The following is a 57,635-nucleotide window of genomic DNA, read 5'->3' on the forward strand; positions in this document are numbered from 1 at the left end:
AGCTAAAATATGAGGGTCAACATGTAAAATGCAATTTGTCTCTTGTTTACAAGTAAATAAGTAAAATGGCTACTTGTCCCTGATGAAAGGAAGGTGTGACAAGTAGCCATTCTGATCAGCTGCTGCACACCCACCTTGGCCCTCTGAAAACCAAGTAGGGTTCATCTTTTCCAGATGCCTCTAATCAATGCTATAAAAAAGAATTTTGCTGATAATGACTATGGTGAAAACTGTGGACAATGTATGATTTGTTCCTAAACACAATGAGTGATAAAGGACATACAGTGACTCAGGATGGTGATGGTAGTCTCTTGTCACTAAGCAGTGGTAGAACACAACTAGTGTGACTTAGACTAACCATTTCTGGTCCTACCTACACTCTCTTCCAGAGACACCATATTGTCTGGCTGAGATGGTCAGTTAATTCTGTCTTCTCTAGTGACTTATCAGAGGAAGATGTTCATATATTTTGCTAACATGCCACTTCAGTGTCTTTCATTGAGAAGGCATCTGTAGAGTTCTGTGAAAGTAAGGCTTCGCAGAACTTGTTTTCAATGTTCTTTGCAAAAAAGATGCTTGGCTGTTCTGCACTTGATCCCAGTTAACCTTGAGCTAGCCTGTGGCCTCTCTGCTTCTCTAATCGGAGCTGTGGGTTGGTGTTAGCAGCTGTGTGTTCTTTGTAGAGACAGAATTTATTTTCTCATGGAAACATCATCATGTTGGCAAAAGCACAAAACTCCTTTCAAAAAGAATAATTTACTTCCAGTTGTGGTCCCACTGACAAATGAATCCTTCATTAGGAAAAAACAGAGCCCATGACATTTTCTATGTTAACAACTAAATATCTTCTTCTCAATAATAACTCCTGGTATTATGATGTAATTACCTCAATCCTGGGATTGATAGAATACAAACAAATTATTTTCCTGCCTTTATTGCAATCCCTTCATGTTGATTTTGCCTTCTGTGCTACCCCATACACCAACATTTCATGAGTAGATTGCCCTCCCTGAAGTTATACCCTTATAAGTTCAGTTGATGAACGTTGTTCTCAATTTTTAATCCAAATGGATATTTTTTTCCTAAAAACATTAAGTGGATGGAAATGGGCCTTTGATCCAGCTTAAACTTGAAAAATAGAGAATAATTAGAAGTTATTGAATAAAATATTGAAAATAAGAACATTTTGATTGAAGCATTCAAGGCAGGTAAACCCAGGAAGGAACCAAAAATGGGGAGGGCTGTTTACAAGGCATTTATAGCAACCACAACCTGAGGTTACAGCTCAGGTTCTCAAACTCCCCAAAGCTGTGAGAAAAGTAAGGCCCACAGGAACAAGAGCAGAAGCTTTGGAAATGGCCACAGTTCAGGAGAAGAAAAAAACAGACCAGCCAACAGAGTAGGACAAACGCCATTGGGAAAAGATGACATAAGCAAAGTTTTGAGCTAGAAAACTTTAAGACCATGTAGCCCAAACTGCTTTGATTTTAGATGAGGACTCAGCTTTTGAAGGTAAACTCAACATCCCCAAATCTTCAGTCCCAGACCCTTCCACAACCCCTGGCAGAAGGAACACCAGGATATGCAACATCAAAATATGCCATGGAGGACCAGACATTCCTGACAGACCTATTTGTCCCCCAATGCCTCTCCGTGATCTGATCCCTATCCCGACAGGCTCTCCAGCTTTGCCCCGATTTGATACTGGACTCTCGATTCCAATAATTACAGGCTGTTGTTGTTCCTTGTGATTAAGCCCCTATCCCAGTGGTCGGCAAACTCATTAGTCAACAGAGCAGCAAACCGCAGCTTGCGAGCCACATGTGGCTCACAAGCCGCAGTTTGCCGACCACTGTGATGGGGTGAACAACCATGATGTACGTTGTCATTGAAGCTCCTCAGCATCACCACCTGGCTCCCTCCATTGATGGGGCGGCACTGATTTAGTGATATTGTCCTTGTTGATGGGGACAAACAAACAGCCAAAACTGTGAAGTAAGAAATAAAAGTCAACAACCTTGCCTGTCTAGAAAAGAATGGGTGAAGTCAGGATGTCTACTGAAGTATTTCCCCTGCATTCTCCCTCCATCCCCACTGAGAAGTAAATATCTTGCTTTTGGGAAGACTGCATGTTTTTAGGTCCCACAGTGCAAGGCCAGGCTTGGCATTGGGAGGAAGGAAAGATGAAGGGAGGCTGGTGGGCAGACGGAGTGAGAAAGATTGCATTGCCCGTGTTCAAGTTCTAGTCCTGCCGTTGACTGGCTGTGACTGGCCATTACTTAAGTTCTCAGAGATTCAGTTTCCCCATCTGCAAAAAATCGGGAAAATAATGCTTCCTCTGTAGGTTGTCAAGAAAATGATTGGTAATTCTGACAAATGGGGAATGCTTTTATTTTTATTTTTTAAGGCAGCTATTGCTGTCACTGAAAGAAGAAAGTGAAACTTCTTGACCATATTCTTAGTGCCAGGCAGTGGCCAAGTACTGTTCACATAAATTACCTCACTAATCCCATGCCTGCATTAAGCAGTAGGTATTATTATCCTGGCTCAGAGGTACAATTATTTGCTCAAGGTCACTTGGCTAATAAGGGGTAACCCCTAGATCAGTTTCTCCCTAAAGCTTCTTCTAGCAGATGGAGGTATAGCCAGGTTTCAATGGCCCAGGCCAGAGCATTTGGCAAGGAACATCATTGTATCCCTAGACACTTCCGACTAGCTGGTCCTGTGATGTTATGACTTTGGAGATAGTCTGGGTCATGGCACATTTTCAGCCACCCCTCTGAGGGGCTCGAATGCACATTTGCATTAGGTTCAGCTGTCTACGCGTTCTGTCAAGCAAAACCTCACTTTTTAGTTGTTTTGCCGATAATTCAAGTTCCTTCTCCTTGGATTGGCACAGAATCAGCACCAATATTTTAAGCTATATATCTGTCGAGAGAGAGAGAGAGAGAGAGAGAGAGAGAGAGAGAGAGAGAGAGAGAGAGAGAGAGTCCTGTGTGTTTGTATCTGTGTGTGAATGTTTGCATATTAAGTTTTTTTTCTTTTCAGCAACCAGACCCATGACCTACACTTTGGGATCCTTTCCTAAGGTGAAAAGACCCTTATTATTTCTTTGCATAACTAATGCATGTCCTTGTAATTTCCATCAGAAAGGTCCTCCTGTATTCTTTCATATTTTGCAGACAATTATTCATTTTCTACATATTAACACATTGCGGACGGATCACGAGAATTATCACTTCATATTACACAGTGTTTTACAAAGTATCATACTTTAAAAAGATATTAGCTTGTAAGTTTGTAAGAACATGTAATAAATAACTTCAAAATGCAATGGGCATTTATGTAAAACGTTTTTTGTACTCGATCAAAAGAAACTTATCTGGCCACTGGGTAAAGCCAGCAATAAAACTACTGGTCCGCAATGTGTTCAGTCACCTAGTTTTCCTAGCCCTCAAAATCCAGCTGAAATCTTGCCTCTTTTACTTGAAATGAAAAAAATTTTTTTTTGCAATGAGGGTACAAAAATTACAAAAATAATTAATAAGCCCAAGGAAGACAAGCTTTGAACCTAAGGTTCATAACCACTGCATTCTGCCCCCTTCCTCTGATGCCAGCTAAGTATCACTTGAAACAACAGTGATTAGAAAGTAGACTAGAGGTCATCAGGGCTGGGGGTGAGGGAACAGGGAGTTATTGTTTAATGGGTACGGAGTTTCAGTCAATTTCATGCTGTACATATTTTTCCATAATTAAAAAGAGCCCTAGCCAATTTGGCTCAGTGGATAGAGTGTCAGCCTACAGACAGAAGGGTCCTGGGTTCGATTCCGGTCAAGGGCACGTACCTTGGTTGCAGGCTCCTCCCTGGCCGGGGCCTTGGTCAGGGTGTGGGCAGGAGGCAACCAATCAATGTGTTTCTCTCACATCGATATTTCTCTCTCTTTCCCTCTCTTTTCCACTCTCTCTAAAAATCAATGGAACCCAGCTAATGTGGCTCAATGGTCGACCTAGGAGGTCATGGAATCAAACCAGGAGGTCATGGTTCCATTCCTGGTCAGGGCACATGCCCAAGTTGTGGGCTGGAACCCCCGTGTGGGGTGTGTAGGAGGCAGCTGATCAATGATTCTCTCTCATCATTGATGTTTCTATCTCTCTCCCTCTCCCTTCCCCTCTGAAATCAATAAAAATATATATTTTTTAAAAAATAATTTAAAATAAATAAACATCAATGGAAAAATATCCTTTGGGTGAGGATTTTTTAAAAAGTGAGAGAGAGCGCCTAAAAAAAGTGATTACTACTTGTGTTGCAATTCATTAAACTTTTCCAAGCCTCAGTTTCCCCATCAGTGAAGTGGGAATAACAACACCTATGGCTACCTTAGGATATTGCTGTGATGATTAAGCTGTGATGCTGGAATGCACCCAACCCCGCACGTGGCGATGTGATGCGCAGCCTGTGTTCATCCCTGTGCACTGCCCAGCACTAATATCCCCTTTCCTGTTTACTCCTTGGGCACAGCTCGGAAGCTGGGGAATGTGTGGGCTAAATGGGAAGGTTGTCTGCTGCTTAAAAGTGGCCGCACAATGCAAATTTCTAACACTTAATAGGTGTCTAATGAGTGTTTGTACAACTGAATTGGACTGAATAGATAAATCACAAGGGAACAATAAAAGGATGCTGCTGTTCTGTCCTGTGACAGTTCTTGACCTATGTATCAGGGCCTCGCAATCAGAAGGGATATAAAGAATATTTGTTGTTGATGAGGCAACTCAGTGGTTCACTTGATTTCCTTCCAGATCTAGGCTATTTTTTAAAAGCTGACTTTTTTTATGTGCAGTTTTACTGTCTTGAACAACTGGAGCCAATGGGAAATGGGTGTTTGGGGGGCCATCTGTAATGAAGGAAACGGCAGTAATAGGTACAAGAAGCAGATTCACAGGGCACATATTACTTAATCCCCAGCTGGGGAACCTGAAAAATGAAAATAAGCATTAATTGGATCCACCTTTCATTTTTAAGGTTGCATGGAGTCTATATAGGAATGAACACTGTAATTAGGTAATTTAAATGACAGTTTTTAAATTCAGAACATAGAGCATAAGATTTATGCCACAAATATATAACTTCTAGAAGTGTACAGTACTTTCATTTCGTATTTATAGGTTAAGTGAAGAGGACCAGGTCGAGTGGAAAAAGAAAGGGAAATAATAGAGCAAAGGAGAGAGAGAAGTACAGGGTAGGTCAGACAGAGGAGCAAGGAAAATGAGAAACCCATTGAGGGAAGAGACATGAGTACAGAGAGAATGGGGCGCATAGAAAACCTAGGGTAATAAAAATAAAAATTCTCTGTTGGTTCTGGGGCAAGTGAAACTACTTTGGTCACACCCTGATATTACTATTGACCTCTGTCATTACCATTTGATGGCCACAGTGTTCATAGTCCTGTGGTTTCTGCCCTTGTGTTCCTGTCCAAGAGAAAGGCTGCATCATTCACTCAGACACTCAAGGCAGGAACCTAGTGAGATCCTGGAGCCCACTCTCCCTCTTCCATGTTCTGCTGATCTTAACATCTACATGTGTTACAGGTCTATTCACCTATCTCCATCTCTACTGGCACTACTCTAGCTCAGGCCACGCTCCTCCCTCATCTGGATGGGAAAATTGTTGCTCATCAGGTCTTTGACCTCTACCCGGGTATCTACACTGCGGTAGTGATTTCCCACTGGCAAACCTAATTGTCCTGGCTAAGGTTCTTTTGTCTCCAGTAACAGAAACTCACTCAATCAGGCTTAAGCTTCAAGCAGGGGTGTATGTAATGCATATAATCTGGTAGAGTGTTTTTTTTCTCCTTCAAGAACTGTCTCCTGTTCTGTGAGGTTCAATGGGCATCATTTGGGGAGAAGAAAAGGAAATAACTTCTAGGACTGGGGTGAGGGAAAGCAGAGATGGTACGGAAATGTGATTCCAAGCCTTGAACTCCTGATCTGAGCCAGGCCCCCTGGAGGCTGCTGGGCTCTGGGAAACCCGCAGGGCTGAAACAGTGACTGCCCAGGTCAGCCATGGGGAAGGAAGTGGCCTCTTGGCTGAGAGTGGTACAGATCACAGTCTCTCACACAATGAAGGGCCAGTATGCATGGGCAGGGCACCCACACTGGGGATCCCACCCAGCCAGATCACTGAGGACAAGACTAGCCATAGATGAGGGGGAGTCTGGCAGACAAGGGGAGAACAGCTATTCCCAATGCTTCAAGACAAGAATATGAAAATTGCCCCTTTGGACACTGTAAGCATCTAGAAATGTCTGGATAGCTAAAGGGGAGGAGGTGGCAGAACTAAAAGAAAGAGATAGTTTGGACTTCCTGCAAATCAGGGAAAGTGGGTAAGATCATTTGATTGGCTCAGCTTGTTTCCATAGTCTTTGCATGGCCCAATCAGCTATAGTCAGGCACATCGTATCAGGTAGTAACCAAAGCTTAGCTGAAAAGAACCCACCCCTGCTGGTGAGCGGAGGGGATGGAAGTCATCATATGAAGGGAATACAGGCTGTGTCACCACCCCCAAAACCAACCATGCCCATCCCGCCCAGAAACCCTTCGGTTCCTTTCCCATGAATTATGCCAATGGTTCTCATACTTTAGCTGACATAAGTCACCTGGAAAGTATTAAAACACAGATTCCTTGCCCATATCCATGAGATTCTGATTTAGGAGTCTGGGATAGGGCCAAAGAACTGGCATCTCCATGGGCCACCACACTAAGTAGTACTGACCTACAGTAACATGATCTAATCGGCCTCCAAACCTGGTTCTCACCCACTCTTTATCATTACCTGCACTACCCTACCTTTCACTTCATGTTCCAGCACCTAGTGAAACACTACAAGAATTTGGTTCCAATGCTCTCTATCTTCTCTTCTCTTACTCCCCTGCCCCCAATTTCTCCCAAAGAAGAAAAAGTTGCTTTGAGTTAGACTGACTCCAGAACACTTATCTATATATATAAAAGCCTAATATGCAAATTGTCCCCACAGGAGTTCGACCGGGAGACCGATCACTCGGTATGACGTGCACTGGCCACCAGAGGGGCGGCGCAGAATGAAAGAAGGCCCTGGCCAGCAGCAAGAAGGAAGGCCCAGGCCGGCAGCCAGTAGGCCCTAATCAGTCCTTATTGCTGGCCAGGACTAGGGACCCTACCCATACACGAATTTCGTGCACCAGGCCTCTAGTTGGGCTATATTTGCTAGTGAGTGTGTACAAAGGCCAAGTTCTGACTGTGTATCTCTCTCCTTTGTCTATAGCATGTTGAAGGTCTAGGACCTATTTCATTATGGGGGACCTCTGGCCAGATCTCTGTCTCATTCTCGTAGTAGGTTGACCTTTAGAAAGATCAGGCCTGACCCCTTGGTATTAGCCTCTCTCTCTCTCTCTCTCTCTCTCTCTCTCTCTCTCTCTCTCTCTCTCTCCTCTCTCTCTCTCTCTCTCTCTCTCTCTCTCTCTCTCTCTCTCTCTCCCCGCTTCCTATGAGCCAGTCTAGTATGATCCATAAGATTTAGATTTGATCAAAAAGGGAAGAAAGTGGTCTCTCAGGCTTTATGCCCAGGACCCATGCTCAAACTCAGCTTACCAAATTCTTAGTCTGGGGATTTGGAGGAAAAGCCCAACCAACAATAAATAAATAAAATAATATTTTTCTTCTCTTTATCATTGCTCTTTGTTGCAATGCCAATGCATCTACCTTATTAGGAGAGTAGGATTTCAGTATTCCTGCATCCCCTGGCCTTTATGCCATCATAATGCTATCAAACCTCACCTTTATTCCTTACAGGCCCCTTTCATAGCTTGGCGGAAAAGCCGGGGCCTGCGTTCTGTAGCCAAAGGTCCTGTCTTCTAAAGACTCTGTGCCTTCCATTCTCCACAATCCACTGGGGATTTCAAACACCTACTTCCCAGGGGCACTGGGAGGCACAGATGAGGAAAGAAGTTTGAAAAGTGTTTTGAAGAGTCTGAGACCTCAGCCTTCTTTGCTGAAGTTTTAATCTTTTCAAGAAGCACTGAGCCAGAGTCTAAGTTCAGCACAAAACTCTCAGTCCCGTGCTCCCTCTTGGTTAGCCACCTGTTCTTATCTGGATGACCCTCTTCCTAAGCAAGAAAGTCCAATCTGGAGCCCAGTGATTCTCAGCCCTTCTTCAGGTTGTTATCCTCCCTACTGCAAAATGTTAGTTCTTTGTTGTATCTTCAAAGACAAGCATAAAATAGGAAGGACTGGTCTGTGACTCAAAATATACTAACCAAGGGTCCTTGCCTTCTGGAGTCTCACATTGCAAGTGGGAACTTACCCAGGATGATAGGTATCATATTACCAACTAGATAAGGAGACCCTCTTACCCCTGACTGGTATGTAGTTTATCCGGGGGCGGAGCAGTGGGGAGGGATACCACCAAAACACCCTCCTGGGGTCACAGCCCCTTCCACAATCAGATTTCAACTACCTGCTTTGTTGCCTTCTGCAATTCACCACGCTGCTGCTTCCTGTGTTGCCACATGGTACGCTCTGAGGTGATATGCCCAGATGTGTATCCCAGCACCTTTCACACAAAGGGGCATTGCCACACATCGGCTCAGCTTAATAAACTTTCCTATCAAGACTGACTCACCTTGGCCCTGGCCGGGTAGTTCAGTTGGTTAGAGCGTCATCCCAATATGCCAGGGTTGTGGGTTTGATCCCCAGTCAGGGCACATATAAGAATCAATGGATGACTGCGGAAATGAGCGTAACAACAAATCAATGTCTCTCTCTCAAAAAAAAAAAAAAAGACGGGCTCACCTTGCAACAGGCTCCACTTCACCCTCCAGTACAAACTGAGAAGGCAAAGCAGGCTCTACATTGAGCAAAGACTAACTTTTATTACATACCAGACACTTGGAGGTCTTATCTTAGCTTCAAACCAAATGTGTAATTTGGGCATTGTTAAATCATTTTCTCAGATGAGGAAGCAAAAGACAGAGAAGTTAAGCAACCTGTCACATAGTGTTGGAATCCAGAATTCAAATGGATAGGTTTGATGGATCACAAAGTTATTTGTCAAGATAAGAGTACAGAGACAACCACACAGCAGCACAGCCAACGAACCTACTTGCATCCCTAGGTCACAGCTGTGCCTGTGTGCCCCTGTCTCTCACCAGCTTCTTAGAAAATGCAGTGACTTCCAAACCTTTATCAACAACTGTCTCCAAGGTTCTTGGGAATAGGAAAAACTTTTTTTTTTTTAATCTTTCTGACTTGGACCTGGGCAGGGACTCCCCGACCCAGGGCACACCCTGACCCAGCAGTAGTTGCATTCATAACATAAAGTGGGGGAGAGGAGTAGAGAGCTGAGCATTGAGATTCTATCAGGGAAACAGTATTATCCAACATCAATCACATAACTGTCTGGAGGGCATGAGTTGAAAGGATAATGCAAATACCCTCCTAAAATCATTCCCCTATATTCCGAGGAAATGGTTGACCAGGAAGGCAGCAATTAAAGTGATTCAAAACTGGCATGCTCAATTGTCCAGAAAACTATACTAAAAACAAGTTTTCATGGAAAAAAAAGGGGGGGGGATAATGAAAAATGGGGGTGAATAGAACCTAGCACAGAGACATTCCAAAAACCAGCTTAGTTCCCCAAACTCACCAGTCCCATATGCAACCCTACAGGCCTTATTCATCCTCATCACCAAGCCCTGGTTCCCACATCCAGCTGTGAATTAGCATCTTCCTGGGAGATCTTAAAAATGCAGCTTCTCAGGTCTGGTGTCAGACCTGAAGAATAAGGATCCCTGCAGAGTGGGACTAGGAATTGGTATCGATTCAACTTCCACTTACTTATCATTAGTGGATTCTAGTGTGGCCAGTCACTCCAGCAAGCAGCTAATTTAAAGGACATTGGCACACAAGACAATTTTCTGGAAGAAAAAAAGTCCTCATGATTTAAATCGGAGATCTTTGCCTTTGAAATGCTCCTGGGAGGTCTGAAGGCAGACTCTTCCCCAGCGTGCCAGCAGAGTGCCTGGTACAATTCACTTCTACCACGTCCGTGAGCCACTTCTTTGTTTTTAACATCTTTTCTGGGTAAGGAAATGCTAATAATTTTATAGCGTAATATTTCAATTTGTATTCTGGACCACAAAGGAGGCAACACTCTGCTGACAGACAAATCTAACCCATTCTGGAGACGCTTACAGAAGTGGGATCCCCACGCCAGCTTCCCTCAAAGCTTTTCTCTTTGTTCACGTGCCACAACTGAAGCTCAAACCCTGGCTGAGATGAGCAATAAAAGGACAGTGAGCAATTGAATTCACTTCTTATTCCCAAAGCGGGGTTTGTGCTTAAGTAAGCACAGGCTTCTGGCTGGCTCCTCTTTGCGGAATAGTTTTCCTCAAATAGCATTTGCATAGCATTTACAGTTTGCAAATCACTTTCTCTCTCATTACTATCTCATCTAATCATCAGACCACCACAGAGACCTTGGCATTATTTCATCTGTTTAATCTAAAGAGGCTGAGGGTCAGAGAGTTCAGTGACTGACCCAAGGTCACACAGCGAGGTGGTGGAAAACCACGATTTGGAACCAGGTCTTCTGATTTCAAGTCTTCTCATGCCTTTGTCCTGCCTTTAAAAGGCCTAACAAATATTGTTGAAGGAATAAGTGAAAGGATGAATGGATAGATGGATGGATGGATGATCTTTTATGAAACAAACACAATAGTAAAGATTCAAATTAACTTAAATACACACTACTGGATATAGAAGAAAGACATCAAAAGAAAGCATTAGAAATGGACTGGCACACATAAACCTGACCTGAATTTTACACGTGGCCTTTTCTCAGTAAGACATTTGTTAGGAATTTGTCTTCGGAGCTATCACAGATGAAGAACATGTGATTAAGACTGGATTCAGAGCCTGAGTTTGCATCCCAGCTCTGTTACTTACTAGCTGTGTGACCAAGGGCAAGTTACTCAACTTCACTGCGCCTCAGGTTCTCTGTCCACAAAAATGGGATAATCACAATCATGCATAACTTATAGAGTTGGTTGAGAATTTAAGTTACTACATATGTAATGTATTTTGAATTGTACCTGGCACCCAGTAAGGTATCATGCATTTCTTTTACATTAGTAAAAACATCTGCTCGGGTATAATCAACTCTCAATTATCTATGTGTAGATTATTCACTGGATTTTAGGTTTTAGTTTGGGGCTGGTTTTATGCCCTGGCTGGCAGCGAGAATGGCACCAGGTGTTATACAGGTGGAGTCAGACTGGACCCCAGTTCAGCAACTTCGGTAATAGAGTTCTGGCTAAGAAAGAATTCAGAGCCAAGACTCAAACGAGAAGAGAAAGTTTATTTAGAAAGTCACAGAGGTAGAAGTGAGCTGTAGAAGAAATGGACTCAGGAAACAAGTTACAGAGGCCACAGAAGGAGCCCTTGGAGCTTAGCAGAGAGAAGGGTAAATGTCACATACCTGGGAGGAGAAAAGGAGAGGGAGTGGATAGGTGTGGGCATGTTCCCAAGAGAGAGAGCTGCTGGATCCTCCATGCTAAGGGCTTTTAAGGGTGGGGATTTTACAGAAGGTCAGCTTTCCAGGTGTGTCCTTTCAGGGTTGTGATTTCCACTGATTGGTTGGCACCAGGGCAGGGGGTCATTAGTCAATGCAGCTGGTCGGTCCTGAGGTCAGCTGTGGTGTCCTGGTTTTGCTGATCTTCTGGGCCTGGAGCTGAGGCACAACTGAGGCCTAGATGTATTTGATAGGAGCCAGAATGCCATTGTCCTGGGGGCTTAATGTTTCATCCCCTTTTTCGTTCCCCCTCTAAGGGGGTTTATCCTACATGACTAGCAACATGCCAGAGGAGGATCTGAACCACATGACAAGCCATATAACAAGTTAGAGGGATCTAAACTCAATGACCAGCAATATGCTAGGGGAGGAAAGATTACCCTGGGGGCGAGGTCCTTGTTTTCCCAGTTTTGCCTGTTGCTAGGCACCCAGAACTTCCACCCTGGTGACCTTGTGTACCTGCCCCATTGTCCTTGCTCTGTTCATGTCTGTCTAATTGCCTACCACACCCTCACACATAGAGATCTGTGCTCTTGTTACACAGCTGCTCTTGGGGAAGGACAAAGGAATTCACACTTGCAGAGCAAGTGCCATATGCCAGGCACTTGGCCAGACACATCACACATGCCATTTTACTTAATTCTCACAATACTACAAAGTTACTATTAGTGTCCTCATTTTACATATGAAAAAATCTAAGACTCGGGGATTTGAAGAAACCATAGCTGGTAAATGGAAGGGAATATTTATCCAAGTCTTTCTCTTTCCTGAGCCCTTGCTCTTTTCAGACAGTCTCTTGTTCAGAATGGTTATGAATCCTATCCTTACTAAATTCAAACTACAACCACATGCCTTTTCTTGAGTCATGAGTGTGTCTCAATCTAGCCCCAGTCCCAGGGCAAATTCTGATGGCCTGTAGGCACCACTCCTGGAGAAATCAAAAGGCATAGGAAGATCAACCACCCAACCAAGCCACCATCAAACCAATGCTTCCACTCAGGAACAAAAATGTATAATGCGCTACAATATGCAAAGTACTGGGGGTGATGAGAGTACTTAACCTTACAAGGTGATTGTGATGACTGAGTTGCAACAGCTCTTGCCACATGGCAAGCACTCAATAGCTGTTAGCTATAAAGAGCCATTCAGCATAAGGTTTAAGAGCAAGAATGTGGGAGCCAGACAGCTTGTGTTAAAATCCTGACTATATCACTTATAGTGGGTAACCTTAGACAAGTTATTTAATCTCCCTGGGCCATAGTCTTTCACATGTAAACTGGGGGTAACAATAACACCTACCTCAAAGGGTGGTTGTGAGGATAAAATAAGCTAATATAAATGAAGCGTTTGAACAGCGCCTGGAACACAGTAACGGCTATATGACTGATCTTTATTATTATTATTAAGAAAGTGGGGGTTGCATTGAGGATAAAAAGGGTTAGGTGAGATATGGAAAAGCATTCATTTACATAAACTATTGTGGAATTTTATGTTGATGCAGTTTTTTGGGAGGATGGCTTGGCAATATCCAACAGCACTTTGAATGTTTGTTTCTTCTAATTCATCAATTCCATGCAACTCCAAACTACAGATCTACCAACACTAACGTGTATGCATGTGTGCATTGTGTATTGAGGAAAGCAAGGAGAGGTAAGCAATAACAGCCTTAACCCAATAAGGATATAAACTAGAAACTTAGGAAGCAACAACATTCCTAAGTGGAAAAGTATCCAAAAATCCCCTTAAAATCAGGAACAGGATAAGAATACCCACTATTATTGTTTCTCATCAATATCATACTGAAGACCAAGCCATCTACTTAAGAGAAGAAAAATATGTAAGGATGGAAAGAAAGAAAAAAATCAGCCATTAAGTGTATTTTGTTGATTGTTTACAACCCAATAGAATCTATAGAAAATTTGTTATTATTGCATTAATAAGTGAACTTATCAAAGAGGCTAACTATAAGAATAATGTAAAAACGTCAACTTCTGCCCAGCTGGTGTGGCTCAATGGTTGAGCATGAACCAGGAGGTCAGGGTTTGATTTCCAGTCAGGGCACATGCCCGGGTTGCAGGCTCCATTCAGACAATCAATGATTTTCTCTCATCATTGATGTCTCTCTCTCTCCCTCCCTCTCTTTCCTCTCTCTGAAATCAATAAAAATAATTTTTTTTTCTCTATAGTAACAACAAACAGAAAACATAATTTTTAAAAAGATGTATAACGTATGTATTTTTCTGTAATAAATTATCCCAAAATGTAGTGGCTTAAAATAACAAACATGATGGTCCGGCAGTGACAACCTCCTCATGATGACATGCCTCTCGCTAAGGATCTCCTCCATCCTCTCCAGAAGCGGAGACGAGGGGACACAAGAAGACGTGCCTGGTGCAGAGCCCCGGTTCCTGCTTCATGGATGTGAAATGCCCAGGCTGCTGTAAGATCACCATTGCCTTTAGCCACGCACAAACGGTAGTTCTGTGTGGCGGTTGCTCCACTGTCCTGTCAGCTGACAGGAGGGAAAGCAAGGCTTACAAAGGATGCTCCTTCATAAAGAAGCGGCACTAAATGCACCTTCAATCAAGACACGTGGGGAACCATCCCAATAAACACATTTTGGATAACAAACAAACAAAAAAACAGGTTATCTCTTACCTCTTGAGGTATCTGAGGGTAGAAATTCGGGGATGACTCAGCTGGATGGACTGCCTCAGGGTCTCCTGCAGGCTGCAGTCACATGTTGGTGGGGCTGCAGTCATCTGAAGCCTTGACTGGGGCTAGAGGACCCACTTCCAAGATGGTCCATCCTTGTGGGTGGAGTCTGCAGGCCTCAGTTCTTGCTGGGCATTAGCAGGTCTCAGTTACCTCCACGTGGACCTCTCTATAAGGCTGCTTGTGTATCCTCATGACATGGCGGCTGTCTTCCTACACAGAGGGTGATCTGAGAAAGAGCAAGGAAGACGGCATGGTACCATTTATGATCTAGTCTCTGAATTACTTCTGCTTTATTTTTTCCTTAGCAGCAAGTCTGTAAGTCCATCCCATACCTAATAAGATCAGCATTAAGCTCCACCTTTCAAAGGGAGGCATTTCAAAGAATGTGCAGGAATACTTTAAAACCACCAGAGATGTCATACAAAAAAAAAAAAAATCTAAGTTACTGAAAAATAAATCTAATAAAAGATGGTCAAAATCTTAAGAAGAACATTTTAAAACTTTAATGACAGACATTTGAAAAGACCTAAATAAGGGCAGAGATAAATGTTAAGTAGTCTCAATAGCAATTTTCTCAAATTGATTTATTAAATCAATTCACTAACCTAAACCCCCAACAGAACATTAAAAACAATGTTTTTAACTTGAAAAGCAGGTTCTGAAACTCATATGGAAATTCAAAGACCCAAGGATAGAAAATACACTCTTGAAGAAAAAGTATAAGAGTGAGCAACATGCCCCACATATCTCAAAATTTTTAGTAAAGTTTTATATCAACAGGAATTAAAAACAGTATGGGATTGTCTCAGAAATAAACAAACTAGAGACCTATACAACTATAGAAATGTGATATATGCCAGAAGGAACACTGCATATCACTTGAGGGAGAAGATATTATTTAATAATTAATACTGTAACAACAGTTTATCCATGGGGGGTGAAAGTGACATGGTATCCCTGTCTCAGGCCATATTCCCAAGCAAATGCATTCCAGGTAAATTTAAAACTTAAGTGTAAAAGGTGAAACTCTGAAAGTAAAAAATATTTAAGGATATGTCTGTGTGGTTTTATGGTATGGAAGTACTTTTTAAGCAGAAAAAAAATGATAGCTAAAAAAACGATTGATAAATTTAACTATATTAAAATGAATAAAATTAAACATCAAAAAAACAGCAGAAAAGAAATGGACTCATAGATACAGAGAACATTTTGACAGTTGCCAGATAGGAGGGGAGTTGGGGAGATGGGTGAAAAAGGTAAAGGGATTAAGAAGTACAAATTGATAGTTACCAGAATGATCATGGGAATGTAAAGTACAGCATAGGGAAGATAGCCAATAATATCATAATAACTATGAATGTTGTCAGATGGGTACTAGATTTATCGGTGTCATCACTTTGTAAATTATACAAATGTCTAATCACTGGGGTGTACACCTGAAACTAATAAAATATTTTAATAAAATATTGTATGTCAACCCTAATTGAAAACTAAAAAATTATTTTTTAAGATAATAAAACAAAAATTAAAAAAAGAAAGTGAAAAAGACAAGTTATACATGGGAAAAATTATTAACAAAAATAATAGTGTCCTGGAGATAAGGTATTTCTCAATTCTCAAGAATGGGATTACTGTATCAGTGTATATGTTGAACTGTTCATCTTAATAGGTATTGATAGAGAGTATTTGAAGATGCTATTAGCAACTCAGAGGGCTCATCCCCATCAGCAATAAATGTTATAGCTCTTTTAATTTTTGTCACTTTGAAACATGATTAACAATGAAACTGAGTATTTTTCATTTGTTTTTAGTATGCTGTGTTGTGTCATATAAAAGTGGGATTTGGCATCATTTTCTTGTTCCTGGCTCAACTGAAATGGCTGCAGCATATGTTTATTGGGCATTTCTTTTGGTACCTTGTAAGTTTCCTATTTATATATATATTTTCTTTACTAGTCAATATCGTCTTGGAGCTATCAGCAAATTCAAGATAAGAAAATGTGTATAATCTGTATACACATTTAAAAGCAGAGATAACTCAATTTAAGGATATGATTTTGTTTCCAGAAATCCTAGAAACTCTAGTTAAAAAGGAAAAATGTGCACCTTAGCTGGTTTGGCTCAGGGGATAGAGTATTGGCCTGCAGACTGAAGGGTCCTGGGTTCAATTCCAGTCAAGGACACGTATCTCAGTTGCAGGCCCTATCTCCAGCCCTGGTTGGGGTGCATGCAGGAGGCAGCCAATCAACGTGTCTCTCTCACATCAATGTTTCTCTCTATCTCTCCCACTCCATTTCATTCTCTCTAAAAATCAATGGAAAAATATCCTTGTGTGAGTATTAACAAAAAAAGAAAAATTGCTAGAATAAAATAATTTGAAAAGATGGCTCAATATAAGATAAATACACAAAGATCAATAACTTTGTACCATGCTAGCATAAGCACCTAAAAATGGAAATGTGGGAGATATTTCATTTGCAATGGCAGATAGAGTGAATACAATATTTCCGAAGAAATTTAACAAGGCAGGCTTAGAACTTTAATAAATAAATCTATAAAATCTTACTGAATGGAAAGACAAACTATTCTGAACAATTCCTCTAGTTTTACCTGCCTACAAGCAAGGAGCAGGGAATGGCTTGGTACAGGAGAATAATTCAGAATGCAGGGAAGGTGGCACTTTCATTCAGTCATTCAGCAAGTTTTTACTGGGCACTTACTAAGTGCTAGCCTCAGCTACATGTGAGTAATAATCCAGACCTAGTCCCTGTTCTCATGGAGCTGATTTAGCAGTAATGAAAGACAAAGTTTTAGAAAATCATAACATATAGAGACATTGAATGTCAACATGACAGATGTGGAAACTGACGCCCAGACAGAGATGCAATTTGTTGAGATCCATATGGCTAGTAAGTCATCACATTGGGACTAGAACTCACTTCTCTTGACTTTCTCAACATACCATTCTTCCTCTCAGATTATAGTCTGAGGAGTATAGTCTAATCTAGTATTTAGAGAGATTTTTGTAGTACAATTATATACAGAAGGCATTAGACATGAGGAAAACTAATCATTGTGATGGTGTACAAACTCTTTTAATATGTTCTTAGACAATGAGTAGTGTATATGCAAACAAGGGAATACCGGGAAGGCCATTAAAAATTATGTAAATCTGGGAAAAAATCTACATATGGAAAAATGACTATTTCCTATTATTAAGTGAATAAAAAAGGTTATAGAATATTACATTTATCCTGTATATGTAAAAACACATATATAAATATTGGTGTGTGAAATTACACATTATGAAAAATTATATGTAACTAGAGGCACCGGCGTCTGCGGAGTGAGCAGGGTCCCTCCAGCAGGTGGGGTCCCTCAGCCTGGCCTGCGGGAATTGGGCCAAAACTGGCAGTCCGACATCCCCCAAGGGGTCCAGGAGTGGGAGAGGGCACTCTGCAAAATTGCGGTCACTCAGCAGCTGCTGCATTGAGTGTCTACCCCCTGGTGGTCAGTGCACGTCGTACCTACCAGCCAGTCAGCCAGTCGGCCGGTCGGCCGGTCACTTAGCCTTTTATATATATAGATTATATGTGTGGACATATGTATGTATGTGTATACATATAGTATATGTGTGTAGAGATATAGAGAGATATAACAGTTTCTGGATGAATATTCACCATGATATTAACCAGTTATTTGGGGTTGTAAAATATAAAGTGGATTTTATTTCTTCTTTGTACATTTCTCTGTTGTCAATTTTTTTATATTGATCTGGTATATTTTTTTAAGCAATGCAATTTAAAAGATTGCTCTGAATAACTCCAGGTACCAGAAGCATGACCAGTGGGTTGGAGCAAATATTCACATTAGAATGTGGACATTGGATATAGAGATCACAGCAGGGCCTACTTATCCAGAAACAGGAGTGAGGAAATGAATCTGTATTTAGGACCAAATGATGGACCTTTGTAGTTCACAAATAATCTGGAGGAGCCTGCATTCTTGATGACGCCTTTGGCCTCCACCAGCCATGGACTGCCAATCTTTGGGCATAATTTCATAGGAGAAAAACAATACCTGCATGTAGAATTCTTTCAGCTTCCTGTTGCTGAAGGTAATCCTAAAATATGCGTGTAATAAAACCTCTAAAATTGGACTTTGCTTAGTCATATTTTGTGATGTTTTTTTTTAAAAAAAAATGTTTGTATTGATTTCAGAGAGGATGGGAGAGGGAGAGAGAGATAGAAATATCAATGATGAGAGAGAATCATTGATCGGTTGCCTCTTGTACATTCCCTACTGGGGATCAAGCCTGAAACCTGGGCATGTGCCCTTGACAAGAATCAAACCTGGGACCCTTCAGTCCACTCTATCCACTGAGCCAAACCAACTAGGCTGTGATGTTCTTTTATAGGAGCTAAAATTAACTTTTGCCAAATTAATTTTAAAATAAATCAAGAATATAAATTATGGAGGCAAGGAAAATCATTACCTTTCTTGAAAGAATAACCTACTTATCAATCACAAGACCTTTAACAGCACCGAGCACAGGGTTACATACACGTAGATGCTATTTCCATGATAATACTTTGTATCTATTCCATAAATCTTTTTGGCAATGCCTTGCTAATCTATTCCAATTTGATCTTCAGTCCAGAAAACTGACTTTTCTCATAAGTTCTCTACAGTCAGCTACATTGCTTTAAAGTTTCGTCCACATCCACAGAATATAACCATAAATATATTTCTTTAAATCTATTATTTATGCTTTTCAGTATGTGCAATTCCCACACACATTCATCACCTAAGGTTTAACTCTTCTGCTCCGATTTTATGAGTAAACTTTGCAATGAAGAAATATGATGTTTTAGAAAGCTACACAGAAAGTATTCACCTATACTATATTATTTTACCATGACTGATAACTATTGACCTATACAAAAAAAAAAAATACAGTCTTTGGAGTAAAAGTACATAGGCAATTTGAATAATATAATCGAGTCATTCTAAATCACTTGGAATCCCTTCCCTTTGCCACATTTATTAATCCTTAAAGATTTTTCAGAAAAATGGTTTTGTTCCAATATTCTTCTTATACCATCTGTTCAAGCACATTCCTTATATTCTTACTAGGTTTTCACAGATGCCACTTTTTAAATCGGCAAATCTCCTCAGGAGCATCATCTGGCTCCCGTCACCCCTACTCCAGGGAGCCCCAGACATCTCAGTAATACCAATGTCGGAGCAGATGTTCCATACTCTCTGGCATATTTCCCTCTCATGGTAGAGTTCTGGAATGCAAATTTTGAGGTGAAGGAAAAAAACTCTTGGGTGCAAGCATTTCCTGTAAGTGTGTTCTCTCTGTGCCAAATGCAGTGCTCAGTAGCCTCCTGTCTGCTCTTCTGGAGACCTGGTCAGAGAGAGTCTCTCTGCTCAGAGTACAGGAAACAGAAACAGACACAGAGAGACGGAGACGAGAGAGAACGCTGGAAAACCAAAGGAAGTGAGAACAAAGTTGCCTCAAATTATATGAGGTTAAGCTTTTAAAGATCAGCTGAGTCAATTCCACCATGGAAATGAAGCAACGTTCTGGTGTGGGCAGCAGAGAGCAGATGGGCTTTGGCAGGTATGTGAGATACAGCTGTGACCGCCTGCTCACTATCAAACAGAGGACTGTGAGATTTTCCATGGAGTTAGATCACCGAAGACCATTAGTTTGGACAGCTGAGCCCAGTTCTTCATTGGATGCCAGGATCTGATATTTAAGTTACTCAAAACCCTCCTTCCAGATCTACAACTCACTGTTCCACAGGGACACACCTCAAAGTGAAACGCACATGCTGTGATGCTGAAACCATGTCAGGTTAGGGGGGAAGGGCCTAGCCTGGTGTTAGAACAGGGCTCCAGAGTCAGGTGTGTATTAACCCCCCTGTCCCTGGGACCCTGGGCAAGTGGCCCGATTTATCTGACACCGCAGTTCCCTTATCTCTAAAGTGAGCAGTAAAACTGGACAACCACAGGTTTGCCCCAGCTTTAAAGTAGCACCGTGCGTTACGCATATGTTTATAGTACTTGCTATCGAACTGGATTGCATCCACTTCCAGAATGCCATAACAGGTGTCAAGATCTGTCGTGTCATCTGGGGCTAAAAGAACAAAAAGAACCACGTTGCAAGTCTGTCTGTATGTTTAGGAGAAACAATAAATGAAGATCAAAAGGTGACGGTTTTCTCAGTAAGGCACACAGCAGTACAGATGCCTGTTCCACGGCTGCAGCCCGAGGAGAGGACAGTGCCCGGAGCGGCTGCCGGAGGGGTCTCGGGTTCCAGGTCCAGCCCTGCCAGCCACTCGGGGAGCCACACAGGAAAGAAACCTGCATTGCTGAGGCGCAGGGTCTTCATCTTTAAAGAGGAGATTGAAGAGGACGGATGTGCTTTGGGAAAGAGGGTACACCCTCCAGATTTAAGTCTGGTTACAAGACATCCATAAAAAGAAAGTTTAGTAACCTATTTCTCTTCTCCCCATCACTCTCTTGCTTCTTCCAAACTCACAGGCAACTTCGATGAGGCCAGCAAGAATTTCAACTGACTAAGATACTGCAATCCATCTCTGCTCCCATTCACTGCACATTTCACCTCTGACGGGACAGGCAAATCTAAAGAGAAGCAGGTGAACGAATACCTAAATAATTCAATTACTGGGGGGGGGGGGGGGGGGGCAATCACCAGGCTTAGCAAAGACTTAAAAAACAACATTATTTTTCCTTTATTGGAAGTTGGAGAGATTGCCAATTTTTTTGTTGTTGTAATTTCTTCGTTTTGGCTTTGGTATTCAATTATAGTCTTAGTTCTTCAAAGGCCTTTAAGAAATGCAAGCAAGTTTCCCAAGTAAATGCTAAACCTCTCTCTCTCTCTCTCTCTCTCTGCCTTTCAGGATTAGGTCTTGGTAAATTTACAACGGTGTTTATATTCAGCAAACTTGCTCTTTCTGCCATTTGCCTTCACTTCTCCCTTTTAATACTACTCTCTTCCCAAGCCATTCGGAACCTGAATCAGTTCTGAAATGCCCCCAGCCGAAGCCCACCTGCTCACACTTCTCAATCCCCCATCCTGTTGCCTCATTCATTGTCCTATTAAGATCGCTTTCCCCTGTCTCATTCCCTTTAGTCTTAAAAGCGGTCGGCCAGTTATGCTGGCAACTCCAATGACCGTGGGGTTAATGTCTGCAAATTCATCGCTCCTGTGGCACTGCCTGCTTACGTGAGCCTCATCCAGACACCGGTGCTGTCTTTACACTGCCCTGTCCAACATGGTAGCCACATGTGACTAAGTTTAAAATCCATCAGTTAAATAAAATGTAAAATGATTCTGTTCGTCAGTGGCACTAGCCATGTTCTAAGCCAGTGGTCGGCAAACTCATTAGTTAACAGAGCCAAATATCAACAGTACAACGATTGAAATTTCTTTTGAGAGCCAAATTTTTTAAACTTAAACTTCTTCTAACGCCACTTGTTCAAAATAGACTCGCACAGGCCGTGGTATTTTGTGGAAGAGCCACACTCAAGGGGCCAAAGAGCCGCATGTGGCTCGCGAGCCGCAGTTTGCCGACCACTGTTCTAAGCCATAAGAATATTTCTATCAACACAGAAAGTTCTATTAACACTGTCTTAACAAAAAGGAATTAATTTTAGTAGTGGACTGTGAAAGTGACCGTTATTTCTGTGCAAAGTTACAGGCGCTAAAAGTAAGTATATTTTTGTGTATTATAGGTAAGCAATCAGGACTGGGGTGGGAGGCAGCTGGGTGAGGGGGAGATGGCCGCCTTTTGATGAGCACTATCTGCCAGGGTCCGGGCACAGGCAGGCCAGTCATCGGCGGGCCTTTTCATTAAACAGGCAGTCCTCCACGACCCATTTTACAGACGAGAACACAGAAACAAAAAGTGGTTAAGTAACTTACCCAAAGCTTTGAAACCAGAATGAAAATCAAGACTGTTGGAATCTCAAATGTCCTCTCTGTTGTACCTGCTGCCTATCAATCTCTGTCCCCAAGGAAAGCAGGTGGGACTCCCAGCCACTGCTCCTCAAAGCCCACTAGTTTTCTCTCCCTTCCAAGTGGGGGTGAGGGTTATGTCAGCACAGAGCAACAAGTCTTTGTTAACATTTCCTGTTGAGATAACTATAGATTCAATGCAGGGTAAGAACTGATACAGAGAGATCTTGTATCCTTTCCATATGTATATTTATAATCGGCTACATACGGACACTCTGCTTGGTGCTGGGGTCACAAAGACAAGATTGCCTTTACTCTTGAAGACTTTGGAGGCCAGCGGGGAACATATAAATACCTAATTAATATCGAGTTGGTTAAAACAAAAATGTAGTGCCATTTTCACCTGCTGATTAGCAAGTAACAATAATAGTAATGATATTCTAGCTAAGCTACTGTGAAAGAGGCACTCCCATATTTTATTGGTAAAAGTGTAAACAGAGGCAAATAGGAAAACGAGTTGGCAATATGCATGAAATATTTTAATGTCTCAGCTAATATTTTTTGAGTGCCTGCTATATGCCAGGCACTGGACTAGATCCATGGGGGAAACGCTGAACAAAGCAGACACTGTCCAGCCCTTCTGAAACTTACACAGTCACGTCTTGTTTACACAGTCACGTCTTGTGAAGTGCTGTGAGGGGTAAAGTGGAGGCGTTACAGAAGCACTTGTGAGGGGAGCTGAGTTCAGCCTTGGGTGATTAGGGAAGGCTATCCTAGAGGAGAGGATGGAGGAGGGCCCTCTGTCTATTAAATGATGAAGAGGAGTTAGCCAGAGGAAGAGGAGACAGGGTGGCGTGGAGAAAGTATCCTAAATAGCATGAACGGCAAGCTCATGGGAAGGATGAGCATCAAAGGAGAATGGCCTTAAAAGTCTGGCAGGCCTGACCGGGTTGGCTCAGTGGATAGAGCGTTGGCCTGCGGACTCAAGGTTCGATTCCAGTCAAGGGCATGTACCTTGGTTGCGGGCACATCCCCAGTAGGAGGTGTGCAAGAGGCAGCTGATGGATGTTTCTCTCTCATCGATGTTTCTAACTCTCTATCCCTCTCCCTTCCACTCTGTAAAAAAATCAATAAAATATATTGAAAAAAAAAAGTCTGGCAAAATTATCTCAAGGAATAACCCAGAATACACAATAACAACAAGCCAACCTTTCCAACATGAAGATTTTCACTACATCATTACTTATAATAGTGGACTATTACAAACTGTCTATTTCAATAAAAGAGATTTGGTAAAGTTACTGATGGTACATCCACAATATAGAATATTTTGTAACCATTTAAGATAATGTTTGCAAAATGTTTTTTTAATATTAAAATGCTTATGTTAAAATATTATATGAGAAAGGCAAAGGCAGGATACATAGTTTCATATCCTGCATGACCACAAGCATGTTAAATGTGTGTGTGTGTGTGATTAAATGGAAGGAGGCAGGTTAAAATATGAATAGGATTGTCTTTGGACAGTGAGATTGGATTACAGGTGGGTTTTATGTATATGCTGTTTATAGCATGATGGTTAGTCTGGAGCAAAAGCCAGTTCCTTCAGTTACTTTTTGTGTAACCTTGGGCAAGACACTTAACTTCTGTGTCTCAGCTCCTCATCTGTGAAATAGGAGTAATTCTAGCACCTACATGATAGGTTGCTGCAAGCATTATCATAGTACAGTATGTGGGCAGGCTACTATTATCATTCTATCAATTATCAGCATTCTGCTATTTTTAAAATGTTCCTATAATGTACTTAGGTAACTATTATAATGAAAAACATTTTGAATCACTGTTAAAATAAGGCACTTGTAGTGTAAGTTAGCAGTATGTGTTTTCAAGGAGACACTGGGAAAGGACAGCTTACCCATCTTGGGGGAAGAAAGATGTCAGAGAAGGATCGCTGAGAGGAAGATGCTGTCTCAGCTGACTTTCAAGAACAAGGACTTAAGAAGAGCAGGAGGGAATTCAAGACAAATGGGACATTAAGCAAAAACTTAGAAACTTGGTGATTTCAAGCCAGAAAGGGCCTAAAGGTCGTCCAGCCCACTTCCCACCCGTGCAGGTTCCCCTCTACAGCAGCCCTACGGAGTCCTCACTGCACTCAGAGAGGAGGGGCTCACCGCTGTCTGCACAAACCCGTCCACGGCCGGGCAGTTCTTTGTCACAAAGTGTTTCCACATATGGACGCTCACCTACCATTGCACTTACCTACAGACACACCAGAGCGAAACCTAAGCAACAGGTCCACACCAACAGACGCCTGGGGCTGTAAGAGTCACCTCGGTGTGCTCATCAAAGCAATATTCCCCATTCAACGGCATGGTCCTGGTGCTGGAGCGTGGCTTTGAGATGCCGGACAAACATTACTCATTCCATTGTTTTCAAGTGCAAAAGGCACAAGAGTATTGAAAGTTTAAATACAAAGTATTGTATGATTGCAATGGAAAGAGAGAACATTAAAAATATGAAAATAATGATACTTTTCCTCTTTATAATAGTACTGAAGGCCCAAAGCACGAAATTCGTACAAGGGGCTTGGCCCTCGCAGCCCCGGCTTCATCCGGAAGGTCGTCTGGATGGCCATTCTGCTTGTTCAGTCTAATTAGCATATTAGCACTTTATTATACAGGATAATTGATTCTGAAGAAAATAGTGAATTTATGTAACATATGAAAACAGTTGTGACAGCAGTTGGCATAATGTAAAGAAGAGATGGAATTGGAAAAACTGTTAAGTATGTGGCTGGAGAAACATCAATATTGTATGCCCACAGGAGAACACGGGAAATACACGGAGGAACTTGAAGGCCAGTCCTGGTGAGAGGCTTTATTTGAAGCCTGTAGGTCTGAGCCCTACTGGAAGCTAAACAACATCAGCAAATGTTATAGTAGCAGGTACAGACCCTGTGGCAACTGTCACCTGCCCCAACACCTTTGAAGTAGAGTTAAAACTGAACTACATGATAAAAATAGCACTACAAATCAGCGAGGAGAAAACAGGTTATTCAATTAATATGTTGAGCCCTCTAGATTAAAAAAAAAAAAAGCTGAAAAATAAAGTTGGGTCTCTATTTCACTCTTAACATCAAAATTAATTCCTGATGGATCAAATCCTTAACTGTGAAAAATGAAACCATAAGAAGAAATGTTTTAAAGAATTAGAGAGGTGAAAACACTTCTAGTGTGACATACACCCAGAAGTCATAACATAAACTCAGAAAAATATATTTGTAGTTCCTATCACAGGCAGAAGGTCTGTTTTCATGATATATGAAGCTCTCCGACAAATCAATAATACCAACAACTCAATGGGAAATAGAAAAAGAAATACAACAACTTTTAATCACATGAAAAGATGTTCAAATGCATTCATAAGAGAAACATAAAATTAGCCCACACATTTTTCACCTATGAAATAGGAGGGGCTCATGAAATGTGATAATACACTCTCAGATATTGATGGAGAGTTGTAAATTGGTAAACTTTTATGATGGAAACTTGGCATTACCAGTCAATATTACACCTGTGAGGTTTTTAGTAATTCCACCTCCAACAATTTATCCTTCATATATCTTAATATGTATGAAGCAATGTATGTGTAAGGTTATTCATTGCGCCGTTGTTTATGAGAGCAAAGGTAGAATGTCTATCACTACCAGACTACCAAGTAGATATTTTCAAAATGAGGCAGATATTTATGTTCAGATATAAAACACCTCTAAGACATATGGTTAATTGGAAAGAGCAAAGTGTATTGCACACTGTGATTTGTGTTAACAATAGAGAGCTATTCAGATGATAGATGGAAATAGGTTTTTGCTTGTATGTGTTCAGAAGATGTCTTGAAGGCTAACCAGAAAGCACTTAGTAGTTGCCTCCTCAGAGGCCCACTTGATAGCTGTAAGTTCGTGTTGAGATAATTTTTTTTACCATAATGCACCTTTGTACCTTTTGTACCGCATGTATTAGCTAACCAAAATAAATTGAACTTAAAAACAAATTCCCTGCTCAAAGTAAATCCCTTGCTCTTCTCTGATACCCCAATCTTTTTTCTTGCCTTTTTATTGTGCTTGCAGATTTAGATCGCCTATAAAACCAGGAGCAACTTGAGGGCTGCAACTGTGCCTCCACATCTAGCACAGGGTTCCCATCTCTGGCATCTAGCACAGTGCCTTACATATGAAAAGAGACTTAAACAAAAAAGTGATGACTTGAAGAGTGATGGAGACCTTTTTCTTGGAAGGAAGTCTAGGCCACCGTCACATATGGCCTAATACAGCAGCGAGCGGGGCTGCAAGGCCCCAAGAACATCTACCCACCAGTCCTGGGATTCTACCTTTAAGAGAAGGGAGGGTAAGAAAGAGACAGAGACAAAGAACAGAAACTGAGCTATATTCTCTAGCTAATTCAGCTGATGTCATCTCAGCATAGGCACCCCAGCACTTCCTAAGGGAAGGCCTAATGGGTGGCCCACATTTTTATTAGCAATAATCTCCGCCACTTTCCGATTATCTACAGACTTAAGACCACATAATCGTCCCCTACGTCACGGGGTGGAGGGACACGGGGAGGAAACAGACTAAGAGGATCTAAATCCCTTCTAAGACTTGCTTCTTCCTTCTCAGCAAGATTAGAGCAGTCAACAGCCGCCTGCATATGTGTTCAGACCCAGCAGCCTGGGCTGCGCTGCCCAGTGCCTGAGGGCCGCGTCTGCGACCCGCGTCTGCGGTCCTAGGTGTAGGGCATATGATCCATCCGCCTCGTGGCAGTGAGCAAGCTGGGGACCCTACAACAGGCAGGAAGGAAAAGCAGGGGACCTGCTTCCCCCAGCCATGCTGAAAAACAGTGAGAGGAGGCGGTCCTGGAGCTACAAGCCCTGGACTACCACGGAGTGGAACGACGCACCCAACTCAGGGAACAGCCAACACCGCGGGAGCATCTGCTCCCTGGCGGCCCGCTCATGCTCCCAGGCCAGCATCCCCGCGTGGACGGAGGGCAACTATAACTACTACATCGAGGAGGACGAGGATGGGGAGGAGGAGGAGGAGCAGTGGAAAGACGACTTGGCCGACCCGGCCGAGGAAGACCAGCAGCCAGAGGAGGCCACCACCGCCCAGGCGGAGGGCCGCAGCGAGGGCTCCACGCTGAACGTGAACGTGGGCGGCCAGAGCTACCACCTGGACTGCGCCCAGCTGGCCTGCTACCCCAAGACGCGCCTCGGCCGCCTGGCCGCCTGCACCAGCCGCGGCCGCCAGCTGGGCCTGTGCGACGACTACGAGGCGCGGACGGACGAGTACTTCTTCGATCGCGACCCGGCCGTCTTCCAGCTGGTCTACAACTTCTACCTGTGCGGGGTGCTGCTGGTGTGCGACGCGCTGTGCCCGCGCGGCTTCCTGGAGGAGCTGGGCTACTGGGGCGTGCGGCTCAAGTACACGCCGCGCTGCTGCCGCATCTGCTTCGAGGAGCGGCGCGACGAGCTGAGCGAGCAGCTCAAGATCCAGCGCGAGCTGCGCGCGCAGGCGCAGGCCGAGGAGGCCGCGCAGCTCTTCCGCGACGTGCGCTTCTGCGGGCCGCAGCGCCAGCGCCTCTGGAACCTCATGGAGAAGCCCTTCTCGTCCGTGGCCGCCAAGGCCATCGGCGTGGCCTCCAGCCTCTTCGTGCTCGTCTCCATCGTGGCGCTGGCCCTCAACACGGTGGAGGAGATGCACCAGCAGGCCGAGGGCGGCCGCTGGGCGGCCCTGGAGCACGTGGAGGTGCTGTGCATCGCCTTCTTCACGCTCGAGTTCCTGCTGCGCCTGGCCTCCACGCCCGACCTGCGCCGCTTCGCGCGCAGCGCCCTCAACCTGGTGGACCTGGTGGCCATCCTGCCGCTCTACCTGCAGCTGCTGCTCGAGTGCTTCGCGGACGAGGACCAGCGGCGCGGCAAGGGCTCCCCCCGGGAGCACGACCTGGAGACGGTGGGCAAGGTGGGCCAGGTGCTGCGCGTCATGCGCCTCATGCGCATCTTCCGCATCCTCAAGCTGGCGCGCCACTCCACCGGCCTGCGCGCCTTTGGCTTCACCCTGCGCCAGTGCTACCAGCAGGTGGGCTGCCTGCTGCTCTTCATCGCCATGGGCATCTTCTCCTTTTCCGCTGCCGTCTACTCCGTGGAGCACGACGTGCCCGGCACCAACTTCACCAGCATCCCGCACTCCTGGTGGTGGGCCGCGGTGAGTGCCGGGGCCTTGGGCTTGCCTGCTCTCCTCACGGCCCTCCCATTCCTTGGCTCTCAGCTCCCTGTCTTCATCCCCTGATCCTTCCCCTGGCCTTGCAAAAGGACCGTCCCATTGCTGCCTCCAGCTAACGAAAAACAGAGATGGGTTGTAGAGGGTTGGAAAGACAGAGACACTGTAGTCCAGTAAGGAACTGAATTTGACTTGGCCGTAAGAATCTCCAAATCTAGATTTAGTTTTAAAACCCTGACCAGGCAGATTTTAAGAACTCATTGTTGGTGTCTGTGGGAAGCTTCCTGATCATCATTCTTGTTGCTAATTGCCGCTCATTGAACCTCTATTATCCTAAGTAGTTGATAACTTTATCTTCACCCAAGGTGGTGGTTTTGATCACTATTTCTATTTAAATCAGGACAAGCTGGAAGTGGTTTCCGTTTTTTTGTTGTTGTGATTGTTTGTGTGTGTGTGTGTGTGTGTGTGTGTGTGTGTAAGGAAACAGTTGTTTATTCCGGAGAGGAAGTGAGACTTGGCTGAACACTGTCACCTTAACTGAAATCCCATTGGTTCTAGATAAACTAAGTGAGTAAAGGAGCATCTTTAACTGAAACTTGCTCCAGTGTCACGGAAACTCTTTCATGACCTGAAATGGTTGTCTCATTTTATAGAGAGAGGAACTGAGGTGCCAGAGTTTGAGGGCAGACACACAGCTAAATCCAGAGAGAGGACTGAAGCCCAAACCGGTCCAAGTGCAAAACCCACGCCCCAGCCACACCCAGCACCGCCTCTCCCTTGCTTTAGCTCATCTGCAGGCCTTGAACAGTGAATATACTAGTTACTTTTGTCACTTCTTTCTGTAGTTTGCCTTTTCACAACCATTTATGCCATCTACTCTCATATCTGTATTTCTGGGATGCTAGACTAAATCCCTGAAAAATCCCTAAGCCCTAGAAATGCTGACTGGGTCTTCTCGGGGCAATGAGTAAGCTGGCATGTGTACATAGGAAAGAACTAGGTATACGGTTTCCATATTTTCTTGTTGTTGTTGTTGTTGACACTATTACAGATGCCTCCCATTTCCCCCCTTTGCCCACCTACACCCAGCCCCCGCCACCCCACCCCCAGCCTTCACCACACTGTTGTCTGTGTCCATGGGCTATGCATGTATGTTCTTTAGCTACTCTCTTCACCTCCTTTTATCCAGACCCTCCCACTTTCCTCCTCTCTGACACCTGTTAGCCTGTTCCTTGTATTTTATTAAGTAGATTATTATAATGCCTTTAAAGACATTAAGCAAATATAACAAGTTTTTCTAGAAAGTCAGTATTTTCAACATTGACATTGGGTATGTCGGAACCCGAAGTCTTGGGTGAACTTCTGAGATGAACCAACCCAGGGTTACTAACAATGTCGTTTGGTGGGATGGAAGGAAGATTTCTATTTCAATTCTTGTAACAGTTCTAATTACCTGTGACCCTAAATAATGAGCTGTGAAACCTCACTCCCTCACTCCCACCCTCAGTGTCCTCGGCTCTACAAGGGGAGGATGGAGAGCTCAAATGCCCTACAGGACTTGTGAGCTTTCTTCAGTGAAGGGGTGACGTTAGGCTCTTCCAAACAAGCTACCCAAATGCCACCCCTCTGATCATATTCCAAGTGACAAAAGGTCATCTCCATGGTAGGTAAACTGTATGTACAGATGGAGCTGATAGAGAGTGATTTTTCCCCAGCAAGTGACATTTACTTTGGAGGTGAGTAAGGTAGGAAAGGAAAAGAGCAAATCCACATGCTGATGATATAATTCCACGTTTTAGAGAGCCAACTTCTCATTCATTCAAATATCTTAGAAGACTAGTATATATAGGCTGGACCTAGTGGACACTTTAATATTTTAATTTTAACCCACAAAACTTTGTTTTTACCTTTTATATATTAACAGAAAGATTTGTATAAAAATTTTGTCGCCAATACTGGATTTTTCTTTTTTAAAAATTCTCTCACGTGAATGCCCTTTGACCCCATTTAATTTCTTGATTGGCATAATAAACAATGATGTTTAAAACTTTCAAATGATCCCCTTTTATCTTAGCTGAAATTATTTTACTCAAGACCAGTACTTTCCATAAATTTAACAATAAAAATTAAATCAACATCCAGGTTTTATCTACAATAAATTTTATCAATGATTGCTTTTACCAATATGAGTTTTCTCTTATAGCCTTTATCTCTAGCAGGCACTGTTTTCACAAACCAAAATTTGTACATTTCAACCTTATCATTTCCCGACCTTAGCCTTTATCAATGGCCTTTGTCCATTTTATTCTCTGAGAATTATTTATACTAATAAAATCATTATGAATTAGATAAAAGACTGATAACTTGTATTTATTTCTAAACTATCTATAAGAGCAATTGCCTTTGAACATTCAAGCGCTGCTCTATTCCCCAGGACTGATGTCTTATTAACCCAGTTCTTAATACTTCTGCTAACATTGCATATTGTGTACTAAGGGTTTGCATTCTCAGTAGAGCCAAGAGAAAGGAACACTGTCAAAATGATGCAGACAAAATGTCTTATTTCCTTATGTGGATACAAAGTAAAAAGGTGCAAAATATTAGGACCAACTCCTCATGCTAACCCACAAAAATCCATCTCATTCATTCATTGAGCAAGAATTTGTTAGCACCTCCAGTGTGCCAAGTAGTATTCTAAACACTAGAGATACCAAGTGATAGAAGAAAAGATGAAGTTCTTTCACTTGTAGAGTGTATATTCTAATGGATAAAAATAATAAGTAATTTCAGATATTTGTGTGTCTTGTATAGAATAATAGGATTGAGTGAAAAATAAAAAATAAATTTTAAAAAGATGAAGGAAAAAATAAAATAATAGGATCGAGAGTGACTTGGGTGGCAAAATCTATGTTTGATGGATGGCCAGAGAAGCCTTCTTAGAGAAGAGGACATTTAGGTAAAATTTGAACCATGAGAAAAAACTCATATAAATAGATATAACTAAACAAATGTGAGAATCTGAGAAGTGGAATCCTAGAAGTAACTTTAATTGAATAGTCTCCAAGCATTGTATTTATCATACATCTCATAATTTAAAATTTTTGAGCACACTCCCATATGCACACTCCTGTGATCAATCAGAATTTATTCATAAACTAGAGGCCCATTGCAGGAAGATTCCTGCAAGAATAGGGCTTCCTGCGGCCATCTCCACCACCCCGCCTGCTTCCCTCCTTTCTCCGCTGCCCCGCTTGCTTCTCTGCAGCTTCGCCCCCTTCTGCAGCACTTGGCTTCCTTCTATGCTGTCTTCAGTCTTGCTCTGCGTCTGGATATGCAAATTAACTGCCATCTTGGTTGGGTTAATTTGCATACTCACTCCTGATTGGCTGGTGGGTGTGGCTTGTGGGCATAGCGGAGGTACGGTCAATTTGCATGTTTCTATTTTATTAGGTAGGATTCTAAGTCATTTATTATCACAATAATACTGCTTCACAAACCACCCCAAAACTTAATGACTTAAAATGCCAAGCATATCTTTAGCTAATGAGTTTGGGAATCATCAATTTAGGCTGGTTTCAACTAGATTCTTAGTTATGTTAATGAATCATAATGTAAATATCTGTGTTTTCTGATGGTCTTAGGCTCTACAGCAGCGGGGTCGCCTAAGACCATCGGAAAACACAGATATTTACATTTTGATTCATAACAGTAGCAAAATTACAGTTATGAAGTAGCAACAAAAATAATTTTATGGTTGGGGGTCACCACAACATGAAGGACTGTATTAAAGGGTTGTGGCATTAGAAAGGTTGAGAACCACTGAACTAGAATGTTCTTCTCATTTGGCCTCATATCTGATAATCAGCTGGCTAACAGCTGGAATGAAGGAGGAGACTAGGCTAGATAAATTTCATTCTCCAGCAAACATGTATCCATGGCAAAGGATGAGAGAGAGAGAAAGAGAAAGTCTAATCATGCAAGCACTATATAAGCTTCTCTCTCTCTTTTTTTTTCTTTTCTTTATTGATTAAGGTATTACATATGTGTCCTTATTCCCCCATTGCCCCCCACCCCAATCCCATTCATGCCCTCATCCCCCTGGTGTCTGTGTCCATTGGTTCTCTTTAATGTCATTTGCTCAACCCATTGGCCAAAGCAAGTCACAATACCAAACTCAGAGTCAAAGGGCAGGGTAGGTTAACCCACCCACTATAGAGAAGCTCTATTAAGTTATAGGCAAATAGCTTGGATAAAGGAAGATATAAAGAATTAGTTTCAGAAGCACAATTATTCTACTGTAGTAAAATATTCCTGCTCAAATATATTATACACATCAGAAAACATACACTCACATACTGAAATTTCAAGGATGAGGTAAATAATGATAGGACTGATATTTTCTTCCACCATTCCAGTGCTATATCCCTTGCAGTATATTCACCCACATTAGATTCTCTAATCCATTCTTCTATGTTTTTAGTGCTTCCAGACAACCCCAAATATGAATTTCTTTTAATAATCTTCCCTCTCTCTCTGCCAAGGACCTTCCTCTGTTCAACTCAGGGTTTTAAGAGGAATACAATAATTTTCATTGCTGTGAATTCTCCTACAGCTGCAAAACAAATCCCACAAGGACACTCATGTCTGCAAACACTCACGCATTTGGATATAAAATAGACCCGTCCCACTCAGCTGTCAAATGGAGGTTATTTGTGAGCGCTAATGTAATAGGAAACATATGTAAGATGCTAGCCTGTAGTACATCCACAATAAATAGAAGCTACCATGTTTGACTAGTTAATCGTCTTTATCACATGGAAGCAATAACCTTTGCTTCCAGATTCATTTGGGGAGAAATAAAACAGAAGTGATTCCTTCTCTACTTGGGAGAGAGACTGTGGGACATACAAAAGGGTCAGCTGTCCTATCTTGGGACAGCTTCTGGGTGTTTAGATGAAGAGGCCCAGGCTTGCTGACCTCTCAGGGTTGCCTGGTGTGGGAAATGCATGGCACGGCTCAACCAGAACAATGAGCTCTATGATGAAGCTGTACTCATTGGCCTCCAGTGTGGCTGTTTTCACGTAGAAAAGGGCAAATGGGCTGTTCAACAAACCATTTCCTTCTGAGCTTTCAGAGCAAGTTAAAACTGTGGAAACCAAACAGGAAACTATGTCATGAACTCATTCCTCCAGAAACTAACAGAGACTCTTCAAAAAGAAAATGTCCCTCTGGCTGAGGCATCTGATGATTGAGCCCCAGAGACCTTGCTCCTCTCTTTGGTTTCCTAAAGCATGATATCATTTCCTTGCAAATGGGTGTGCTTATGAGATCATTGAGATTTATTTTATTTTTTATTTTTTTAATCTTTGTTGATTTTTAGAGAGAGGAAGAGAGAAAAGAAGAAGGGAGAGAGAGAGAGAAACATCAATCTGTTGTTCCACTTACTTATGCATTCTTTGGTTGGTTCTTGTCTGGGGATCGAACCTGCAACCTTGGCATATGGGGATGACAGTCTCACCAAATGAGCTACCCGGTCAGGGCACTACATCATGTATTGTTATTGATTGATGGCATGCATTGAGGAGAACCATTTGGAAAGTGAATCAGTGAAGTTATAGTCAGGAAAACAGTGTGGGTATTTTAAACAAGAAATTTGATGCAGGGAAATAGACACATAGATGCTAGAGGGCTAGAAGCAAAAAGGGTAAACTGAGATAACCCAAAGATTGGTAAATGTAGGAAATAGCTGTCAGCCCTAGAATTGGGGGAACAAACAGAAGGGAGAGTTACCAACCACGGCGTACGAAGGAGGAGCCTCTGAGTAGTTGTTGCAGGGACCCCAGAGATAGTACCATGAGGTTGATGCCGAGTGTGCTGAAAGACGCCTGGGCCATATATAGCTGCTCTTATTGGAGGGTGATGACAGAAACAGAAGCAGCTAGAGAGACTCCCATCTCCTCATCGCACCTTCCAGCCTCCCAACAGTGTCTCTCATTGGCAGAACACAACCAGAAGACAGTGGGCAAGGAAATTCGGGGATGGTAGTTTGCAGACTCCCCGTTGCAGAATTACATAACACAGCTCAGAAGGATGTCAGGCTTGGGACTGAGAGACAACAGGTAAATGTCTGGCCCAGCAGGTAATTCATGTTCTAGTTCCTTCAGAACTAGCGCAGGAGCTGTCAAAGGACAAAGGCTACTAGGCACCTTTATGACTTTTGATCTTGTGGTCTCCTGATTTGGGGGTGGTCCTCTTTAAACTATGCTCTTCCTGTTTGAGCATTATGACTTGCCCGGGAGGGACATGACAGAATTGGAGAGGGCAGGGAGAAGTGCCAGGTAAGCCGAAGATGCAGAGGGCATCGTATTATTATGTACCTTTCTAGGAGTAGATTAATAGACTCCCAAACTTGCTTTAGCTTTTGCACACCTCCTCCTTATTGTGCAATTTATGTACGTGTCAGACCTATAATATATAGAGGAGCTGGTTGTTCTCTTCCAGGTGGTCACCTATGACGTGATTCTAACAGTGCTTCCGCTGGTCAAAACAGTCTTTGAATTTCGCTGAAGAACTATCTTCAGAGTCTGTGACATGTCCATTTGCTTCATTCTAATCATGCTTAATCTTTACCTTTTTGAGAGTAGATTCGATATTTTGAAATAGTCTAGACCCTTGAGTTTAATATTAGCATCTAAAGTTAATCCTCAAGGTGAGGCCATCAGATAACTGTGCCCTAATTGTGGCCCAGTAAGACCACTTGTTTCAAGGTCATTCCACTGAATCCTCTGGGCAGATTATAATCCCAAAGAGGAATTCCTAAAATATTTGTAGCAGCAGTGGCTTGGGTTGGCTAAGTATAGCCTTTGAAGCTAAATCCTTTGAAGGACTGAGGTATGTAATGATTTTAGCCAGAACATGTTAGTCTTAGGTTTTTTTTGGAAAAATTAGAAGGGATGTTAATTATTTTTTAAATCAGTTTTATTCATTGGAATCATAATTCCAAGATTCATGGATTACTGGCTGCCAAGGTTTCATACATGCCTAGTTCATGATGATTCCTTGTTGAAGGAGAAATTCAAGTATAGCCATTCTATAGCTTGGGAGAAAAATTGGATGCTTGTCCTCCTTGTAAAGTTTAGCAGGCCAAGATTTGCTGATTAGTGGGTGAGCAGCTAGGGGAAAGTCACATTCTGGCTTTTGGGACCCAAAGGCTAGGGAAAATATGTAAGTTTTCAATGGAATAGTAAGTTTCCAGTTTACAGAATGGCTGAGCCAGCCAGTTTTTCAGGATATTAAGATGGATTATAGAACATATTACAAACTGGATGAACCTCAAAAACATTAGGCTGAGTGAAAGAAGCCAGATAAAATTTCCAGAAGAGGCAAATCTACAAAGAAGGCAAGTAGATTAGTGGTTACGTGGGACTGGAGATGGGAATTCAGAGTAGTGACAGATGGGAACAAGGGATGTTTTGAGGTGATGGAAATGTTCTAAAGTTGGATTTTAGTGATGATTGCTCAACTCTGTAAATTCACTAAAAATCAGTTAACTGTACCCTTGAAACAAGTGAATTTCATATTATGCAAATTATACCTCAATAAAGCTGCTGTTGTATTTTGTGTTTTTTTTTTAAAAATGGATTGTAGAAATGTTGGCCACATTTCCAAACCCAATTCGTGCTAATGTGAGAACTCCATCTGCAAACTCATATGGGTCAGTCTGGGGCCTTCAATGTTTAAGGCTCATCCAGGGAGAAGTGGTTTGGCCTGTGGAACTTGGAGAGAAAGTAATCTAAAGCCAAGGAATCCCGAGTTCCTCTTGGAGCCAAGGAGCACCCAGATCACTGGTTGAGTTAAATTAACCACAAATCCGACAAGGAATAAATTAGCTATGCATTTTGAACAAATTCTTCCACACCCGTCATACGGAGCCCCCTAGCAGGAGAGAGCTTTTCTCTAAAAACAAGACATCCAAGATATACAAAGATATTTAGACCGTATTATGCACATCAAATATTTAATCTTCCTTAAGCCAATTCGCTTTGCTTTTAGCTTTTCACTAAAAGTTCAGCCAAAAAAGAAAAAATAAAGAAATGAAGTTGCTTTGGGAGTGAAGCAAGGCCAGGATCAGGTTTGATCAGAAGTTTAAAAAGCCACTTTGTCTCATTTCTTTTCCTTCCTCTGCATCCTATTCCTCCCCCGATCCTCCCCAATCCTGCACCGTTGAAGGACTGGTTCACCTAAAAGCCTCAGCTTTGGCCTGTCGTGGGAGCTTCCTGTTCTAACTCTACCCTTCTTGTCCCTCACCCTTATTATCCAAACTCCCCTTAGGCCTCCTCCAGGCAATGGAGACTAACCAAACATCCATACAGAGGTGTGAGTGATGCTATTACTGACATGTTCAGTTCTGACAGAGATCTATCTGACTTAGGTTGTTTTACTTCTTCTGTGGCCAGTGACAGGAAACACACACACACACACACACACACGCACACGCACACACGCAAGCATACTTGGAGATTAACCCACACTCTCAGTTGATCATGGCCTCTCACCACCTTTGATCCAGAAGGTAGGAAAAAGAGACTCTGTCCGGGAGCGAGTGTGTGCCCCAGCCAGTCGCCCTCAGAGCATTCTGCAGGAGCCAAGAGGGGCCTGCTTCCACAGCCTGTCAGTCTAATGAGCTTAAGAACTGACATTATCGGCCGAAACCGGTTTGGCTCAGTGGATAGAGTGTCGGCCTGCGGACTGAGGGGTCCCAGGTTCGATTCCGGTCAAGGGCATGTGCCTTGGTTGCGGGCACATCCCCAGTGGGAGGTGTGCAGGAGGCAGCTGATCAATGTTTCTCTCTCGTCGATGTTTCTAACTCTCTATCCCTCTCCCTTCCTCTCTCCCTTCCTCTCTGTAAAAAATCAATAAAATATATTAAAAAAAAAAAAAACCAAAACTAACATTATCACTCACACACCCCGCGTCAGGCACTCCTTCAATTCCCACAACTACTCTGTGAGGTAGTGTTATTCTCCCCTCATTTCAAAAGTGGCAATGGAGGCAGAGACAATGTAGGTGACTTGCCCAAGTCACACATCTGAGAAGTGGATTCAGATCCAAATAGCCTAGTGCAGTGGTCAGCAAACTCATTAGTCAACAGAGCGGCAAACGGTGGCTCGCGAGCCACAGTTTGCCGACCACTGGCCTAGTGCCATACTTCTCTCCTTAACTAGTCTACACCATTCTGCCTCTCTTAGATGCTTGCTTGTGTTCTTCCACCTGAGAGAAGGACAGTCCATCCCTCAGCAGGTCTCTCACCACGGATGGAGCAGTGAGAGGTGGTGGGTCACCCGCCCCAAAGGGGAGGTGCCAGCTTTCTTTTAAGGGCTGGATGGAGCTCCTGTTCTTATCAGCTCCATCAGATTTGCCCAGCTGGCTCAATTCTTCATTTCATTCTGCCTAACCAATCACACTCATTCTAAGCTCAAACTAACCCTTACATTATAAGGAAATAATAATAAAGTTTGAATTTCTAAAGTAAAGGCCATTTTGGTACAGGGCAACAGGATGACTTCACACATTTAACTGCCACCTGCTGGGAAATTGTGGCAACAACAACACAAACCCATGAAGCCCACAGTGCCCCCTGGAGTTGTGCAATGCACAGTGTTTACAACTGTAGGCAGCAGCCCTGCCTCATGTAGCCAATAGTCTGGGGATAAAGGGAGTCTTAGTACATGAGGCATAGAAAACAAGCCCCAAGAGATTTTCCTGGGTTTCTCTCTCACTAACCTGACATAACTAGTTCCATGGATATGCATGTTAAAACGGAAGCTTGTCAACCTAAATGAATCTCTACTTAGTGGAATCTAAAGCACGGTGATGAGAGTTTGGGAAGAATTTCATACAGAGTGAACTATCTTTGGTTGATGATGTTTTTAAAAAAATCCCTTCACAACATAATGAGAATATGTTTCTCCAAACATTTGCAAGTAAAGCACCTTTATATAAAATAACTCATTAGAATGACATAATTCTGAAAGGTGTTATAATTGTCTCCATTTTAAAGATGAGAGAAGGACCACAGAGGAGGTTGGTTAGTTTCTTTTGTGTGCCTGACACTGTGTTAAGCGCTTGATATTTGTTTTCTCACTTAGTCTTCACAGGGATCCTGAGAGTTAGGTAATATCCTCCTGTTTCAGGGGAAGGAACCAAGGCTGAGACTCTGAATGTTTTATCCAAGGACACTCAGCTGGGAAGGGTCAGATTCGGGACTTGAACCCAGGTCTGACTGATTCTAAGCCTGAGCTCTTTTCAGAATGTGTATCATTTAGGCAAACTCAGGGCCCCAGTGCTAAAGCTGGCCCTGGCTGAGGTGGGGGCAAAGCCCAACATTTATTGAGCCCTTGCTACACCAGGGACTTTATACACATTGTCTTAAATGCTCTACACAACACCCTTTACAGTAGGTATTCTCTCTCCTGCATTCCTACCATTTGCAACAACATGGATGGAACTGGAGAGCATTATGCTAAGTGAAATAAGCCAGTCAGAAAAAGATAAGTATCACATGATCTCATTCATTTGTGGAATATAATGAACAACATAAACTGATGAACAAAAACAGTTCCAGAGACAGAGAAACATCGATCAGACCATCAAACCTCCGAGGGAAGGTAGGGGAGGGTGGGGGTAAGGGGGAGAGATCAACCAAAGGACTTGTATGCATGCATATGGACCTAACCAATGGACACAGACAACAGGGGGGCGGGGGGGGGGTGAGGGCGTGAGGGGGGGTGGGTAATGGGGGAATAAGGATACATATGTAACACCTTAATCAAAAAAGAAATTTTAAAAAAAGAACATTTAGAAGTGGCAGTCAGGATTTAAACCCAAGTCTTGAAGCCCCAAAGCTTGTGTTCTTTCCATGACAGGGGTCCTGCAGGCAAATGTCCGGGTACCTCCTAGTGCTGCCTCCATGGGGAGATCTTATATGACTCATGTGCACCTTTAGGGAGACAGATTACACCCTGCCTGTTCCATCCCTTTCTCCTCCTCCCTCACGGGGCTAACAACTCAACCCTGCCTTCCTTCCCATACAGGTGAGCATCTCCACTGTGGGCTACGGAGACATGTACCCAGAGACCCACCTGGGCAGGCTTTTTGCCTTCCTCTGCATCGCTTTTGGGATTATCCTCAACGGGATGCCAATCTCCATTCTCTACAACAAATTCTCCGATTACTACAGCAAGCTCAAGGCTTATGAGTACACTGCCATACGAAGGGAAAGGGGAAAGGTGGACTTCGTGCAGCGAGCCAGAAAAAAGATGACTGAGTGCTTGGCTAAAAGCAACCCACAGCCCGCCCCACGGCAAGAGAATTAATGTTCCATAGGCCATGTGGCTGGTAGATCCTGCGAACTTCTTGGCTTCCTTCCTCCTTCCTTTTTTTATAATCCAGATTGCCCATGAAAGGACACATGAGGCAGACCTACACAAAGGGCATTCAGTTCACAGAATTCTACTTCACGAATGCTTACTTGAACCCAGACTCAGATGGCCCCATATTGTGTTGTGTGAGAGTCTGATCATCCCAATGACATTGATAGGAGAACTCCTTGGGAGGAGCAACATCTTAGCTTTCTCTTGTAGCTACTCATGGCTTCTCAATAAATATTTTTGCACTTGAGTTGACTTGAGAAGAATTTCCTTACATTGAAGAAAGGAAATCCTTGGTTTTCCAGAGAGAGGGAATGTTGCATCTGAACTATATGAGCCCTGGCGTTAGACCAATCTCAGTCGGAAGCCCAGATCTACCAGCTGTAGGATTTGGGACAAGTTCCTTTAACTGTCTGAGCCTCAGTTTCTTCAACTGTGAAGTGTAGGTAATAAGAAACCACCTTGTATTATGAGCATGGAGAAGGAGGGTAATATTTGTAAATGCTCAATAAATGGAAGCTGTTAAAACTGTTTGAGTTAGGGTACTGTCTAGTAGATTCTCTAGACCGATGGTTCTCAATCCAGGGAGATTTGGTCATTGTCCACCCCCTACCCCCTGGAAACTTGGCATTTTCTAGAGATGCTTTTGGCTGTCACCATTGTGAGGAAGGATGAGGGGGCTCTGGCATCTAGTAGGTAGAGACGTGGGATGCTGCTAAATATGGACAGGACAGCCGCATAGCAAAGAATTATCTGACTTAAAACATCGACAGCCAACACTGAGAAACCCTGGTCTGCGTTTAACATGAGAGCCTCCAGACTCGACCTGTGAAACATGCTCAAGTGTGCTAATTGCTTCTCCCTTGATAGGAGCCCCCACATGTCCCCACCTCTGTAAGCCCCTTTCCCTCACCTTTCAACAAGCAAACCAAAAAACTCTGCCTCTGGGGGACTATTCTGGGCCGAGCACCGAACAAAGTGAATTAAATCAATGTGGCCCTCTACTCTGGGCTCTGTCTGTGGGTCAGAAAACTAGCTCCCATAGAGTGTTAGTTCTTTCTCTCCCCGCCCCCTTTTCCTCCTAATTTCTTGTTTTCCATAGGACTACTGGGAATTGAAGTCCTGGGAATTAAAGACGAACTGAGCAAACGGAGATTGGCCCAATAATGAGAAGCTTTGCTATGCTGACCATCCAGTGTGTCTCAGGGCATGACTGGACCCATCATGCTCGTGTCGTAAAAACAATCATTTTGTGTGTTCTTACAATTACAGGCACAAACACAGGTTGTATTTTATAACATAGGACCTCATTTTATCCTTGACATATCCCTAAATTAGGTATTACCTTGTTTTTTATTCAGGAAGAAACACCTTTTTCTTTTCTTATTGAGGAAGAAACAGAAGCTCAGAGAGGTTAAGTAATTCAGCCAAGTTGGCATAGTCAGTAAATAGTGAGACCGAGCTTCCAGCCTAGTCTGTCTGATCCCTAAGGCCCTTGCCCGAAGTCTAAACGTGTGGTTCTCAAGCTGCATCAGCATCATCTGGGGGCTTATTAAACACAGATCACTGGGCCCACCCCCAGAGTCTTTGATTCAGTAGGTCTGGGTGATACCCGAGGGTTTGTATTTCTACCAAGTCTGAGGTTATGCTGATGCTGCTGGTCCAGGGACCACATCCTGAGAACCGTGGTCTAAATCACTTCCCTTTGAATGCAAAACTAGGATGCAGCTGGAAAAACCTCAAGTACCCTTAACCTCATCACAACTGCCCTTAACCTCATCACAACTGACCGGGCATCTGAAGGGTGGACAGAAACCCCACTATTTATTGGAAGGACGCCAGTTAAAATACAGAATGCTCAAGTAAATTTGGATTCCAGATAAGTAAATAATGTTTAGAAGTATGTTCCAAGTATTGCATGGTATATACTTCCACTAAAAAAATTATCTCCTGCTTCTTTGCAATTCAAATTTAAGTGGGCATCCTCTGTTTCCATTTGCTAGACCTAGCAAGCCTGTACTATTGCTTCTGGGAGACAAAGCTTCCTCATATGGATGGAAATTACCCCCAAATCCTAACACCCCACCTAAACAGCAGGACCCTCCACCAAAGGGACTTCTCTCCCTCTTGCCAAATAAGAGGGAGGAATTTTGAATCAGGCTCCTTGCCAGAAGGAACCATGGAAACAGAGTTACAACAGGCAGGAGGTCGGAACACAGTTTATGTAACCACCTGCCATGCTCAGTGCAGCAGCTGCCTCTTAAGGACACAGGGAACAGGAAGGACTGATGTTCATCACCCCTCCCCCTGCTGGAGGCCCTGCCAGAATGACCCTGAGGAGCCCAGCAGAGGCGACTCCCTGAGAGAGAGGGGTGGGGGTGCAGGAGGTCTTGGTCAGGAAGATGAACTTTTGCAGGTCCCTGGGAGGGGATCTGGTAAATGACAGCAGCCCCCACCTCCTAATCTCACTAGCCACATCTGTTTAAACAGCTGTGCTCTGCCTCCCAAGAGAATGAGATTGACAGACAGAAGGGAATGAAGACAAAAACAAAACCCCAACATTCCATGAGCCCCACTGTGTGCCAGGCACAGAATCAGCATCACTCAATCCTTCAACAGCCCTATGAAGTAGGTTTCAAGGTGATCACTTACAGAGGCTTAGCCACATTGAACTTGACATGACTTTTGGATCTAGATTTGAAACCTGGCTCTGCTATGTATTGTGATGTTGAAGCATGTGAAACTGCCATTTTCATAAAGAAAACAACTGAATATTGGCAATGTCATATAGGGCCACTTAATATTGCGTGGTCCCTTAATTTCTTTAAGCCTGTTTCTACCTCCTTAAAATGGAGATACAATCCTTAGCGTACTGTTCAGCTCACGTTAAGAACTAAATAATTGTGGGCTGCAATGATCATCATTACTATTTTGCTGGCTGCGCAGGAAAACCGTACACAGAGTCATTTGTCATCGAGGAGAGGATTCTGTGGGTGGAGACAGCGTTGGAGTCCTGTGGCCAGCCCCCTAGCCCTCCAGGGCTGTGCACAAGGATCCTGGCCAGTCTGCCCAAGAGAACTTACTGTGGTGAAGGACACGTTATGCCATATCTAATACAACATAACCATGTGTGACTATTGAGCCCTTGAAATGTGGCTGGTGTGATTCCGGAACTAAATTTTTTATTGTGTTTCATTTTAACCCTTTGCACTCGCTTGCTTTTTTCTCGATTCCTGCTACCGATGCTAACTGTGTTGAGTCACACTCGACATCCTAGTGCAAAAGGTTAATTAATTTCATTGGAATTTAAATGGTCACACATAGCTCCAGGCTGCCACGTTGGGCAATGCAGGTGGAGGCCTTTTATCTGCCTTCATGGAGGCATCTGCTCTGAGGTCGGGGGTGAAGGAGGGGGAGTGTTTTAAAATTCAAGAAAAACATTAGATTATCCCTCAAGAAAATATTCACAAAAGCTTCAAATTCCTCCTCCCAGGCTGATGCCTGGCCCCCAACTCAAGATGAATGTGGTTCCCCACACCTCAATGCTCCCTCTTTCCTCCCTGTTCAACTCTGATGTGGCATCTTTAAAACTTACGTGATTCTCCATATGTATCCCACTTTATACGTCTATTCATGTGTGCTGGGCCTTCTCCATGTGTCTATCTAGAACTCCTGTTCACCCCATTCTGCCCTGCTGCATGGTCCAAGAGGTCTGCCTTCCATGTGTCCCTTACCCTCTAGCTGCCAGCAGATGAGAGGAGAGACCATTCTGCGTATTAACTCCCCACCTCTCTCTGTGTGGCAGGAGTCTGGGTAGCTGCTAAGCTCCCATAGCCAGGGCTCGGTTGAGCAGCCTTCTAGATCAGACACATCACGCACAGGTTCCAGTAACACCTCCCCCTCCTGTCATTCCTTCAGGCTGTGAGTGGTAATGGTTTCTTGCATTGCTAGTCACCGATGATCTCACTGCCCCTTGTTGGTTCTCTTAATCCTGACCATAGCTCTGGAAATAGGATCTCTATTAAAATCTCTTCAAATAACCCCTTTGAGTACATCATCTATTTCCCACTGGGATCTGCTTAGTACATCTTGTCTACCTTACGAAAAAGACGTTGCTCATATTCCCCAAATCGCCACTGAAAAGATGAGGCACATGTATCTGAAGATTCATGCCTCCCCAACATATCACCCCAAACTGAGAAATACTGGCCTTGGATTTACAGACCAGGAGGCATATTCAGCTCACAGATGGTTGGTAGGGCAGCGATGATTGGCACCCGTAGGTGCCAATAAATGATTCATCCTTCCTGTCAAAGTCTCTGCTCTTTTTAGGAGCAGTTTTCAATGACTCAATCTGTTGAGTTCCCTTCCGCAGCCCCATCCTACACATACTAATGAATTTTCATGACTACATGATGGAACAATATGCATAAAATGAGCTGGAATATATGCACCTAGGGACAGAAAGTGCCCTCAGAGAACATTAAAAAAATCTATCTTGGCCAGTCTTCTACCTTCACTCAGGTAAGGTTTTATTAACCTTGTTTTGTAAGTGATATAACGGATACCCAGAGAAGTTAAGAGATGTGCCCAGAGACGACAAACATCTGTTTTCCATGCGGCCACCCCCTTCCTATGTCCACAGCAGACATTCTTAATCAACCATATTACTCTTTCCCATTGGTGAGCCTTCTCATTGCTGTTCCCTAGCAGCCAACGCAAACCTGTCAGAGTTGACACTCAAGACCTGTCTGCTATCCTGGCACATGCTCAGATTTTACTGGGCACTACACTGTTCTTTTTAAAATATATAGGCTTTTGTTGACTGTAGAGAAAAAGGAAGGGAGAGGGAGAGAGTGAAACATTGATGTGAGAGAGAAACACTGATCAATTGTGTCCCATATGCACTCCAACTGGGGACCGAACCCTCAACCTGGACATGTGCCCAGACCAGAAATCAAACCGATGACCTTTTGGTGCATGGATGACACTCAACCAACTGAGCCACACAGGCCAGAGCTACAGTTCTTTTTGAAGGATTTTCCTGTAAATCCAGAAAACCTGTGCAGACTATATTTATGCTATCCTTAATACTATTAAGCCTTTGTAACCAAACTTTCCCTGAGCCTCAGTTTCTACATTATAATATAGAGATAATTAAGACCTCCTCAGGAAAATTAACAGGTATCTTAATGCAAAGTGCTTGATACAATAGCTATCATATAGTAAATGCTCAGTTCATGGTACTTCTTATTATTCATTCTTCATCATCAGAATGTCAATGGTGTCCACCATCCATAGAATGCCCTTCTGCAGTGCTCATTAGGGTTCATGATTATTGGTCTGTTCACACATATGTTAGTTCTCCTGGGAGAGATTGCATTTCTCCACCACATTCACATTCTATGGGGCCAAGTGCGGCTTTCCCTGGCCAGACAAATGTGAACCAAAGAGATGTGTATTACTTTTGGCAGAAGCATTTAATTGCTGCCTCTCTTTATCAGTCCTCCTTTGGTCTCTCCTGGTAATTGTGGAAACAGATGTCAACATGGAGCATCCATCCATCAGTGGCTCTAAGTAACACTGATGACCCCCTTTGGGTGTGTGGTCTAAGTGAGAAATACACTTTTGTTGGTAAAGCCCCCAAGTTTGGGGGTTGTTTCTTTCTGCTGCCATAACCTGACCCATCTTGATGAATATTTATATTTATATATCTACAATAATAAAAGCATAATATGCTAATTAGACCAGACATCCTTCCAGATGACCTTCCGGACAAAGCCGGGGCTGCGAGGGAAGCCCGGGTCCTGAGTGCCTGCCAGCGGCCGGAGGGAAGCCCGGATCCCAGGTGCCAGAGGGAAGCTGGTGCCGGCAGCCGGAGGAAGGAAGGCCTACTCCTGCATGAATTTCGTGCATCGGGCCTCTAGTATATATATATTTCAGAGAGGAAGAGAGAGGGGGAGAGAGAGAAACATCAATGATGAGAGAGAATCATTGATCGGCTGCCTCCTGCACACCCCCTACTGGGGACTCTGCCCTCAATCCAGGCATGTGCCCTGACCGGAATTGAACTGTGATCTCCTTGGTCATAGTTTGATGCTCAACCACTGAGCCACACCGGCGGGGCTGAATATTTCTTTCGATATCAAGGTTCCAGAGCAGCTGAGGCTTCACCATCTCACAACAGGAAAGTGACTTGAAATATTCATGCCCCCAAAGTCATTTGCCCTACACAGTGCTGGATAACAAAGTTACTTAAAATGTGTCAGATGCCCATGATGAGCCGAGCATTGTTCTGGGCACTTCATGTGACCTAATGTGCACACTTAGCACAATGTCTGGCATGTAGATATCCAAATTCATGCTAATTATCATCATCGTGATTATTACGTGTTAGTTCCAGTCCTATGACAACCCCTCGAGGTAGGGACTGTTATCATCTCCATTTGACAAACAAGGAAACTAAGGCACAAAGCAGTTAAGCAATAAGACGACGTTTCAGAGGCATAAACTAATCCACGTGGATTTGAGTTCTCGTGTGCCTGAAACCCAAGTCCTTGTTCTCTCCCCGCTGCTCCATACACTGCCAGTGAAGACTGCCAAGTTCAGTGCGGTGCACTCTCCTGACACCTATGCTTCCTACTTCTGAGGCCCGTGCCCCACATCACATCTGTCCCCCTGCTTCTAACACATGCAGCGTTTGTCACCTAACTCATTGAGGAGAAAGAGAAACTGGCCTCCCTCAGGCCCACTCATCCATGGAAATTAAAACTTGGCATTCAGGCCCTAGCCGGTTTGGTTCAATGGATAGAGTGCCAACCTGAGGATTGAAAGGTCCCGGGTTCGATTCCGGTCAAGGGCACATGCTGCAGGAGGCAGCTGATCAATGATTCTCTCTCATCATTGATATTTCTATCTTTCTCTCCCTCTCCCTTCCTCTCTGAAATCAATAAAAAATATATATTAAAAAAAAAACTTGGCATTCAGGAAGAGGATGATGTTTTTCTATCAGCTTTAAGATCCACTATCAAAAGGGGTATTTCTCTCCCTCTTCTTTCAAATGTCTTCAGTATCTCTAGGCTGTCATTTATTCCTAGTTTAGAAGTAGCACAGGGCAAAGGGCCATTGATAAATTTGCCCTGCCCTGCCCATCACCCTAGACTGCAGAGGTCATACAAGGAGGAAGAGAGAGAACCCAACACAGACAGACCTACCAACAGCCTCCACTCCCCATGTTTTCTCCAGGCCATTTATGTCATTAAAGTGCAGGATGCTCAAGGGACCTCAGGAAAGAGGACAATTTCATTTCACCCACACCTTGGAAATGAAAATTCTTTCCCCACGCTCCCCAATTTTTTTCTTTGTTCTCTGAGAAAGCCGAGGAGAAAGGTGGTCAAGGATTGCGAGGGGAGAAAATGAGAGGCAGAGAGGGAGGGAAGGAGAAAAGGAAAATAGAAAGATATATACAATTAGGGAAGAGAGGGAGATTGACATGGAGAGGAAGGAAAAGAAAGAAGAGTGAGAACAGAGGATAATAGCAATGAGACAGGTCTATGCCTTCATGAGAGCAGAAATCCATCTGAATTTTCATCTTTTTTTTTTCAATTTTTTAATTGGTACTATATTGGCAATCACCCGCACCTGGGTGTTTTATGGAGCCCCCTTCCATACGCTCCCCCCACCCCCTACCCTCAGAAAAGCTGCTACCTCAGTGGTTCCCACAGTCTAATTCATAACTGTGGTTCATCTTGAAAGGACAAGGAATAATGGGAGGGGAAACTTTCTAGTCCCACTGATCTAGGGTTCAAAATGCAGCCAGCCCTGGAACATGTGATTCAATAGCCCTAGAACATTTTCATTCAACAAATATTGATTGATAACCATCTATGTGCCAAGGACTGTTGTAGATTCTGGGTTAACAGTGTATAAAATTCCCTCCCTCACAAAGCTTCCATCCCAGAGAAATAAAAAATATGTATATAGTATTTTAGTGAAAGGAAAATGGAGACAATTCATAAGGAGCAACAATATTGGGTGAGGAGAACTTTTAAATAAAATGATCAGGGAAGCCTCCTTGTGAAAGATGATACTGGCGCACACCTTGGATGAGGTGAGGAGCTAACCCTGCAGGTATTGGGGGAAGAGCACACCTCAAGTGCAAATGCCCTGGGGTGACACTCTACTTCGTGAGGGCATGAGCAACAGAGAAAAAGTGGAAAGACCAATGGGTTGTAGGTCCTGGTGCAGTAGAAGGATTTTTGAAGTTTAGACACTAGGGTGAACTGGAAAAACAAAAGGTGAAGAAAAGGATATTTGGAGTTGCCTTCAAGGAATGGCTGTAGTTTCGCTGACAAGTTCTAGAGTAAGAAAATGGGAGTAAGTATTGTAAGTGGATAAAAGATAATAGCATTAAAGGAGAGGAAGTGAAGGACGTCAGAGACAAGGGTACTGAAAGTTTCATCTGCGGATGTATTACATTCACCAAGAATTAGAGAGGAGTGGTGTTGGAGAGGGTGACGGTGAGCCAGGTTCTACTCATCAAGGAATTAGAAGGAGGGCCTGGAGATCGGTAGATGATTGTGATAAGAGGAGGGAAGGGTCTGAGACTTGCAGTTCAAACTTAGTTGGGAGCGATTAGGGAGGAGAGAGGCAGAATGATCTGGAAGAAGCAATAAGGACCAAGGAGAACACCTATCTTACTCCAGGCCCAGCAGGTAAGGACTGTTGGATAGAAAACCACCACCACTTGAGAGGGTTTCAGAGCCACAGGGTCCTCAGGGGAGAGTCAGGTATCAGTGAGGTTGAGCATCATGAAACTGGTATTTAGTGTGCAGGTGGTCTCAGGGCAGGTGGTGGTGGTGACGCTGTGCCTGGAAGGTGGGAGGAACGCGCAATTCTGGATCCACCCTGCACTCCTACTGATGAAAGCATGGAGTGTTGGCAAGGAATGATCTGATCTGGAGCACCCAGAGCCCAGCACGCCCTCTTGGCCCTGGAGGAAGGAAGGAAGGCCCTACAAGGCCACTTTGAACTTCTCAACTCCACCATGTCTGAGCTCTGTGCGTCCTTGGGTGAGTTGCCTGATCTTGCTGATCCAGTTTCGTAATCCATAAAGTGGCACCAAAATATCTATCTCTCAGGGTTGCTTCAAGAGTAGAAATTAGACGATGTCCAGAAACATCTAGAAGATACAGTCTGGCCTGTGGTTGGTGCTCACCGCTAACAGGCCCAGAGCCTGCAGCTCAGGTTACACATGCCTGAGTTCAGATCCTGACTCTGATCTCACTACTTGTATGACCTGGGGCTAGCCCTGTAACATTCCGCAGCCTCAGTTTCTTGTTTTTAAGAGTGGGAGAATAATACCAGGTACATAGAACTCTTGTAAGGAACAAATGGAAGGAAAAATGAAAGGCTAATGTAATGAGCTATTAAATTGTCTTTGCTAAAAACAACAATTCCAAAGCATAAAAGTTTTCCCTCCCTCCCCCTAATGACTTCTAAAGTGAGCCAGCAGGCCTGTGTGCTGGGCTCCCTGGCCCCAGGGGGAATGAGGAACTTCTTTAAGGGGCTTTGTTTGGGAGGTCAGAGCACATTAAGGAGTGAGGCGACATCATGCTGAACTGGAGGGCAGCACAGACCAGGGCTTGGAGTTGACATTGGGCTGTGAGTAGCCCAACCCCAAGAGAAGGGAGGGGAATTCCCTGAGATGGGGGTGAGAGGAGCCCAAGTTCACAAGGAAACGGCAGCGGCTTGGACAGCAGCCTAAGGCCCACACGGGCAGGGGCAGGACTGCTCCTGGGAGGGCACTCAGTGCTCACTCCTCTCCAGCCCTTCCTCGCTGGCGGCTGTTCCTGCATCCTGGAAGTCAAGGGCACACGCTGTGTGCAAAGCAAACATGTGGCATTTTCCCCATCGTGTACTTGGCTCGGAGTGTCGCAGTCCACCTGTTTGAGATGCAGTCAGATAGCTATGGAGTCAAGGTCATCCTCTACACAGGTAGCCCCGGAGGTCACTTCACCCTTCCCGCGTGGGCTGGTGGCAGCTGCTTGCAGTGCAGTTGCCTTGCCAGAAATCGTGGGTGGCTGGGAGGAAGTCACCTTGCATCAAGTTCCTCTCGATCCAGCCTCCCACTGTCAACCTCCCGCTTTCCACTCCTTTCTTGGTGATTTAGGGCCAATCATTCAGGGGAACTGGGGGTTGTTCCCCCTGTAAAATGGAAGTAGTCCCCATGGCATAAGATTATTGTGACTCCTCTGGACACTATAAACCCTTGAAGTGGGTGTGGCAGTTAGTAGATGTCCAATGAGTGGTGATGGTTAGTAGAACTAGTAGTAATAGTAATACAACTAACATAAGGTGCTGGCTGGCCCTGAGTTCATCAGCCCCAACAGTCCTGAGAACGCCGTTCTGCTCCCGGCTTTGACAGCCCTGGTAAAGCTGGGTGAACTCCCCAGTCCGCTGCCTTTGTTTCTGTCAAATAGGGATAGTCCCGCTCACTTTAGGAAAAACCCTTGCAGCTAGAAGGGTCCTTAGAGAATATCTGGTCCAACCCCTTCTCCTCTACACCCCTGTATATAGAGGCAAACCTGCGGCCGGGAATGTAAAGCAATGAATACTATTGCCAGAGACGCAGAAGCTTGGTTCATTTCTATTTTTTTTTTTTTTTTTTTGCTCACTGGTGTGGCTTGGGACGTTGAGGGGGACAAGTGATCTGGAAATGTGACATTCTTTTCCCTTGAGAAGCTTTTTTTATTGGAAAAACAAGATAAGTCCATGGAAAAACATTTTTAAAAAACGAGATAGCGTGTAAGTTCTCCGAAAAAATGTAAAATATCTGTATAGACAAATTATGATAGCTGGCCTGCAAGCTGGCCCTCAGTGACCCCGTGCCCTGGTATTCCCCCCTCCCACGCTGTCCCGGAGCTGACATCAGTGTGACCCATAGAATGTGGCAGAAGTCATGGATGTCACGTCTCAGATGGGGGAAGAAAAGCTGCCGCTGCTGTCTTGGCTTCTCTCTCAAGTCATCGCTCTAGTGGAAGCCAGCTGCCATGGCAGGAGGACCTTCAGGAAGCCCGTGGACAGGCCCGTGGGGTGAGGTGCCCAGCCAACAGCCGGAGAGGAACCTCACCCCTGGGAGTGAGCTTGGAAGAGGCCCACCACCCCTGGATGCCTACAGGCCCGGGTCACAGCCACCTCCTGAGAGACCTAAGCCAGAACCACCAAGTTAAATCTCGCCTCCAGTCCTGCCCCCACAGAAGCCATGAGATAATACATATGTGCTGCTTCAAGCTTCTAGATTTGGGATAATTTGTCATGCAGTAAAAGATTGCTGATACGTAAACACAGACCATCACCGTTCTTCATAGAGCACCTACTGTGTGTCAGGCCTGTGCTTCCTAAGGAAGAATAGGTGGTGCCCCAGCCAGTGTGTCTTAGTTGGCTGAACGATGTCCCACGTACCAAGAGGTTGCTGGTTCAATTTCCGGGCAGGGCACATACCCAGGTTGCAGTACGGGGCTTGTAAGAGGCTTGATGTTTCTCTCAATCTCTCTCTCTCTCTCTCTCTCTCTCTCTCTCTCTCTCTCTCTCTCTTCCTCTCTCCCTCCCTCCCCTCCCAAATCAATTAAATATATATATATTAAAGAAGAATAGGTAGCACATAGTTAAGAAAGCTAGGAATTAAGACTGTATTGGGCTGAGCCCTCCCTTGAAGTGGTCCCTTGGTAGCAGATCGTGGTATACACTAATGGGAGGAAGTGCAAAGAGAGCTTATCAAAGTAAGTGCATGCTTTCTTGCCAGAGTGAGATCATAAGGCTCACGTGTGTGCCTGAAGGATGTATGTGGGAGAGAAAGGTACACAGGAATGTCAGGATGGGGCCGGGATCACAGGCATGGCTGACTCCTACCTGGGCCTTAAAAGGAGGCAAATTCTAAAAGGTGCCTAACAACAGGTGGAAATAAAACAGCTTCTCTAGATTAGGACCTTCGGCAGCTCCCCTGGAAAAGTCTGGCTGCTTCTGTGAACTAGGTTTCAGTCCTCCCTACATCACGTCAAGGTCCTTACTTGCCCACCCACCCAATGAAAATGTAATCCGAGATGCAGTAAAGATGCTTTGCAGATATAAAGCACTGAGTGTGATAATGAGAATGAAGTGAGATCTTACCCATTAGGGCCCTCGAAGAGGGCCTGGCTTGCAGTCTAAAGTTAACAAATGGTAGTGCTGGGCTCTCGTCTGGTAACAGGAGAAAGAAGCAAGTAAAGTGATGGCAGCAGGTGTTCTCTGACCTGGGCCTGCGACCAGTTGTCCCAGGAAGCCCCAGCAATGTCCTGAAACACCCCCACCTGCCCCATCCCTCCTCCACTGGACACAGCCAGCAGGAACTGGCCCTTCTCCGCAGCTCTGCTGAGAACAGCAGGATCTGGATCGGAAGCAGGGGGCAGCCAGCCAGGAGGGGTTAGCAGCTTCCTCTGCTGGAATCTGAGGAGGCTGAGATGCCTGAAGGCCTGAAATGGAGTGATAAGGAATGGACGACTGAAAGGGCAGGGAAAGGAGCACAAAGGTTCCTTTTACCCCTCTGCCTGGGGCCTGGGTACCGATTTCAGTCTCCAACTATAGGATAATAGGACAGGGCAATAGACACCTGCACACGGGTATGCTTCTCTCCCAAGAACTGGTTTCATAATTCACTAGAACATTCGCATAATTCAAGGAAGCACTCCTTATATTTACAGGTTTATTATAAAGGACATTTAAAATGATAAAATTAAACAGCTAATTGAAGAGGTGTATAAGGTGAACTCTGGAAGAGTCCTGGGCGTGCACCAGCCTCCTGGCACATGGATGTGCTCACCAACCTATGAGCTCTCAGGACCTCATCAGTTTGGGTTTTTAAAACACATACATATTTTATTGATTTCAGAGAGGAAAGGAGAAGGATCGAGAGACAGAAACATCCATGGGAGAAAACATTGATCGGCTGTCTCCTGCACCCCCCTTACTAGGGATCGAGCCTGAAACCTGGGCATGCGCCCTGACCTGGAATGGAACCTGCAACCTCTTGGTCCCTGGGTCAATGTTCAACCACTGAACCATACCAGCTGGGTCAGTTTGGGTTTTTATGGAAGTTCCATTACATAGAAATAGTTGATTAAATCACCGATCACTGGTGGTTAATTCAATCCTCCTTGGAGGTTGCGGGAATGGAGCTGAAAGTTTCAGTCCTTTAATCATAACCCTACATGCTGTCTAGCAGCCCACCAAGAGTCACCTCAATAGCGTCACTGGAGGCATGGCTGAGAGGGGCTTATTTTGGTTAACAAAAGACACTCTTCTCATTCCTATCAATCCGGAAATTACCAGGGTTTTAGGAGCTCTGCGCCAAGAACCAGGCATGAAGACTAGACATATACTTCTTATTATATCACACTGTCACATGATCCTTCCACACGGCCCCCTCTGTCTCAACAACAGAGAACTGAACAGCACAGTCCACCTCATGCTTTGACTTTTTCTGACTCCACCACTAGATGGAGAAAGCTCTCTGCTTTTCTAAGGCTCATGGGATTGCATTACGCCCACCTGGACAATCTCCCATGTGTCATGTGTCATGTGTCATGTCACATAACATACTCACAGAAGTAACGGCAGGGAGCAAAGGCACCATCTCGATAGTCTACCGACCACAGCAGGTTCCAGTCTTGCCTCTGCCACTGAGTAACTTTGGAAAAGTCCCTTGTCCCTTTTGGACCACAAATTCCCTTTAACTCCAATATTTTATAACTCCCCCCAAATCAAGTTACATTTCTTAACTTCATGGGACATGTGTTCTGCTTGAGGGTAGCAAGTTTAAAAGAAGGCTTTGTCCTCGGAGAAGGGTTGCAACCTCAATGGAGTGTCGTTCATTTTTTAATGCAAATTGGAATAATCTGAAATCTTTAAGAACACAGATGCTGGAGCCCCATCCTGAGAGATTCGGATTCTCAGAAACTCCAAGGAAGGACGGAGGGGACCCAGGCGAACATGCCCCTCCCTGTGGTGGGAGCACACATGGAGACGGACGGGAGTCTTCTGTCTGCTCTTAGTCTTTCAAAGACGGGATGGCCAGGCTGAGAGCAGGGGCAGCGTTTTAGCACAAGACATCCCTACGACTCACGTATTTTCAGTTTTGTGTGTTTGCATCTCCTGGTGTCCCTAGGTGTGAGCTGAGGGTACAAGTTAGCAAACACATTTCCACAGGAGCCCAAACACTATTCCAGACACACAGCTCTCTGGTGTTGTGCTTGTTAAGCTTCAAATCTAGGCTACCTGTCTTTGAGAGAGATGAATGGACTATACCTTGTCTTAGTAACCCTATGTATGTATGAGTGTATGTATATATGTGTGTATAGTGTGTGTATGTATGAATGTGTGTATATAGTGTGTATGTATATATGTGTGTATGGATGTAAAGTGTATGCATATATACATACATATAAAAAGAGGGAGACTACGGATATAGATAGGTAAAAAATTCTCTCATTTATAACGAATGGACAGTTGACAGTTGAGAGCTATATTTTTTACCAAGGTCTTGGTGTACACAATGTTGCCAGGAAAAATTATGAAAATTTTGTAACCGACAAAAAGACTACTGAGTATCCTTTCAAAAGAATGCTAAGTATTTGGAGAAAGTCTCCAGGGTTACCTGATTCTGAAGGTCTGTACCTTTTATTGTCTGACTATTTTGAAATTCTGTAGAGATGGAAGTTAACTTCTACAAGTCTAATAGGATGCAAATGTTAATAGAAATGTAAAATTTTGTTGGATGAAGATGAAATGGAGTACTACCCTATGGATAGTAAACAGTTTTGTATCTTTCATCAGATTTTTGGAACATTTTATTCTATGTGGAGGGGTGGGGAGGGCAAGCCCCCTTCCTTTTCTTTGAAGGAAAAAAAAAACACACACCTGTTATTTATTTACTAGAGGCCTGGTGCACAACATTTGTGCACTGCGGGGGAGGTCCCTCAGCCCGGCCTGCAGCCTTTGCAGTCTGGGACCCCTCGGGGGATGTCTGACTGCTGGCTAGCGGGCCTAAGCCGGCAGTCGGACAACCCCTGAGGGGTCCTTAGAGCTGCAGCGGAGGCAGGAGAGGCTCCTGCCACCACTGCTGCACTCACCAGGCATGAGCCCGGCTTCTGGCTGAGCGGTGCTCCCCCTGTGGGAGTGCACTGACCACCAGGGGGCAGCTTCTATGTTGAGCGTCTGCCCCATGGTTGTCATTGCACATCATAGCGACCGGTTGTTCCACCATTCGGTCAATTTGCATATTGGCCTTTTATTTTGTAGGAGGATTTTCTTTCCAAAGAGAAGGAAGGGGGCCTGGGAATATACAACCAGGCAGACAAGAGAGTCTAGTCACTGAGGGAAGGGTGGAAGCGAGTCTGATCTCAGAGTGTGAGAACCGGGTGGTCCTTTGCAAGAAAACTTTTCCAGGTTCACAGGGCTCAGATCCGGTTTAACACTGTCAATATCATGAGCAGAATGAAGCAATCAGGGAAACATCTGCCTTTTGAATTAAATTACCCTGAATCCATACTTTTGATCTAACAGCTGGAACATTATCCATCTTGGTAAAAACTGATCGCTGTCTGGGGGAAGTAATGTAATAGATTCAAAAATATCTGTACTGTGAATTTAAATGTTTAAGCCACAAATTGAAAACATTTCTCCATAGACTTGTAAGTCCTTTGCTATAAAATGTACCCAATGTATTAATTGGGCAGTATCTTTCATATTGCATATAACTCATGGCTCACATAAAGCTAAAGAGAAGTACTTGCAATTTTGCGCATTTAGAATCAACTGATATTTGATATTATTGGAAAAGTATTGTATTCTATGGGACATTCTTTATTTGCTTAATTCAAGATCTTTCGCCTTTTGTAAAATATGTTTAGGCTTCTCTTAATTGTCTAACCAAGTTTCCATAACTGAAAAAAAATTTTTTTACCATCTCTTCATCTAAAATTAGAGGTGGTGTGTGTGTGTAAAAATTCAAAGTTATGAGTTCAAATTCTGTTGAAAGTCTTTTAAATTTCTTTCTGCTTAACATTTAATTCTGATTTCAGGTGACTGTCAATTTTTTTTTGATTGGTAAGCAGAATTTCAGTATTATTGGCTTAAAATGCTTTTACAGGACAAACACCTTTTACATTCTGTAGCAAATTGCAATTGTCATTCTTTGTGAAATTTGCAATACACCTCCTTCTAGTTATATATGTATATAGTTGTATCCTATAGAATGTTTGTGTACTCTCAAAATTCATATGCTGAACCCTTGTTCCCAGTGACGGTATTGGGGGGGGGGGGCGGGTCAGGCCCCTGGAAGGTGCTTGGGTCATGAGGGTAGAGCCCTCATGAGTGAGATTAGTGTCCTTATAAGTGACCTCAGAGAGCTCCCTGGCCCCCACCTGTTTGAACACAGCTGTCATGAACCAGGAAGTTGGCTCTTGTCCGACACCACATCTACCAGTGCCTTGATCTTGGACTTCACAGCCTCCAGACTGTGAGGAAGAAGTTGTTCAAGCCACCCAGTCTGTGGCACTGTTATCGCAGCCCAAATGGACTGAGGCTTCATAGCACTCGTGTCTTGGTCTCCACTCAATGCCGCATCACTATCATGCCTTAATTTTAAATGTAAAGATTTGTCCACTTGTATTTGTTTAACTAAAACACTGATTTAATTATAGCTAAAATAATAAGTACTCCAGTTTAATTATCAATAACAATTGATATGATGGTAGCTCATACTGTCTATATAAAAATGTTCAAAGAAATTTACAATACTCTATCATTATATAGAAAAAAATTCAGTGGAACTGAAACAGTCCATTGGCACTGATCAGTGGTGGGTTCGTGTGGAACACCAGAAAGCTAGAAGTGCCCAGCCTGCACCCGACAACGCCCTGGTGATGTATTAAGTGATGCAATTAGTGAAATGTAGCCCTAGTACAAAAACACATTTGTGTTCAATGGCAAAATGCTGTATACTGCTTTGGCTTGTAAATTTAAATTAATTAAAGTTAAATAAAAATTAAAAAATCAGTTTTCCAGTCTGCCTTGCCACACTCCCAGTGCTTGGCTAGTTGTGACTATATTGAGTGCAGTTTAGAAAGCAGAGAAGAGAGATTTGGGGAGCTGCTGGGTGGAATTTTGAGAAGAGAGAACAACCACAGAAAAGAATTTTGTTTCCTTGTTGTGCTATGCTATCTTCCCTTTGCTGTTCCCTCAAGAAAATCTACAGAAAGTATATTTTTCCATGGCCTTCAGAATCAGATTAGCGATTGCTTTCAGTTATTGTATTCGTTTTCTTAAGCTGTTGTAACAAAATATCCCTTCTGGACAGCGTCTCTTCTTATAAGGAAACTAATCCTATCAGCTCAGGGCCCCAGCGCTATGATCTCATTTAAACATAACTACTTCCTTACTCCACATATATCCACGCTGGGGGTGAGGGCTTCAACATCTGAACAAGGGGGCACAAACATTCAGTTCACAACTGTGACGAAGACCCATGGGCATATTTTATTGCATCCACCTACCATTTAAAATTTTAGAAGTTTTGTTTTATT

General features: G+C 43.7%; 1 protein-coding gene and 1 pseudogene across 2 annotated transcripts; both read left to right on the forward strand.

Annotated features, from left to right (window-relative positions):
- The first annotated feature begins 13,923 nt into the window (after window positions 1–13,923).
- On the forward strand, window positions 13,924–14,174 carry LOC307111331 (small ribosomal subunit protein eS27-like; annotated as a pseudogene). Its single transcript has one exon. The product of its transcript is annotated as a small ribosomal subunit protein eS27-like (transcript).
- Window positions 14,175–27,196: 13,022 nt separating this feature from the next.
- On the forward strand, window positions 27,197–39,963 carry KCNV2 (potassium voltage-gated channel modifier subfamily V member 2; the record flags this gene model as incomplete). The annotated part of the gene is made up of 2 exons (XM_079791135.1): window positions 27,197–28,573; window positions 39,682–39,963. 2 exons carry the CDS (start codon window positions 27,197–27,199, stop codon window positions 39,961–39,963), a joined length of 1,659 nt encoding a protein of 552 aa, XP_079647261.1.
- Between the last annotated feature and the right edge of the window lie 17,672 nt (window positions 39,964–57,635).

The sequence above is a fragment of the Cnephaeus nilssonii genome, assembly GCF_951640355.1.
Source record: "Cnephaeus nilssonii genome assembly, chromosome: 14".
Taxonomy (NCBI): Eukaryota; Metazoa; Chordata; class Mammalia; order Chiroptera; family Vespertilionidae; genus Cnephaeus; species Cnephaeus nilssonii.